The 72,089-nt window shown below is 35.2% G+C and overlaps 1 pseudogene; it reads right to left on the reverse strand.

Annotated features, from left to right (window-relative positions):
- Positions 1 to 30,696: 30,696 nt before the first annotated feature.
- Positions 30,697 to 31,068, reverse strand: LOC143388585 (bromodomain and WD repeat-containing protein 1 pseudogene; annotated as a pseudogene).
- Positions 31,069 to 72,089: the final 41,021 nt, after the last annotated feature.

Genomic DNA, 72,089 nt, shown 5'->3' on the forward strand with positions numbered 1-72,089 from the left:
AGTGCTTGGGTCCCAGACTCACAGTTTTCCTTGGTGTTGGCTGCCAGCAGCAGATCATCCACATATTGGAGTAGGGTGACTTCGGGGTGTGCAGTTCTGAAGTCGTTGAAGTCCTTGTGGAGAGCTTCAGCAAAAAGAGTGGGGGAGTTTTTGAACTCCTGTGGGAGTCTAGTAGAGGTTAGTTGGCCAGATGTTCTTATTTCTGGGTCTATCCATTCAAAAGCAAACAATAACTGACTGTCCTTATGTATGGGCAAGCAGAAGAAAGCATCTTTTAAGTCCAGCACAGTGTACCATATCCGCTCTAGATTCAGAGTGCTAAGCAAATTATATGGATTAGGTACCGTGGGGTGAATGTCCTGCACTCTGTTGTTGATCTCTCTCAGGTCTTGAATAGGACGATAGTCTCCAGTTCCTGGCTTTCTTACTGGTAACAGGGCGGGTATTTCAGGCTGATTGAAAGGGCCTTAGAACCCCAAGAGCCAGGTATTTCTGAATATGGGGTCTTATCTTATCCTTAGCTTCTTTACTTAGAGGATATTGTTTAACACTGATTGGAGAGGCAAAGGCTTTTAATTTTATTACTACTGGAGGTTGTTTTATGGCCAGACCTAACCCAGCAGTTTCTGCCCAGGCATCAGGATAATCTTTTAGTTTGCCTGTTGATCAGTCCCTGGGGGTGTAAAGAGTTGATATCTATCTTTTACTGACATAGTCAAAGCCATGACTATGGGAGTTTTTATTGAAGGATTTAGAAATTTTAAATGTTACCCTCAGCTCGGGGAGGAGATCTGAGCCCCAACTTTTCTAGTCATCTTTTGGAGTCAGCATGACAGGCTGGCATAGCTGCTTCTTTTTGGGGCACTCTTTGGCCCAGTGACCTTTTTTTTTTTTTTTTTACAGTAGGCACATTGGTCTGAGGCCAGGGGCAGCTTTTGGCATGGGCCCAGATTTCCTTTCCTGTCTCCCTGCTTTCTAACTTCTGGCCTATCTGTGGCGGTGACCAGGACCTTAGCCAATACTTTAGTCTGCCTTTTGTTCCTTTCATCTTTCTTTTGTTCCCTCTCTTCCTCAGTTTCTCTAGCCAAATCTCTTAAGGTCATACCCTGGATAATCTCTCTTACCATGGCCAAATTAGTTGGCTGTCTAGCGGCCGTTCGGAGACCTGCTACAAGAGCCCAGCGATAAGTGGACAGATGCTCCCTACCTTCAAAGGTGTTAGGGTCCCAGTTGGGTTGGTTTAAGGGGAAGCCAGCCTCGATGATGTTAGGAAGTTGGGTTGGTCTCCCATCTGGTCCAAGAATATTTTTTCTGGCTTCCAAGAGGATTTTCTCCCGTTCCTCTGTTGTGAAGACAGTCCCCAGAAGCTGTTGACAGTCATCCCAAGTGGGCTGGTGTGAGAACATCAGCGACTCGATTAAACCTGTAAGTCGGGTGGGGAGAGGGGCTGGAGCTGGAACAACTCATGTGGGAGGAAATTCTCAGAGATCCAGCCAGGATAAGATATATGGCTGTTGATCTGGATGGCCATGAGGCCCCGGCTGAGAGACAATATCTCTGACTTTGCGGAATAGAGGGATGTGGAAGGACCCTTCTGGGGGCCATTCAACTCCAAGGGTAGGCCATTCTGAAGCGCAGAGTGTCTGCCAGGTCCGGCGTTTCACTGTAAAGGAAAGATTCTGGGCCGTTGCGTGGACATCCGTCCTATGATCAAGGGTCAGGGACAGAGGAGAGGAATGGCTTTGTCCCATACTGGGAGTTACTTGAACCGAGACAGAGACAAGACAATACAAACAAGACACACTGAGACACAATCACAGACACACAGTAAAACGTTAAACACAAGTTCAGAAGCAAAAATTAAAGACAGAGAGTGAATTCAACCTGAGAACAACAAAAAGAATTGCCGGCAAAAAAATCCAGACGGGTTGGCAGCAGAATATACCTTATGAGGGCTCCTCCCTCTACCTGATGGGGGCTCTTCTGTCCCCCGGCCCCTGAGTCCCCCAAGGCGTCCCTTGGAGGGCGGCCTGAGGCTCCAAAGACACATCTGTCCACCACAGCCAGGAAAAACTTACGTTTTCCACTGGCAGCCACACGCTGCCAAAGCCAAAACAAGGCTCTGAGAACTTATGCCCTCTGTGAGCTTACGCCCACCATTGAGCCACCAGAAACCACTTTTTTAGCTGGCAGCCACACGCTGCCATAACCAAACCAAGGCTCTGAGAACTTATGCCCTCTGTGAGCTTACACCCACCATTGAGCCACCAGAAACCAAACCCGAGCGATCACGAAAGAAAAACAAGAAAGAGAAAAGGAGAAGAAGGAGCGGAAAGAGAAAGAGAGAGAGAGAGAGGAAAGGCGCCTCCTTACTTACCCCTGAAGCAGTCCGTTGGGTCTCCCTGTCCAGCGATGCGCAGTTCCCGGCCAATGCACCAAATGTAAGGGTCCGGCGAAGCATCGGAGGGAGAGACCACAAGAGACCGGCTCCATGCAATTGGCAAAAGGGGTTTTATTGATTCAGCATGCTGAGGCTCCAGGCTCACTCAGAAAGATAGAGCAGCCCAGAGGCCCAAGCAGAGGTCAGGCAGAGCTTAAGTACACTTTTTGGAGAGGGCGGGGGGACTTTGTATACATCAGAACAAGTCATCACGGGGCGCGGGAAAATTGAACAAGAACTCTGAGACCTAATTAGCACATTTGTTGGCGGGAACAGATTGGACAGGAGTGATTGGTTACTTCTAAGTGGGGTGCACATTCAAACTGATTGGTTTTGGGACTTGTAATGTCTACGTGCCATTTTACACAGAGTCCCAAGTTATTAGACAACCAGAGGAGCCAGTGAGAATGTTTACTGGGCAGTTCGGGTATTGTCCTAACAACTACCGAGATTACAGGTTCTGGGGGTAGCAGAGGAATTGTAACAATACTTAATCTTTTACTGTTTAACCCAAGCCTTGCAGTTAGAAACTTCACAATGTCTGGTCTTTTACACTTTAACTCTGGCTCTGCAGCTTAGAATCAGCTTAGAAATTTTCCTTTACAGTACCAAAATTTCTCAGTTTGCTAATTGAATCTGGGTGCTTGTCTCATAAATTTTGAGGAAAAAAATCTATTTAAGCAAAAAGAAATAGAACTTCCACCATGTGGTATGAGGAATGATACCAAAATACCCATTTTGGTGTGCCATCTTAGAAGTTTACTGATGGTTTTGGGCAGAACATGGAGCAAAATGCATTTAGAATAGGCTTTGGAAAAAGCATCCTGACTACCATATGGATTCACTTTCATCCTTTCTGTGACCCATCTCTTTTTATACAAATTCAATCAGGAATAACCCCTGGGACAAAGAACATTGTTGAAGGTGTTTCCACAAGTGGGCTTCAAGGTCTTTTACATTTGAAATAGGACTTAATAGTGCTCATTAATATATCTTCCAGTTAGCCACAGGTGTGGTTGAGTGAGGCCCATTATCCTGATTACATGGTAATTACACTATGTATTCTATTTTGTACTTATTCTCTGTGAACAGAAAACCCTAGATTTGGATATGTGAACAGAGAGCTAGAAAACTAGGGGTTTATTCTGAGACCTATGAAGAGGTAAGCTGAATTTCTGGATTTCAGATTTTTGTTCTGGATTTGAGATACTGCTTCCCTGATGTTTAAAAAGCTTAGGACTAATGAGGAGCATGGGTTAAAAGGCAGCATCAACAAATTAGTAAGGCCCTAATAAACTCAAAGGTACCCTGTCTTTAAAAAAATATAAAAAGGTGTGGGGATGTGAATCAGTGGATGAAGGCCTCTGGGTGGAATTTCTGGTACCAAAAGAAAAAAACAACACATGGGTGTGGGCATGCGCACCCATAGACACACACACACACACACACACACACACACACACACACACACACACACACTAAATTAAATAAATGAATGAAATTAAAAAAAATAACCCTCATGAATAACAAGTCCTAAAATCAATAGCCTCTCTCATGCATGAATACAACAAATGGATTTGGGGTTCTCTCCTGATAATTATCTCAGACTTCACTACACACTCTGGAGACATGCTGGACTCATGGCACATGGATGCCCACAAAGGGCTTCAGAAAAAAAAAAAGGTGAAAACACCACACAATGATGGAATAAAATGCCCAGGTTTTCAGCTGCTGATCTAAGCCTCACTATAGTAGTCAGAGGCAGGTGAAGGCTAAGTTTCCACAGAGAGACCCTTGGCCACAGGACTCTGGAGAGGACCATGAGGAGTCCCTAATCATGACTGACAGTTTCCACCATTGGCACTCTTCTTAACTTTAAGCCACCTTCCTACCCAGTCTCAAGATAGCAAGGCACACTTACCATTTCCTGGCTTTCAGGGTTCTCAGCATTCTCCCTGTGATTTGTTTTCAGATTCTGTGTAGCACAGAAACCTGGGTTCCAGATCGATGACAGAAAGCCTACAAAAAGATTGAAAAAATGGTGGCCTTCAGACACCAAGGGAACAGAAGATTGTGGAAGCCCACCCCCTCATCATTGGCTGCATGAGGATTGGACAGTTATCACCTAAGAGACTGATTGGTCAAGGTTTCAGGCACTGCCTCCAACCTGAGCTAAGTGGGTGCAGAATCAGGCTAAATGACAAGCTGTTCCATTTTCATTGTTAAAATATTACAGATCAAGGTTTAGAATATAGCTGTCAGTAGAGTGCTTGTTTTGCTTATATAAGGCCATGGATGCAATCCCCTGCACTTCACACACACAATCTCCCCCAAAAAACAATTAAGTAAAGGACTTTGGGGACTAGGATTATGGTGCAGTGGTAGAGTGCTTCCCTAGCATGCATTAGGTACTGGGTTGACCACCCAGCACCACATTAAAATGCCAACCAACAAACAAACTACTAATGGTAGTGTGTCCATCTACAAAAAAAATTTTCAAGAAAAAAAAAAGACTGTGTATTGGACTTGTGCACCTTGACTACAGAACCCATAAACACTTTTTATAAATAAAATGTACATATATGTCTCCAGACAGTATATAAAATTCTCCCGTGATGACTTTTTAAGTAGCTTATATTAGAGGTATGCTTCACAACCCTGAAATCCTAAAAATCTCACTTATTATTATTATTATTATTATTATTATTATTATTATCATTATTATTATTTGATGGCCTGTTAATTGAATTAAATGCCTCTGTATTTGGTTATTTTAAGGCAAAGATTTTTTCCAATAATAGGACCTAGTCCAGAGAGAAGTGCATTGACAACTGTTTAAAAGGTTAAAGCAATTTGTGAATTAATATGTATATATTTTTATTAATGAAAATGATATCACTATTACTTTATTTTTTTTAACTTTTCTGTTCTTTGTCTCATAAAAAAACAGTTTGAGCTTTAAAATCATTAGCAATGTCCTTATATCCCTTCTCCCTAAAAAAGTGACTCATAGGTATAATTCAAATTATTGAGACTCATAAATTTTCGATCCTTTATTTTAACTAGTGAAGTGAAAGATCTTCTTTTTATTTTCACCTTTAAATGAAGCCCACTTTTTATAGCTTTCTTGTTGTGTAACTGACCTCTAATATTCTGCAAATTTTACCCCCAATTCTGATCACTTTGGACTATTGACATTTTGATGGAGGGGATCTCAATGTTCTTATGCACAAGGTAGGAAATGGACATAGTAAGATATAAGACTGGTGATTGCTGAGTATGTAGATTTTTTCTATACAAAATAAGCATTAGTGGATGATATGGGGTAGGGAGAAAAAGAGCAATGAAAAAAAAAGGAAAACTTGAACAGTAGAGGGGTTAAGACGCTACAAGTCTACAATGATAGCGTGAATGTAGAGGGTAGTGTTCTTGGAAGCAGCAATAGAATTTGAGGGGGGAAAAAAAAGGTAATTTTTTGCACAGTTCCCAAGTGAAAGAGCCAGGTGAATGGGTTCTGTGTTCAACTCTTCCCACCTAGGAGTGGAATTTATAGTTCTTAGGGTATGTCTCAGTAAGTAGTAAAACACCATTTCTATGTACCTTTACATTTTTTCATGGCTACAAGCTGACTTTGACAATTCGAGTCACATTACATCTTTGCACTTGTTAGTTATTCATTAATTAATTAATTCATTGCATTATTTTTTTATTAATTCAATTTTCTTTAGTTATCATTGTTTTTACATTACTGGTGATTAAATAATTGCATAAATATTCTGAATGTTAACTTTTTGTAAAATATTGTTTTATGTATTTATACATACATTTACATTTCATTGAAATGTTTTTACTTTTCCAAGCCTAATTTATATTAGACCCCAATCTTTGTTTATGAAGACTAGATAAAGTAACATTATTCCAAATAACTCAAAGATTTATCATCTTGGCAGAACCGTAATCACCCACTAAAAGCTGTGTCAAAACTCCTTTTTTTCCTTATACACACTTTAATAAAGAATTCCTATCTCACTTTTATATTTTGGAGAGCAGACTAACTTCCAATGTAGGAGTTAATAACCTAGATGACTTTTTCAACTAGCTCACTATAACTTTTAAATTATTCACATCCTTGACACTAAGAGTGTCACTGATTACTTTTTTTTATTTTTGCAAGATCTCTCTCTCTCTCTCTCTCTCTCTCTCTCTCTCTCTCTCTCATATGACAAATTTAGATCAGATATGCTTTTTTACTAAGAAACACTCTCAGCCTTTAATAAATTATTCTATAAAGAAAAAGGGTTTGCTAATTTTTTTAGAACCTCACTAAGTTGCTGAGGCTGGCTGATTTTAATGTTATAGGAGTTAGCATTATATATATATATATATATATATACACACACACCCCATTGTATACTCACTAGGAGTATATACACAATAACAGTAAAGCAAAAGTGAATGAATAAATAAATAATTAAAACAGATAAAAATGTACACAGGTTTTACATGACTGGAATTATGAAATGTTGATTATGGCCACATAAATTTGTAAAGCTACTTGCAAATGGTTTTATACTACCTCCTGAAACATACTCTGTGAACCATCAATTCCACATTGAGGTGGGAAGAAATAAACACATAATCCATTTATTTGACTCTTTCTGTTGGGGACTGTGCCAGAGTTACCTTCTTCTTTCACTTCTACCATATTTCTGCCTACAAAAAAACTACCCTTTACTCTCATGCTACCATTGATCCACCATTAGACTTTTTAAATCTGAATGCTTGAGCTGGTCATTCTTTCCCTCTTTCATTCACAGTACTTTTTTCTCTACCCGTAACTATTCCACAAATACTTTTTCATGAAAACTCACTACTACATACTCAACATCTACCAGTCTCACATCCTGACCCATCTCTGTTCTGCCTTTTCCATGGATCACTTTGAGATCCCCTCCACTCAGATATCAATAGTGGAGAGTAAGATCAGGTGAGGGTGTTATATATGCAGGTTTTTAGAAGTCATTTACATAACAATAAGGCTATTAAAATTGGGATGTATTTTTTCTGAGGTTAAAACAGAAAATCTACACACTGCACTGTTAAACTGAAGTGTTTCAAATTCATTAGTCTCAATAATTTTGAAAAAAAATTCTATAAAAAGGAGAATAAAGAAAAGAACATAATACATAAAAGTGACAAATTTGAAGACATACGAAGTGTATATATGAAAGAGTGTCATATATTGGTGGTTTCAAAAGACAGATTAATTTGAAATAAATGTAGTTAATTCGAGATGTAGTAATCATTTATTATTTAACGGTAGTATACTTGTATATGTACAAAATGCATCTCATATAATAATGAGTATACATTGCAAAAAATGAACTCTACAGTATTTTTTTTTTAATTTTGCTGACAACACTATAAATAAATACATCTAGGTTTATGTATTACCAAAAGTTCAGGATACATTTTGTACTTTATAAAGTTTACAACTGACCAACAGACCTTTTTTTTTTTCAATTTCTCAAAGGAGTAGTATTTATTTTCAGTTAGAACATAATGTCATCATTTATGTATAATTTTTAATTATTTTTTTATTATCTGTGACAACAGAATGCATTACAATTCTTATTACACATATAGAGCACAATTTTTCATTTCTCTGGTTTTATACAAATTATATTTACATGAATTCACTTCTTGATACATTTACTTCATATTCCACCATCATTTCTAACCCCATGATCCCTCTCCTCACCTCCCAACCCCCAAAAGCTTATTTTGATACACAATGATGTATGCTATGAAGTTATAGAAAAGAGTATATACCTTATTATAATATGAACTGTCGGAGACTAGCACCAACAGGGGGTCTCAGGAGACGAACGGATGGTGAGGAGTAGGCGAAAGAGGGGTGGAGAAACAACACAGACACCAAAGTGCAGGTGTTGATCCCAATTTTAACTTGTGAAGTTGATCATATATACTTTTCATTTTGGCAGGCTCACAGTACTTTGTGGTTACAAAACAGGAATCATTATTCAAAGAAACAAAATATTACCTAGCTACAATCAGAATAGAAGAATGTATCTTGGCTTATGCATAAGCAAACATTTGTACTTTCAGTTCACGTTTTGCTTTGAGCTGTTTCTGCTTAGTTAACTTTTAATAATAGTTACAAATGTCCCAAACTATTGGCCTATACCTTGACTATTCTTTCTTGACTTACTGACTGGAACCGGTGCCATGGTTATGGCAAGTGGTTGACTTGTTACTCATTTTAATCAAACAAGAGCAAGAGAACAAACCATTGTGCACAGGAACAAGAACAAGTTGCCCAGTACTAAGCACTAATCTGTCTTCTTAACATTAATTTTTCTTCCCTAGATTTTAATTTAATTTCTCAAAAACTTCCTTGACAGGAATACAGGGAGTTTTTCATTAGACATTAACAATTTACTCTCCACAGCTGAATCATTGCATTTAGAGCAAACAGATCTATTCTTTAGAAGTAGTTGCATTAATTGGGAAAGTCATGTTTTTTCCTTTATACTTAATGGTCATATGAAAAATCGCAACTATACTTATTAAAGGAATACAAAAACAAATCAGCCCATTCCCAGAAACATACTGCACTCCTCCAGAGGATGGACGCCTTGCACCATCCACCTCAGTAGGGCCTTGCCATTGCCTGAGTCAGGGGAGGGGCACAGCAATGAACAGATAAAGTTTTGTAACTAATATATAACATAATAATAATAATAATAATAATAATAATAATAATAATAATAATCTTGCCATTTAGACATTAATAAATTATACATCTGGCACTACTGACATCTTTTCCAAATAAATGACATCTTTTCCAAAAAAGGAGGGGTTATTTGTGGGAGAAATGATATTATGTGCTTTCTTTATATCAAGAATAAATTATTTTCAGAAGTAATATATATTTCAATATAAAAATAAAATAGAACCAGGTTCCATGGCACACACATCTAATCCCATTGGATTGTGAGGCTAAGGCAAGATAATCCTGAGTTTAAAGCCAGCCTCAGAAACTTATCAAGGCCCTAAGCAACTATGTGTGACCCAGTCTCTCTGTGCCCTGATTTAAATTTCCAGTAAGAAACAACAACAGCAAAAAGAATACAAAGTATTGATGAGGAAATAAAACAAATTCTCATGAACTAAAGATGGAGTAGAAATTGCTGTTATTTCATCATGAAAACTGTATATATATATATATGAAATACTTCTCACCAAGCAGCTTATATCTGTAGAAATTATAGTGTGTATTATGACAGTGTACAGTTATGTGATAGCATAAATCTAGAGCTATACTTGTCAATACAGTGGAAATCTGGGGCTTAGGAGGAAAAATGAGATGATTCAGAAAAATAAAAATAATAAAGTTTGAGAAAAATTAGTTTCTAGAGCCCAGAAAGATTTTTGGTTTAATTAGAGTACAAAATAGCACATAAGTATTATACTTAAGTTACATCTGTTAAATACATCACATGTATAATGGCTTTCAAGGAAAATATGTGGAACTTATCACAAACTAAATAAAAATTTACAAAAGCACATAAAATATCATGTGTGTAAATAAAACTTAACATTACAAAGACAACTATTTTAACTCAATTTAATATATAATATTTTTCCATCAAAATTTTAGCATTTTTTTTTAAATATAAGAAGAGAGCTGGATGTATTGGTGCACATTTGTAATCCCTGCACCTTTGGAGTCCGAGACAGGTGTATGTGAGTTCAAAGCCAGAATCAGCAAAAGTGAGGCCCTAAGCAACTCAGTGAGACACCATCTCTAAATGTCAATTAAAATAGGTCTGGGGATGTGGCTCAATACCCCTGAGTTTAATTCCAAGTACCAAATAAAAGAAAAGAAAAGAAAGGACCAAAAAAAATTATCTTGGAAATAAAATATATGCAAAAAACTCCTAAACCTTTAATATAGTTATATTATTTAATATTGTTATTGTTATGAGACACATTTAATGTATATTATTAAACTCTATTGCAATAATACAGACTGATAAATCATAATATTAATCAAATCTGATACCATATGTATGTCAATAGTATTGTTAAGAGCAATAGAAAGACATATGTAAAACCAACCACATAAAAAATAACATTAGACATAAATGAATGAATCTATCCAACCTAAAGTTAGAATTGGAACATAGTGGCAAAGTTCACTGTTAGAGTGTGTGTGTGCAGAATGTGCAAGGTAGTCAGTTCGAGCATTAGCAACACTATAAAAAAGCAAATATTAAGATTGAATGATGTTGAAAATAAAGCAGAATATTAAATGAGACACTCTCCACCCATTTATAGATACATTTAAAAAAAAACTATTATGAGTATCCCTTTGGCAAAATAATGAAAGAGTAGAGAGATTCAGATACACTGGATATTAGTCCTGTCTTAATAAATGTACAACATTTGGGACAAAATCTCCAATTACCATCATCACCTCTAGGGAACAGAAATGTGAGAGAGGTGCTGAGGATGTAGCTCAGTTTTTAGAGTGCTTGCTTTGTATGCACAAGGCCCTAGGTTCAATCTCCAGCACCAAAAAAAAAAAAAAAAAGAAGAAGAAAATATGAAAGAAATGATACAAAAAATGTGGTGATATCTAGGAGCCATAAAAGCCTTCACAAGTGTTTCATCAGCTGTGATTAAGACACAGAAATACGCAAATATCAAAGGTGTCAATTTATCTCAAAAAAAATATGTGCCAGAATATTTTCCCAACTGCTGTTGCTGACAGATGAAGTTCATTCTAGCTTGTATTTTAGGTGAAATAGGGAGAAATCCAGTAAACTAGTCTTAGCTTGAGTGAGATTTTAACACTTCTGGAATCCTGCCCCAACACTGATATACTATTAATAAGGCCAGAACTACCAATTCCTCTTAGAAATAGTTTTTGGGATTTTTGGGTGTGTGTGTGTATGTGTGTATTGAATGTATCAACTTTAAAATATTTTGTTTATGTTACTATGTCCCTGATACACTAGTAATAATTCCAGAACTACCAATTGCTCCTAGAAAGTTTTTTGTTGTTGTTGTTGTGTGTATGTGTGTGTGTGGATGTGTATACTGAATGTGTCAACTTTAACATATTTTGTTTATGTTACTATATCCTGAAGTTCCAAGCTCTGGAAGAAAAGCTGACTGAGCTTATGTAAATCTCTGTAGATTTCAAACAATTGAATTTACATTCTTTTCCCAGCACTTTTATGAACTATGATACCAAACAGTAGTCCAGAAAGGAGATTAAAAACCAATGATCCCTGTTTATTCTAACAAATCTTTACAGAATAGTCCTACATTGTCTACTTCATATAAACTTTCCACAGGGATAAAAATGCATCAGTCAAAGAGATGTTCTGTAGCCTGGGCTGTGTTGTTGAAAAGGTTATTATAATAATCTGAAAGAGAGCTAGGTGTGGTGGCAAATATACTAGAAACTGGAGAGGTGAGTCAGGAGGATTGTGATTTGAAAGACAGTCTTAACAACATAGAAAGGCTATCAGTAATTTAGTGAGATATTAGTGATATATCACCTGTCTCAAAAAAAAAAAAAAAAAAAGGACTGAGGACATAACTCAGTGGTAAGAACCCCCAGAGTTCAATTCCTAGCACCAAACCACACCAAACCAAAAAAAATCTGAAAGATAGTAGGGACTCCAGGGTATATGTGTATATGTATAGATAAAATTTTGGTTAAAATATAAAGTTAATAAAGATACTTTTGAAAAAACTATCATGGTTCTTAGAAGCCCAAAATAAAAATGCCATATAATCCACTAATAATATTTTTAAGAGGGTATTATTGTTAATGTCTGTACTCCCAGTAGCTTGGGAGGATGAAATAGGAGAAACTAAAGTGCAAGACCAGCCTCAGAAACTTGGAAAAGGCTTAAGTGACTCAGTGATACCATGTCATATTAAAAAAACAAACAAACAAACAAACAAAAAAAACAGGGATGTAACACAGTGGTAAAGTGCCTCAATAAATAAAAATTAATAAGAATTCTTGGTTAAAAAATACCCTATAAACCAGTAATTATAATTCTGGATATATATTTAAAGAAATTGGAACACTTTTGGTAAAGAAATTACTTTACTTCCATTTTCATTTTAGGTTTATTCATAGTATCTAATAAAAGGAATCAAATAAGTGCCTTCTAGATGCAAGGTATTGATGAAAAGGTTCCTTTCAACTGCAGATCATCCATCTACTTGCCTTAAAGGCTGCATACTTATAATTCAAAGTGCTCCCTAAAAGGCAAGACTCAGACACTTATTTTTCTGAGTTCTCCAAGAGATTTTGGTACCTCTGGACAAATTGTGTAAGAATTTTCTAAAACTAAGGAATAGGTAAATTTTCGAGTTTGAAATGTGGATAACATACAGTAAATTCCACAAGGGGAATCTTAATTCACACACTGTGATAAGGTATCTGAGTCAGGGGAAGAAAGAGGAAATAAAATCAGAGTTTGAGATAAAACTAGACTTTTCTTCACTAATTTCTAGGTTATGATTTAATCCAAACAGATATTGGAAAAGGGTTTAAGCTACTAATTAAAATTTATGTAAAACAGGTATTTAAAAAGTACCAGGAAAGATCTGAAGGTGTGGCTCAGTGGTACAGTGCTTGCCATAGCGTATATAAGGCCCTGAGCTTGATTCTCGGTACCACATATAAATAAATAAAATATAAATAAGTATTAAAAAAATACCAGGTAAGGGTCCAGGGTTTTTGCTCAGTAGTAGAGTGCTTGGCTAGTATGCATGAGTCAGTCTGTTTGATACTGGACCAATAATAATAATAATAATAATAATAATAATAATAAAAAGATACTTTGTTCATCTACAACTAAGAAAAAAATTATTTTAAAAAAGTACAATAGTGTTATGACCTGTAACTTACTAATTAACTGTGTGATATACCTAGCCTAGTTATCTCATTAGATCAGAAGCCAGCTTGTCACAAGTTATGAAGGATTCATTTCTGTTTTCTGTAAAAATATCAGGATGTCCGTATGGCTTGGCCATTAGTTGATGTTGTAAAGCTGATTGGAATGCCTGCCCATGCCCTGAACTCACCCCTGTCCCATTTTCTCTGACCATATAACAACCCTTTTCTAAACCTTAGTGACGCCTCATAAATTCTGGCCTTCCCTGGCTGGATAACGACCCTCTCTGAGTCTCTAAGATCTCCATAAATTCTGATGCCAGGGCCAGCAAAAATGTAAACTTGTGTTATGCTCTTCAGAGTGTTGTTATCTGAAACCCCCCTTTGTGTAACTTTTTGGGCTATAAAACTGGGCCACAAAGAAGCCTCGCCGCTGTCCTTGGCTCCACCATTTTGATAGGCAAGGCAGCCTGGCCGGTCGAAATAATAAGCTTGCTTTAATTTGATTTTAATTGGAGTCAGTGGTCTTTTCTTGCATCGTGACCTAACATGTGTTCTAATTAAGCCCTTGCAATTGAACTTTCTTTTTACTTAAATTAAAGTCTAGTTCCACTTTTATTTCCTGACACACCAGCACAAAGGAGTTTGCTTGAATATTAAGAGTGCTTCTAAATGTCATTTTAATAAAGTTGTCTTACACATTTAAAAACTCAGTTGAAAGCAAACTTGGGGGCACAGGCCATAACCCCTGTGGCTCAGAAGAATTATACATAGGTATCATGAGTTCAAAGCCACCCTCACCAAAAGAAAGGCACTAAGCAACTAAGTGAGACCCTCTCTCTAAATAAATAGAAAAAAAGAGCTGGGGATGTGTCTCAGTGCCTCTGAGTTAAATACCTGGTACAAAAAAAAAAGAAAAGAAAAAAACTCAATTGAGGAAAAATACATTAAAGAAAGAAAGAAACAAACAAACAAAAAACCTTAATTTTGGACAAATTAACTACACTAATGTGAAGATGGCCTTAGACTTGGCTGAAAAAAACTCCATTTTAAAAACTTCAGTTTGAAACATGCAGTCTCAACAGGCATGCCTTAAGAAGCCCTGAAGTATTGCCCTCAGACATAAACAAATCACTTCCCCTCACCTTGAAAAACAGAGTGAGGCCTCTGGCAGGTTGTCCTCACCTAACAAGAGGGAAGGGTGAGAAGACCAAGGTGCTGACCACCAGACCAGATGTTTCTGGCACTAGAGTAAATGATGTCATGAAAAAATCTTGTGGTAACAAACAAGCATTAAAAAAAGTGTAAAAAAGGCGCAAAAATTATTATAAATAATAGAGCAAATAAACAGATGTTCAGCCAGCTCAATAAAAAATGCAATTGAGCTGGAGAGGCTGATGAGGACTTGGAATGACATCTCATCACTTCTCATTATTTGCATTATCCTCACCACTCTTAAACTCTACAGCCACACCTTAGTGCGAGAGGGAAAGGTAAAAGATTATGTGATGTTCTTCTTATGTGATGAAAACTTAATTTCAGTGGGGAGTAACCCAATGGGGAAAATAAAACCAAGAGGCAAGATATCCCACACACCCCAAATATATATTTTTATGAATAAAAATTTCATTAAAATTTTATTTAACTTTTGTACTGTCTGGTCTTATGAGAAAGCAAATTTTATTTTAAACTTCTAAACAATGTTCTAATGCAGTAATATTTTCCCAGAGGGAAAAAACAATGTAATACACTAGTATAATTTAAAAATTTCTAGTATTCATAATAAAAATTAAGAAGTATAGCTTAAATCAATTTAATAATTTAAACCACTATATCCAAAATATTATTAATTTTGAAAATATTAATTGACAAATTAATAAATGTATTTTTCAAGCTTCATCATAAAATTCACTCTTGACCTCTTGGGGATATCTATGTTCACCACAGCTATATTCCATGTTTGAGATGTATGAGCACCCTGACCTCAGCAAGGTGAAAAAAAATGGATAATTCAGTTCTGTGTCATAGGTTATGGGATAAACTTACCAAACAACATTCTCTCAGGCCCAAAGAACAGAAGAGACTTTGCACTTTGAGAGAGCAGCCATCTACAACTCAGAAGTGTACAAAAGTGGACACTGTTTCTCACAGGATTCTGGGCACAGATCCATTTTCATTTTAGATATCATACTTTAACCAAAAGAGATTGGTATCACTGGATAGAAGACTCTAGGTCATCAGATTATCAGTTGTTAGACCAGGAAGCAAGAAAAGACCACTGACTCCAATGAAAATCAAATTAAAGAAAGCTTATTATTTTGTCCGGCTGGGCTGCCTCTCCTTCTCAAAACCACGGGAACAAGACAGCTGCTGCAAGTTTCCTGCAGCCCAGCTTTATAGCCCAGAAAGTTACACAAAGTGGGGTTACAGAAACAAAATTCTGATGAGCATAATAGTAATGGTAGTTTACATTTTTGCTGGCCCGACATTAGAATGTATGAAGGTCATTAGAGCCTCAGAGAGGGTCATTATCTGGCCAGGGAAGGCCAAGATTACTGAGGTGTCACTAGAGTTTCAGAGAGGGCTGCTGTCTGGTCAGAGAGCCAGGCAAGGGTGAGTTCAAGTCACTGACAGGCATTCCAAGCAGGTTCATAATTTGCAGTAATTTATAGTAAAGCCAAAATTATCTTTTCATGGCTTTGTGGTGAGATGGCTCCCAATTTTAAGAAAAGATCAGGTTGGGTCTATCACAGTTACCCTGAAACTACAGTCTAAACCTTTTTTTGTTTTTTAAATATTTTGCAGTTTTGTCCTTAGCCTAATGCAGGGTTGTGATTTAAATTTTCTTCTTTAGTATGGGTACGCTGAGAATATCATCAAACATTAAAGGCATAGAAGTCTACACATATTTTTATATAATTCAATAAAACCTGTCAAGAGATTAAAGTTTAAATTTAAATTAATAAAAATTTAACCAGTACCTATAAGGAACAATATGTTTTTCACATTACTTCTGTTCTACATGTGATTGAATCCTGGCATTCAGCCTATGTTTAGTGAATTAGATATCTATCACTGAATAAGAAGAAACTATATAAAAATTATTGTCTCAAGTGTGGGCTTATCATCAATTAAGGCTGGGTTCATATGGGATCTTTTTACTGCATTAGGTGATAGTTGGTAAGGTTACTGAACTTCAAAGGGAGATATAGTTGCCAAAAAAAGCACGCTTCTTCTCAAAAATCAAATAAATTAAGATGGGTTCATTCTCATGGAGGTGACAGTGTTATGAAAGCAAAAACAAAATATTCAAAATGTTTCCTGAGTAATGCACTTTCATAGTCACAGATTTACATAAGTCACACACAAAAAATAAGAGCTCAGATCCAAAGTTTGGGAAACATATTCTGCACTTTATGTGTACAGAAAAGGCTAAAGAATTGCTAATATATTGACATTTGGCATTATTTTGCTTTTTGTAATGGATGAGGTTTACATAGCTGTTCAGTGTGAAAGAATATTTCAAAGGTCTCATGAACATTAAGCAACTGTACTGGAATTCAGGATAAATTCTATGTGACCCCAAAGCTAAAACTGATATCCTCTAGACTAAATGAATTATCAATCTATCATTATTGTCTTAGAAGTTAGATAGTGGCACTAAAAAAGCAGAATATTTTTTTTGTACCAAGGGCTGGACTCAGAACACTTTATCACAAATCAAATCTCCAGCCCATTTGTTTTTAAAGACAAGCCAAGTTCTCATTAAGATGCTTAAAGCTCCATTGAGTTGTTGAGTCTAGCCTTGAACTTAAAATTCTTCTTCCTCAGCCTCTTGAGTCACTGAAATTACAGACATGCATTACAATATTGGCTCTTGTTTCCTGGTTTATGAATAGGCAAAATTGAAATGCTAAGCAGAGAAGCAGCTGTTATAATCACCCTTTATTAATTCTGGCTTACTTCCTAAGGTTTAAATATTGAAACCCATATTTCAATGTATATTGATGGTAATATTATCTATTATAGTAAAGAGTCTGTTGATCTCCATTTTATCCAGACAATTTTTTACTGCCTAAACTTTGACTTAATTTGAAAATGTTACTCAATATGTTTGAACTTCTGGTTTTTCTTCTGGCATTATTAGGAAACTAGATTCAAACCATACAGCCTATGTAAAATTATGGTGTGGCTCCAGCTAAAGAGAAGACTATATGATAAATAAAATTTTAAACTCATGATAATGAGGTATTTTCTTTATTTTTATGTATCCTTTGTGAATAAGATAAAGAGTACACAGCCAAACCTTAAATCATACAAAACAGGCTCTATCTCTAGTTAATAAAAAAAATCAAATACAAAAAGTTATGTTGCAAAATCACATAGCAGTTGGTTTTTTATCAACAGCACAGAAATGGCTTTCTGTCATATTTAGTTGTATGTATATTCTAGATCATCAAAATAATATCAGTATGACTTCAATGTATATGAAATTTTTAGATGAACCAAACAGCAGTTGATTAATGATAAGTTGCAAGAATGATGAGCTTGTTTAGATACCATCTGGAGATGGCTTTTAGTAATCTTAGACAGGGGTATTGTGTTCTAGTCATATCACAATACAGCATATTTTTTTGAGGCCTGTGGATGCAGAGGTCTTACCTACTTGCTAATAGATCACTGCAGAAGACTACATGTGTGTAGGTTTTTTGATGATAAATCCTAAAAGGTGGATCATTGGAAAGGCCAAACATGGCTATAGCTACTCTGTTTTTGATGCCTCCATCAGGTCACTGTAATTATTGTTATGATTATTATTATTATCATTTATTCAAGTAATAAATACCTTAATTTAGTGTATGCATTTATTGTCATAAACATTTTCTTCTGAGCATGTGTTCACTATGTAAACTATTGATAATGCACCTCTGTTTCCTGACCTATATATGAAAAGGTCTATGGACTGATGCAGGAGTCTGAGGGCTGAATGCTCTGGGATACCTGGGAGGTATTGTTACCTCTGCATAAGCATGACTACACTGCCAAATCTGCCTCAAATCTCTCAATTGCTAGAGACCAAAATTTTACATCCTGGGTCTCAACATCCACACAGCAACTGGTGTAGTCTTTAGGATATTTGCAGGTGAGAGAAATCTCAGTCCTGATAGATTATTGTAGATTATTAGGGGAGTAGTGGCACCTATGGACACCAAGAAGCATACGACACTTAGTTTCCTCAGTCCTATTACAGTGAAATTCTATGGAGAGCTGTGACATAATGGGATGAGTTCCTTGTAAACAGAAATAAGGATTCTGACTGCACTGTGCACAAACATGAACCTTGGAAGTTGAACTATCAATGAATTGCTGAAGCCCAGGCCCCAGCCCCTGGCCAAAGAAAAAAGTGGCAGCAGTGGCATAGATGATTTGGAGAAGTAGCCAAATGAGTCATGTGCAGCTGCTCTGGCCATGGGATGAATGGTTTCTATAGATCTGACAGCAAAAACTGATGTAAGTATATGAGAGACTACCAGAATGAGGAATTGCAAGATAATCAAGAAGTCTAGGAATCCAAAGTATATACAGTAGAGTAAGATCTCTGTATTTTTAAAATACCCATCAAGTTTCCCCATTGTGATGATTGAGTCTGGGGAGAAGAAGAAGGATGATGGCTTTCAAGCCCAATCAATGGATGATGCATAAAATGAAAACAACAGCAGCCAATGGCTCCAGTGAAAAACTGACATGGCCAGCCCAGGTATCCAAGTTTACCCCATTTTACCTGTTAAGCAGAACTGGTGGACTTAAAAAATAATTTACCTAGGTGGTAAGAGAGCAAGATTATTTTTTTTTGTCTGTAAAAATTAGAGATAAACAGCATTCTGTGTTGCACCTTAAGAATGGAGAGGTTAGCATTGCTCCTTACAGTAGAAGTTGTAAAATGCTCAATGCCATGAGGCACTTAAGGACAAAAAAAGACCAAATATGTTAGTACTTGGCCAGGCTTCCAGAGGGCTGTATTTTTAGCAAATAGCCAAGGTCATAAACACTCATATTCAATCTATGTACTCATGGTCAAAAACAAATGTTTGTGAGCATGCTCTTACATCAGTAAAATGTTGTTGATGTGCCTTCTTTGTCTGACCTGCATAAAAAAAAAGTTCTATTTAATAATTTGGGGGGCTGAAGGATAGAATCTAGAGGCTGGTTATGGGCTATTGCTGCTTTCAAAAGTAGCATGCCTATCATCCAAAAGTTCCTCACATCTTCTTTCAACTGCTTGAGCCCCAAACCTTGCTTTTGTCATATGAGCCCCTGAACAACAGCCACAGATGTGAAATCATTTTTAATTTGAGACTATCACAAATCCTCTGCTTTATGCAAGGAGTATTGTGTTGTTTTGTAGACATACTCCCAGATAAAATTCATATAGTAGATATTTAATATATTATTTATTTTAGATTACATAAATGGCCTTAATATTGTCTCAACCTCACTTTTTATGTGTTTCATATTCTCCATTTATAAAATTTTTGTGATACAAATACAGTCCTTCTGTTGCAGTTTCCATAGCATCCTGCATTTTCATCATGACTAAAATAAAATATGCCTATTTTCAAATTTCTCCTGATAAGAAATTTAAAAATCATTGCTTCTTCTTGATATTTCAATTCAATTTTCAGCAATTTCCCAAGTTTATTTTAAATCCTTGCTATAAGCTTTAGAAGTTTTTGTCAAACATATTATCCCCATTGAGTAAAGAGTTCATCAGATGTAAACATTTTGTTTTTCTTTTTTTTAATTCTTTTCTTTTTTTAAGGGGAGAAGAATGAATACTTAACACAGGGTAGTTCTCCTAAACCCCTGTATCACCAGGATTTTTAGATTGTATTTTATTTTATGTTCAGTTTTCACACAAAGTCTTGCTTAGATTCTTAGGGCCCTCTGATATTATTTAGGCTGAATTTGAAATTGTGATTCTTCTGCTTAAGTCTCCCAAATTATTAAGATTGCTGACATGAGCCACCATATGTGTGTAACCCCCCTCCCTTTTTTGAATAAATGTCACTACTTAAAAATGTCACTACTCAAAAATAATGATGAATCATAGCTTCTAAAGGAGGTAAGTTTTGCCTTTGAGTGAGGCATATTTGATCTTGATATGTACTTAAAAATTGTGGGCACACAAAAAACCATATTTGTAAGATCCTGTTTCAAAATAAAAAAAGAAAAGAAAAAATTGAGGATATATCTCAGCATAATAATTCTCTAAGTTTTTAACCACCAGTACTATGCATATATGAGCATATAAACAAACACATTCACACATACACAAACACACACACACACACACACACACACACACACACACATGAGACATACACAGAGTACTTGTGGAATTTTGAAAATATTTTTTGACACTGAACAGCTGTATAAACCTCATCTATTACAAAAGGCAGAATTAGTGATATAATATCAGTAGTCCTTTAGCCTTATCTGTGTACAGAAATTTGGTAATGTGATTTTACTCCTACTCTACCCAAATGCAGAATGTATTCTCCAATCTTTGGGTCAGGGCTCTTCTTATTTTTTTTTATGGCTTATATAAAGTTGTGCCTATGAAAGAGTACTAGTTAGGTACCTAGTCAGGAAATATTTTTTAATGCTTTTGCTTTTGCTTTTAGAACACTGTCTCCTCAATGAGAACAAGCTCACCTTAATATATTAGATTCTGAGAAATCATGTGAAGAAGATTCAGAGTGCTTCTTTTTGGCAGCCAGATCACCCTCTGAAGTTCAGTAATCTTAACAGCTAAACACATGCAGAAAAAATATTGCAGATGAATTCAATTAAATCCAAATATGCACTAGTAGGTTTTAGAGTGACTTCTTATACAGTTATAGACAACAATGTACCAACTGGAGGAAAAATGTCAGGTTTTAATCACATGTGGTACAGAGAATATCTGGAAAACAAGAGATATCTTATAAGTAGTATTTTAATGTCTCTTATTTAAGTTCATATCCTCAGCCCTGATCCTTAGTCTTTTAACAATAAAAATGGAACAGCCTGCCTTTTGAACTTGATTCTGGGCCCACTCGGCTTAGGTCTGAGGCAGTGCCTGAAGACTTGTCCAATCAGTCTTTTAGGTGCCATTCTTTTAATCATATTTTAGGCTTTCTGTCATTGCTCATGAGCCCAAGTTTCTGTGCTAAGAAGAAGCTGAAAACAAATTTCAGGGAGAATTCTGAAAACCCTGAAAGCAAGAAAATGATAAGTGTACCTTGTTATCTTGAGACTGGATAAGTAGGTTGTTTGAAGCTGGCAAGAGTGGCAATGGTAAAAAATGAAAATTGTGGTTAGGAACTTATTGTGAGGGGACAACAATTGTGACATATGCAGTACAGGAGAGAAATAAAGACTGTCCATGCTCTTCTGCCCCTTTCAATGCTTTATTCATTCAATTACTCAACATAATTTCAATCTATAGGTTCTTTTATAAAAAAACTTTTTTTAGAGAATTTTTTAATATTTATTTTTTAGTTTTCAGCGGACACAACATCTTTGTTTGTATGTGGTGCTGAGGATCGAACCTGGGCCACATGCATGCCAGGCAAGCTCACTACTGCTTGAGCCACATCCCCAGTCCCACTTTACAGGTTCTTAATCAAGAAAACAACAATTCTTAATGCTAGGTACTTCAATAGACATAATCCATTCACAGTTAACAATTAAAAATTAATTCTAAGTACTGCAAAGCACACGTAATAATGACAGGCTAATTACAGACATCCCTCTGTATGCTAAGTTCAAAAGTCTCAAGCCTTAGACTTTATGTACAGCATATGCACACTCACTCAGACCAGGGTGATCAAGGCAGGCCTGTCCTGGTGTGGAGCAGATTACTGGTTGAGGAGAGGATGATAGGGAGAAGTTGCAGTTCTCACCAGGGTCCAGACAATAACATAGATTTGGAGAGTAGTGAGGATTATGCAGAGAATTAGGAAATGAAGACAAGTGATGCAATGTCATGTCCTCATCAGGCTCTCCAGCTCAGAGTATCCTTGTTTTGGCTGGCCGAATTCCTGTTAATTAGCTCTATTACTTGCATAAAATTTTGTGGTTTTTGACACAGCCCCCTTGCAATCTTCTTCAGCAACCACCAGATTTCTTTTTATCATTTACCCTGGGGTCAGAAACATCTGGTCTGGTGGTCTCCACTCTGATCTCTTTTCCTTTGTCTCTTATCAGGCTAGGACATCCTGCCAGAGGCTTCACTCCATTTATCAGGTTGAGGGGAAGTAAATTTTTTGAGGCCTTACTTGAGTGCTCATTGTGTGTGCCTGGTGAGACTGCAGGATTGAAACTAGAGTTTTTAAAATAGAGTTGTGTAGGCTCAGGCCTAAGGCCATCTTCACAGGACTACTCAGAGGGTCTCTGTGGCAGATCAACCTCCATCCCCTCTCCTTACTAGTCTAGTGAAGCTTAGATCAGCAGTTAAAAACCTGGGCATTTTGTTCCACAATTTTATGGTGTTTTCAGCTTGTCTCTGAAGCCCTTTGTGGGCATCCATGTGCCATGAGTCCATCATGTTCCCACATTGTGTGGTGAAGACTAGCATAATTATCTGGAGAGAACTTCAACTTCATTTGTTGTTTTCATGCAAAAGAGGGATTGTACTTTTAGAGCTTGTTACTGATGAGGTTTTTTGTTTTGTGTTTTATTTTTTTTTTGGTACCAGGAATTCAATCCAGGGGCGTTCAGTCACTGAAGCAAATCCCCATCCCTTTTTAAATATTTATATATGGAGACAGGATCCCTTTGAGTTTCTTAGGGCCTCATTAAATTGCTGATGCTGGAATTTAACGCAATGCTCCTCATGACTCCTGAGCTTTTTAAATGTAGGGGAAGCAGTATCACAAATTAAGAACAACAATATAAATTCCAGAACTTCAGTTTAGCTCTTCCTAGGTCTGAGAATAAACCCCTAGTTTTCTAGCTCTCTGTTCACATATTCAAATCAAGGGTTCTTTTTTCATAGTGAATAAGTATAAAATAGAAGGGATAGTAAAATTATAGTGTAATCAGGATAATGAGCCTCATTCTACCACAGCTGGAGGCTAACTGGAAGATATGTTAATGAGCACCATTAAGGCCTATTTCAAATGTAAAAACCTTAATGCCAACTTTTGGGAACAAAGAACAAAGTCCTTTGTCTCTTGGTGAAGTTGCAAGAGGAAAGATGGGTCAAGGAAAAGATGAAAGTGAACCCATATGTTAGTCAGAATACATTTTCTGAAACCTATTTTAAATAAAATTTTTCCATGTATGCTGAAAACATCTATAAACTCCTAAGATGGCACACAAAAATGAGTTTATCTGTATCATTCCTCAACCCACATGTATTTATTTAGAGAGAGTGTCTCACTTAGTTGCTTAGTGCCTTGCTTTTGCTGAGGGTGGCTTTGAACTCATGATACCCATGTACAATTCTCCTGAGCCACAGGAGTTATGGCCTGTGCCATCAAGTTTGCTTCAAGTGAGTTTTTAAATATATAAGACAAGTTTATTAAAATGACATTTAGAAGCATTTCTAATATTCAAGCAAACTCTTTTGTTCTGCTGTTGAAAAACCAGCCTCTACCTCAGAGCAAAGCCTGTCCAAGGAAGGGACATGACCTTTGTCCTTAGAAAAACCCACAGAGCGCTCCTAGGCACATCCCCACACTGCTAAGTTTTTTATCTACAGGAGAAATCTGCTGCGCCAGGTGTCCCTGACTCAGTCAGACTAGGTGGGGACCCAAAGCAGCCCCCTAGCAGCCACCAGTCAGCATGAGACAGGGAAATACCCGGTATGCCAGATGGCACTCCCAGTAGTTTATGATGTTGGGAAACCATGTAGTTCAGCATGTACACCCCTCTTGGCTTAAAACAATCAGTTCAAACGAAGACCCGCTTTTGTACTGACCAATCACTCCTAGACAACTTGTTCCCGCCAGTAAAAGTGCTAATCGTGTTTTAGAGTTGTTATTTGATTTTCCCTCCGGTGTGTGATGATTTGCTAAAAGAGGCTATGATGTATGTGAAGTCCCTGCCCTCTCCAAAAAATGTATAAAAATGCGGCAAACCCTGGGTTCAAGGCCTCTCAGCGTCACCAGTTGCTTTGTGTGCGTGCGGAGGACCCAGCTAGCTCGCAATAAACACCTCTTTGCTGCTTACATCAATCTTGAGTCTCTGGTGGTCTTTTGGGGGTCCCAAATTTGAGCTTAACACTGTGGCAGGGAATAAAAGAGGAACTGGACTTTAAATTACAAGCAAGTTCATTTGCAAGCGCTTAATTAGAACACAGTTAATTAGAAAGTTACAGGCCATGACACTGTTGTACTTTTTAAAAGTTTTTTTTCTTATTTGTAGATGAACACATTATTATTATTATTATTATTATTATTATTATTATTAATGTGGATCCAGTATGGAACACACTACCTCATGCATACTAGCCAAGCACTCTACCACTGAGCTGCAACCCCGAACCATTACCTGGTATTATATTTTAATATTTACTTATATTTTATTAATTTATATATGGTGCTGAGAATTAAGCTCAGGGCCTCATATATGCTAGGCAAGCACTGTACCACTGAGCCACACCTTCAGCTCTTTCCTGGTACTTTTTAAATAACTGTTTTAAATAAAATTTAATTAGAAGCTTTAACCCTTTTCCAATATCTGTTTGGATTAAATCAATAATCTAGAAATCAGTGAAACAGAGTCTAGTTTTATCTCAAACTCTGATTTTACTTCCTCTTTCTTCCCCAGACTCAGACACCTTATCACAGTGTCTGAGTTAAGATTCCCCGTTGAGGAATGTACTGTGTGTTTTCAATATTTCAAACTGCAATATTTACCTTCTCATTAGTTTTTGAAAAGTCTTATACAATTTGTCCAGAGGTACCAAAATCTCTTGGAGTACTCAGAAAAATAAGTATCTGAGTCTTGCCTTTTAGGGAGCAGTTTGAATTATAAGTATGCAGCCTTTAAGGCAAGTATATGGATAATCTGCAGCTGGAAGAAACCTTTTCATCAATTCCTTGCATCTAAAAGGCACTTATTTGATTCCTTTTATTAGATACTGTGAATAAACCTGCAATAAAAATGGAAATGGAATAATTTCTTTAACAAAAGTGTTCCAATTTCTTTAGACATATATCCAGAATTATAACTACTGGATTATAGGGCATTTTTTTAACCAAGAATTGTTATATTTTTATTTATTTAGACACGCACTTAAATTCCTCCTGTTTCATTCTCCTGAGCCACTAGGAGTACAGACATTCACAATAATACCCTGCTTCAAAAAATTATTATTAATGAATTATGTGGCATTTTTATTTTGAGCTTTTAAGAACCATGATAGTTTTCTTAAGAGTATCTTTATTAACTTTATATTGTAACCAAAATTTTTATCTATTCATATACAATATACTCTGGAGTCTCTACTATCTTTCAGATATTTGTTTGGTTTTGTGTGCTTTGGTGCTAGGAATTGAACTCTGGGGGTGCTTACCACTGAGTTATGTCTCTAGTCCTTTTTTTTTTTTGAGACAGATGATATATCACTAATATCTCACTAAGTTGCTTATAGCCTTGCTATGTTGTTAAGGGTGCTTTTCAATACACAATCCTCCTGACTCAGGCTCTCCAGCCTCTAGAACAATTGCCACCACACCTAGCTCTTTCAGATTATTATAATAACCTTTTCAACAACACAGCCCAGGGTACAGAACATCTCTTTGACTGATGCATTTTATCCCTATGAAAAGTTTATATAAAGTAGCCAATACATGACTATTCTGTAAAGATTTGTTGGAATAAACAGGGATCATTGTTTTTTAACCTCCTTTCTGAACTACTGTTAGGTATCATAGTTCATAAAAGTGCTGGGAAAAGAATGTAAACTCATTTGTTTGAAATCTACAAAGTTTTACATAAGCTCTGTCACCATGTGTTACAGAGCTTGGAACTTCAGGACATAGCAACATAAACAAAATATTTTAAAGTTGACACATTCAGACACATACACACACACACACACACACACAAACACTTTTTCTATAAGCAATTGGTAGTTCTGGCATTATTGCTAGTATGTCATGGATGGGGCAGGATTAAGGAAATGCTAAAATCTCATTCAAGCTAAAAGTAGTTTACTGGATTCCTCCCTATTTCACCTAAAATACAAGCTAGAGTGAACTTCATCTGTCAGCAACAGCAGCTGGGAAAATATGCTGGCAGATGTTTTTTGAGATAAATTGACACCTTTGATATTTGGGTATTTCTGTGTCTTGATCACAGCTGATGAAACACTTGTGAAGGCTTTTATGGCTCCTAGATATCACCACAATTTTTTTTTTTTTTTTTTGGTATCACTTCTCCCGTATTTCTTTCTTCTTTTTTTTTATGGTGCTAGAGATTGAACCCAGGGCCTTGTGCATACAAGACAAGCACTCTAAAAACTGAGCTACATCCTCAGCCCCTCTCTCACAATTCTGTTTACTATAGGTGATGATGTTAATTGGTGATTTTTACCAAATTGTGGTACTTTGCTCAAGACAGGACTAATATCCAGTGTATCTAAATCTCTCTACTGATTCATGATTTTGCCAAAGAGATACTCATAGTAGTTTTTTATTTAATGTATCTATAGATGGAGGGAGAGTGTCTCATTTTAATATTCTGCTTTATTTTCAACATCATTTCCTCTTAATATTTGCGTTTTACAGTGTTTCTAAGGTTGGAACTGACTACCTTGCACATTCTTCACACACATTCTAACAGTGAACATTGCCACTATGTCCCAATTCTAACATTAGGTTGGATAGATTCATTCATTCACGTCTAATGTTATTTTTCATATGGTTGGTTTTACATACACCTTTCTATTGATCTTAACAATACTATTGACATACATATTGTTTCAGATTTGATTCATGTTATGATTTATTGGTCTGTATTATTGCAATATAGTTTAATAATATACATTAAATGTGTCACATAATAATAACTATATTATTTGCTTTTTTATTAAAGGTTTTGAGGTATTTTACATATTTTATTTCCAAGATAAATTTATTTTGTTTAATCCTTTTTTTTTTTCCTTTCTTTTGTACTGGGAATTAAACTCAGGGGAACTTAGCCATTGAGCCACATCCCTAGACCTATTTTGTATAATATTTACAGACGGTGTCTCACTGAGTTGCTTAAGGCATCACTTTTGCTGATGCTGGCTTTGAGCACACAATACACCTGTCTCAGACTCCCAAGGTGCTGGGATCACAATTGTGTATCACCATGTCCAGCTCTCTTTTTGTATTTAAAAAAAAATGCTAAAATTTTGATGGGAAAATATTATATATTCAATTGAGTTAAAATAGTTTTATTTATAATGATTAGTTTTATTTACACACATGGTATTTTATGTGCTTTTGTAAATTTTTATTTAGTTTGTGATAAATTCTACATATTTTCCTTGAAAGCCATTATACATGTGATGCATTTACAGATGTGACTTCAATAAAATACTTATGTGGTATTTTGTACTCTAATTAAACCAAAAATCTTTTTGGGCTCTGGAAGCCATTTTTTCTCAAACCTTATTATTTTTATTTTTTTGAATGTACCTCCTCTTTCCTCCTAGGCCCCAGATTTCCACTGTATTCATAAGTATAACTGTAGCCTTATGCTATCACATAACTGTACGCTGTCATGGTACACACTTACTATATTTCTACAGGTCTAAGCTGCTTGGTGTGGAGTATTTCATATATATATATATATATATATATATATATATATATATATATATATACAGTTTTCATGAAGAAGTAACAACAATTTCTACTTTATTTTTAGTTCATGAGAATTTGTTTTGTGTCCTTACGAATACCCTGTATTCTTTTTATTGTGTTGTTTCTTACTGGAAATTTAACTCAGGGGCACACAGAGACTGGGTCACACATAGTTGCTGGGGCCTTGCTGAGATCTGAGGCTAGTTTTGAACTCAGGATTATCTTGTCTGAGCCTCCCAATCCAATGGAATTAGAGGTGTGCACCATGGAACCCGGTTTTCTTTTATGTTTATATTGAAATATATATTATTTCTGAAAATAATTTATTCTTGATATCAAGAAAGTATACAATACCTTTTTCCCCACAAGCAACCCCTTTTTTTTGGAAAAGATGTCAGTAGTGTCAGATGTATAATTTATTGTTGTCTAAATGGCAAGTTTATTATTTCTATTATTATTATTATTATTATTATTATGCTATGTTTTAGTTACAAAAGTTTATCTGTTCATTTTATTATAACATATATACTCTTTTCTTTTTTTATATTGTAATAAACTGGTTAATTATGTAAGGTTTTACCAAGTATTATATACTTTAAAAGAAAAGCCCTGGAGGTTTATTAGACTATTTCTGAAGGGAAAAAAAAAAAAACAAAAAACCTTAGGACATCTCAGATACAGCAGCAACAACAACATTTATGTAGCACTTTAGAGTTCACAAAGTGCTTTCCTCATTAAGAAAATTAAGCCCTCACAACAACATTGTGAGGTAGGTGTTTTCACCAATTTACAAGTGAGGTAACTGAGGCTCAAAGATTTTGGGAACTTTAAAGAGATCCATGGCAAATGTTTATTAACAACAGGCCATAAAACCAGATCTTTTTTCAAGTCCCATTTAATGCCAAATAAGTGTTAATTTTTCAATGTAGAATTATACTATACAATAGTAAAGTTTAAAGAAAATTGGGAAAAATTTTAATTCATTCACATATAAAAGTCCTTGAGTTGTTTAGACTTAAAATTAATTTGGCCAATACTGCCATGACTTTGTTCTCTTTAGGAAGTATTGACAAATTAAATAGCTTTCTCTTTATTTTAGGATCACAGATAATCCTTTACAGAAGGGCATATAAGTAGGATCTGTGAGTCTTAACACTAATTCAAAAAGTGTCATTCCTCCCTGACCTACAAGAAAAGAAGTGAAGAAAAAATGTCTTCCCTCCTAGGAGACAGCAGCAGAACACAGGTCATGGCCAATCTGCTGTGCTCAAGTTTAGCTACCTCACAACTCAAAAAGACATGGGAGGTCCTTTATCATAGTTAACCTCCATGAGCCTCAGGTGCCCCAAACTAACAGGCATATTGAGTTTTACATGAATGGATCCATTACGACTATCATGACCAAAGAACAGTTACCAGGCATCCTCTCATGGTACCAGTAAAAAACAATAGAGAAACAGGGTCCTGCCCTATGCACTTGACCAAGTCTCTTCTAAGGTCTGCCAGTTCTAAAACAGTGCTCATCACAGAACAACATTGAGCTCAACACAGAAAAGAGAGGAAAACATGCTGCCCCAGAACTACGGAGTAACCACCTACAACAATAATTACAAGTGAATAGGAACACAGAAAAGGAAGAATACCAACAGTTTCCTGATTAGAGCCAACATGAGACATGGCTATAGAGCACTAGGAAACAGCTACCTGGACAAACCAGTCTGGCAGCGGAACCAAGAGGGAGGCTGTTCTTCCTCAGTCAAGCTTTATCCTCATGGTGCCTCTAAAGAGGGAGCATCCCAGCGATTTCTCTTAGAGAGTCAAGAGAAGAGCCTCAGGATGAGAGGAACCAACCATCTTGCCCATTAGCAGTTTAGCCACATTATACATAGATTGTATCACATACATATACTTAAGTCTATGTCATTTGTACCAAGCTAACAGAAAAATAGCAATTTCAAACATTTTACTAGTACATAATTTGAAAAAAAATAGTGTAAAAAAAAGAACCATGCAATTTTACATTTTTGGTGCTTGTTTTCAAACTGCTACCAACCTTAGAAAATCACTTCCGTTTGTAACAAAGGGCTCTTGGAATCTAAATAGCAAAGGAATATTTCTAGCATTTCAAGAGTTTATTAGACACATACAATTACATTCAATAAGTTACGAGTGAGCTACAAAATGAACAATTAAGAACTCATATTCATAAAACCTCAAACACGTCTCATAATGAATTCAATCTTTTTAGCTTAACATCTGTATCTTGAGCAATTTTTTAAATGCAGAAAAATCCATTAAACACTTATATAATAGGATTCAATGTTCTATGCTAAATGCAGAGAATTTTATTGTCCACAGCATGATTTATAGTTACATACCACCTTTCTTCCACAATACTTACATTGCATCACAATAATATTAATTATTAAGCTATTAATACAAAGCAGAACACTTCTTCAATTTAAGGTACCTTTTGCTGTATGTAGCAAAGATTGCCTTCATGCACCAAGTAAAGAGGTGACAATTAAAATACTGGGTGAAATTTCTTCGTCCAACATAGGGCTCATGCGCTGGCAGATTTGCAACAGATGATCAAGAGCCACAAGCTTATTGGACAAGACCAATTCCTTGTAGCTCCTGTTGTGCTAGTTGCCCTCCCAGTCCAACCTCTTGGGCAACAGCTGTTACTGCTCCAGCTCCTGCACCAGCATCTGGGCGGCTCTGCAGCACCAGCCTACCAATGGGTACACAGCAACGAGGAAGTACAGTTCTGACTCGCTGAGCTCACCAGACATTGGGGAGCGGGGGGCCGGCTCGGGCTTCACCATGGCGGGGTGCAGGACGGGGTGAGCGGGTGAGCTAAGTGTGTAGGCCTCACCGAGGCCTCACCGCGCAGGCGTCCCCTCTCCTCAAGTGCCCGCTGCTGCCCGGAGGCCTGCGCGGGGGAGGCTCTTTTTCAATAAGTTCATAGCACTGTGTATCAAAATGACCTGTTGGGGTTGGGAGGGGAGGGTTCATGGGGTGAGAAATGATGGTGGAATATGATGTATATTATTCTATAAAGTAAATGTATAAAGAAGTGAATTCGTGTAAAAATACTTTTTATAAAACCACAGAAATGAAAAATCATGCTCTATATGTGTAATAAAAATTGTAATCTATTCGGCTGTCATATATAATTTAAAATAATTAAAAAATAAAAATAAATGATGGCATTATGTTCTAACTGGATATAAATACTACTTCTTTTAAAAATTGAGAAAAGTTCTCTTGGTCAGTGATGAACTTTATAAAGTATAAAATGTATCCTGAACATTTGGTAATACATAAACCTAGATGTAGGTATTTATATTGTTGTCAGCAGAATTTTAAAAATAAATAAATAAATTACTGTAGAGTTCATTTCTTGCAATGTATACTCATGAGAATATTAGATGCATTTTGTACATATACATATATACTACCATTATATATAATTAATAAATGATTAATTACTACATCTCACATTAACCACATTTATTTCAAATTAATTTGTCTTTTGAAAGCACCAACATATGACACTCTTTGAATATATAAACTTGGTGTGTCTTCAAATTTGTCACTTTTATATATTATGTTCTTTTCTTTACTCTCCTTTTTATAGAATTTATTTTTCCAAATTATTGAGATTAGTAAATTTTAGATACTTCAGTTTAACAGTGTAGGCTGCAGATTTTCTTTTTCACCTCATCTAAAATACATCCCACTCTTAGAGGCTTATTGTTATGACTTCTAAAAACCTGCATATATAACACCCTAACCTGACCTTACTCTGGACTATTGATATCTGAGTGGAGGAGATTTAAATGTGATTCATGGAAAAGGCAGGATCAGGATGGGTCAGGATGTGAGATTGGTGGATGCTGAGTATGTATGTAGTAGTGAGTATTCATGAAAAAGTATTGGTGGAGTAGATAAGGGTAGAGAAAAAAGTGCTGAGAAGGAAAGAGGGAAAGAATGACCAGCTCAGGGGTTCAGATTTAAAAAGTCCAATGGTGGATCAATGGTAGCATGAGGGTGTTATGTCAGAATCGAGGGACCCCAATAGACCTCCAGGAGCCAAATCCAATGCAATCACACAAGGGTATTTAATGCAAGCTCAAGCCTGGACTCACAACTATTCCTGATGCAGTAGTACCTGGGAGTGAGTCCCATCCTTTGTTCAGTGAGATTTTATAGGTTTTGGTGGGATACTCTATGCATCACAACATCACACAGAAAATCATTCCATACCGCAGGAAAAGGAAACAACAACTCTTAACATTGATTAACACATTCAATGGCAGGAACAAGTTGGGTAGGGGTGATTGGTTAGTACAATAGTGGGATTCATTTGAACTGATTGATTTAGGCCAGGAGGAGTGTACATGCTAAACTACATGGTTTTCCAGTGTGTTATTGACCACCATAAACTACTTGGGTGTCATCTGGAATTCCAGGTATTTTCCCTGTCTCATGCTGATTGGTGGTTGCTAGAGGGGTTGCTATGGGTCCTCTCCTAGCCTAACTGAGTCAGGGACACCTGACACCTCAGACCTCTCCTGTTATTTACAGACAAACAACTCAGCAGGCAGGGTATTTGCTTAGGAGTGCTCTCTGGGTTTTTCCAAGGAAAAGGGTCACGCCCCCTTCCTTAGGTCAGGCCTTAAGGTAGAAGCTACTGTTATTTATTTATTTTTATTTATTTTTATTTTTTTTAAGAAAGAGAGAGAGAGAGAATTTTAATATTTATTTTTTAGTATTTGGCGGACACAACATCTTTGTTTGTATGTGGTGCTGAGGATCGAACACGGGCCACACGCATGCAAGGCGAGCGCACTACCGCTTGGGCCACATCCCCAGCCCTTTATTTATTTTTAAAAATGGAGTTACATTAGTTTCTCAAGGGTAAGGGTAGTTTCTTTGGAGACAGAAATAAGGTAGAAGCGAAAGACGAAGGTAACTCTGGCACAGTCCACAAAAGAAAGAGTCAGATGAATGGGTTACGTTTTTATTTCTTCCCATCTTGGAGTGGAATTGACAATTCACAGAGTATGTTTCAGTAGGTAGTATAAAACCATTTCCAAGTGGCTTTACGAATTTGTGTGGCCACAATCAACATTTGACAATTCCAGGCACATAAAAATCGTTGTACTTTTTTATTTATTTTATTTTTTTACCCATTTATTCATTCCATTTTTAATTCACTTTTGCTTTACTGTTATTGTGTATACACCTGATGAGTATGCCATGGTGTGTATACACACACACACACACACACACTGTATGCTAACTTCGATAACATTATATTAAAGTCAGCAGGCCTCAGGAACTTAGTGAGGCTCTAAGAAAATCAGCAAAACCCTTTTTCTTTACAGAATATTTTATTAAAAGCTGAGAGTGTTTCTAAGCAAACAAGCATATCTGGTTTCATTTTGTAATATGAGAGAGAGAGAGAGAGAGATTTTGCAAAATTAAAAAAAAAAGTAATCAGTGTCAATCTTAGTGACAAAGATGTAAATAATTTAAAAGAAATAGTGAGCTAGTTGGAAAATTCATCTACATTATTTACTGCTGCTTTGGGAAGTTAGTCTGCTCTACAACATATAAAAGTGAGAGAGGAATTCTTTACTAAAGTGTGTATAAGAAAAAAGAGGAGTTTTGACACAGCTTTTAGTTGACCCAGTCAACTTTAGTGGATGATTAGGATTTTGCCAAGATGATAGATCCTTGAATTATTTGGAATAATGTGATTTTATATAGTCTTCATAAACAAAGATTAAGGTCTAGTATAAATCAGGCTTGGCAAAGAAAAAAAATTTAAATGAATATTAAATATATGAATAAACACATAAAACAGTATTTAAGAAAAAGTTAACATTCAGAATATGTATTCAATTATATAATCACCAGTAATGTAAAAACAATGACAACTAAAGAAAAAGTGAATTAATAAAGAAGCAAATAAATAATGAAATGAATGGATTAATTAATGAATAACTAACAAGTGCAAAGATGTAATGTGACTCGAATTGTCAAAGTCAGCTAGTAGCCATGACAAAGTGTAAAGGTACATGGAAATGGTGTTTTATTACTTATTGTGACAAACCCTATGAACTATAAATTACACTCCTAGGTGGAAAGAGTTGAACACAAAACCCATTCACCTGGCTCTCTAACTTGGGAACTACAAAAACAATTACCTTTTTCTTTCCCCCCAAATTTTATTGCTGCTTCCACAAACACTACCCTCTATATTCAAGCTATCTTTGTAGACTTGTAGCCTGAATCCATCTACTACTCAAGTTTCTCTTTTTTTCATTGCTTTTTTTGTCCCTATGCCCATATAGTCCACCAATATTTATTTTTATAGCAAAATCTACATACTCAGCAATCACCAGTCTTACATCTTACTATATCCATTTCCTGCTTTGTGCATTACCACTTTGAGATTCCCTACATCAAGACATCAATAGTCCAAAGTGATCATAATTGGGGAAAAATATGCAGAATATTAGAGATCAGTTACACAATGAGAAAGCTATGAAAAGAGGGCTTAATTTAAAGGTGAAAATAAAAAGAAAAGCTATAGACTTCATTAGTTAAAATAAAGGATCCAAAATTTATGAGTCTCAATAATTTGAATTTTACCTGTGAGTCACTTTTTTGGGGGAAGGGATATGAGGACATTGCTAATGAGTTTAAAGCTCAAATTGTTTTTTTTTTTTTTATGAGACAAAGAACAGAAATGTTAAAAAATGTTAAAGTAATTGTGATATCACTTTCATAAATAAAAATATATACATATTTATTCACAAATTGCTTTAGCCTTATAAACAGTTATAAGTGTCAATGCACTTCTCTCTGGGCTAGGTCCTATTATTGGAAGAAAACTTTGCCTTAAAATAACCCCATACAGAGGCATTTAATGCAATTAACAGGTCATCAAATAATAATAATAATAATAATAATAATAATAATAATAATAATAATAATAATAATAATAAAAATAAGTGAGGTGGGGAGGATTTCAGGGTTGTGAAGCATACCTATAATATAAGTTACTTGAAAAGCCATCTCAGGAGAATTTTATACACTATCTGAAGACATATATGCATAAATTATATATAAAAAGTGTTTATGAGTTCTGTAGTGAGGGTGCACAAGTCTAATACACAGTCTTTACTTTTCCTTGAATATTTGTTGTTGTAGATGGACACAAAACCATTAGTAGTTTGTTTGTTTGTTGGTTGTCTTTTTAATGTGTTGCTGGGTGTTCAACCCAGTACCTCATGCATGCTTGCGAAGCACTCTACCACTGATCCATAACCCTAGTCCTCAAAGTCCGTTACTAATTTATTATTATTATTATTTTGGTGGGAGTGTATGTGTGTAGTGCAGGAGATTGAATCCATGGCCTTATATAAGCAAAGCAAGCACTCTACTGACTAAACTATATTCTCAGCCCTGATCTGTAATCGTTTTTTAATATTTTTTTTACATTTTAGTTTTCAGCAGAAACAACATCTTTGTTTTTATGTGGTGCTGAGGATCAAACCTGGGCCGCACCCATGCCAGGAGAGCACGTTACCACTTGAGCCACATCCCCAGCACCTCTGATGTGCAATCTTTTAACAATGACAATGGAGCAGCCTGTCATTCAGACTTTGATTTTGCACTCACTTGGGAGTGGGAGGCAGTGCCTGAAGCATTGACCAATCACTCTCTTAGGTGAGAACTGTCCAATTCTCACGCAGCCTATGATGGGAGGGTGGGCTTCCACAATCTTCTGTTCTCTTGGTGTCTGGAGCCGGCCATTTTTTCAATCTTTTTGTAGGCTTCTGTATCCAGAGCCCAGGTCTCTGTGCCATGCCTAAGCTGAAAACAAACCTTTGGGAGAACGCTGAGAACCCTGAAAGTCAGGAAATGATAAGTGTGCCTTGTTATCTTGAGACTGGGTAGGAAGGTGGCTTAAAGCTCACAGGAGTGACAATAGTGGAAACTGGCAGTCATGGCTAGGGACTCCTCATGGTCCTCTCCAGAGTCTTGTGGCCAGAGGATCTCTGTGGGGCAGCTTAGCCTTCACCTGCCTCTGACTAGTTTCGTGAGGCTTAGATTAGCAGTTGAAAACCTGGGCATTTTATTCCATAATTGTATGGTGTTTTCAGCTTCTTTCTAAAGCCCTTTGTGGGCTTCCATGTGCCATGAGTCCAGCATGTCTCCAGATTGCATTGTCAATACTGAGTTATTATCAGGAGAGAATCCCAAATCCATTTGTTGTACTCATGCATGAGAGAGGCTGCTGATTTTAGGGCTTGTTACTCATGAGGGTTTGTTTGTTTGTTTGTATTATTTTGTGTGTGTGTGAGTGTTTGTGTGTGTGTGTGTGTGTGTGTGTGTGTGTGTGCATATGTGTGTTTGTGTGTGTGTGAATTGTTTTCGTTTTGGTACCAGAAATTCAATCCAGAGGTATTCATCCACTGATTCCTATCCCCTCCCCTTTTTTTATATTTTTATTTAGAGACAGGGTCCCTTTGAGTTTCTTAGGGTCTCATTACTTTGATGATGCTGGCTTTTAACTCTTCATGAGTCCTGAGATTTTTAAATGTAGGGGAAGCATTATCTCACATCCAGAACAAAAATTTGAAATCCAGAACCTCAGCTGAGCTCTTCATAGGTCTCAGAATAAACCCCTAGTTTTCTAGCTCTCTGTTCACATGTCCAAATCTAGGGTTCTCTGTTCACAGTGAATAAGTATAAAATAGAATAGATCCTATAATGACCATGTAATCGAGATAATTGGCCTCACTCAACAACACCTGGAGGCTAACTGGAAGATATGTTAATGGGCAACGTTAAGGCCTATTTCAAATATAAAAGACCTTGAAGCCCACTTGTGGGGACACCTGCAACAATGTCCTTTGTCCCAGATTGAATTTGAAGAAAAAATGATGTGTCACTGAAAGGATGAAAGTGAACCCATATGGTAGTCAGCATGCCTTTTCCAAAGCCTATTCTAAATGCATTTTGCTCCATGTTCTACCCAAAACCATCAGGAAACATCTAAGATGGCACACTGAGTTGTTGTTTTGTTTTGTTTTGTTTTGTTTTTTGGTATCATTCCTCATACCACATGATGGGAGTTCTATTTCTTGTTACTTAAATAGATTTTTTTTCTTCAAAATTCATGAGACAAACACCCAGATGCAATTGGCAAACTAAGAAATTTTGGTTCATAAAAAAACTCCATTTTCAGCATTTTCAATCATTATTTTCTTATGTTTTATTTTAAATGTATGCATCATTTATAATATTTTTCTTCAAGAACTGGAGGGCATTTTTAAAAGATTTTAATTTATCATTCTGAGATTTTCACATGAGAAGAAAGCAGAATAAAATTAGGTGATATTGAAAAGAATGAATGTCTCCTAAATGAGGTTTATGTGTCCCAATTAAGGATTTTTAAAAACTGTAATGGGTCCTCAATTGAGGGTTTATTTATATATTTGTTTGTTTATTTATTGTTAGACCATTTAATTAAAATAACCCACAGAAGGGCCTGAGATTTTGGCTCAGCTGTAGAGCGCTCACCTAGCACATGCAAGGCCATGGGTTCGATTCTTAGCACCACATAAAAATAAATAAATAAATAAAAATAAATAAATAATCCACAGAAGCATTCCAAACTTTTCAGGAAACTCTTTTATTCTGGTGTGGCAGAAAAAAATAAAAGTGGGACTAACTTGAATTTCAATTACATGCAAGTTCAATCTCTCTCTCTCTCTCTCTACTGGGGATTGACCCCAGGGCCTCATGCTTAGAAGGCAAGCACTCTACAACTGAGCTATTTACTCAGCCCCATTTTGGGGGGAGGAAGACCAGGGATTTAAGTCAGGGGCACTCTACCACTGAGCCACATCCCTACCCCTATTTTGTATTTTACTTACAGACAGGGTTTCACTGAGTTGCTTAGTGCCTCACCATTGTTGAGACTGGTTTTCAATCATGATCCTTCTGTCTCAGTCTTGTGAACAGCTGGTATTACAGGCATGCACCACCATGCATGGCCAAATTCAATCTCAAGGGCCTTACACAGCAAATTAGATCAAAGTCCATGTTAATAACTTGGTATACTATTTTAAAAATATATTTTTAGTTGTTGATAGACCTATATTTTATTTATATATGTAGCTGATAATCGAATCCAGTGCCTCACATGTGCCAGACAAGTGAGCTACCACTGAGCTCCAGCCCCAGCCCCCTGCTACATTTTTTAGGGGGATATTGAAGATTGAACTCAGGAACACTGGACTACTAAGACACAACCCCAGGGTTATTTTATTTTATTTTATTTTTTAACTTTATTTAAAGATAGGGTCTCACTGAGTTTCTTAGCACCTAGCTTTTGCTGAGGCTGGCTTTGAACTTTTGATCCTTCTTCCTCCGCCTCTTCAGCAACTGGGATTACAGGCCTGCACCAACATACTCAGCCCCTGGTATGTATTTAATACCTGTTTTACATAAATTTTAACCAGTAGCTTTAACTTTTTTCTAATATATTTTTGGATTGAATCTATAACCAAGACCAGTGAAACAAAGAATCTATTTTTTATCTCCAACACTGCTTTCGGTTATGACAATATCTGAATTAAAATTTCCCATTAAAGTATTTACTATGTGCTGTGTTCTTATTCTGACCTCCCATATGACCTAGTTCTGAGTTTTAGAATATCTGAAACAAGGTTCCCAGAGATTCCAAATTTTTTTGGAGTATTTAGAAGACACCACTATCTGAGTCTTGCCTTCTAGGGACCAGTTTGAATTTTAAGTGTGTAGCTTCTGAAGGAATAGACTAATTGGATGCTTTGCAGCTGGAAGGCATTTTCTATTATACTTTCTATCTAAAAGGTACTTCATTTGTTTCCTTTTATTAGATACTATAAATAAAGATACAATGAAAATAGACATGTGGCAATATATTTAGCAAAAGTATTCCAATTCCTTTACATATGTATCCAGAGTAATTATTAGTGGATCGTATGATATTTTTTTTTTTTACCAAGAATTATTATTTATTTCTTTTTATTTATATAAACACTGGAGATTAACCACAGGGCACTTTACCAGTGTGCTACATACCCAGTCTCCAACACTTTTATTTATTTATGTATTTATGAGAAAGGGCTTTACTGAGTTTCTTAGGACCTTGCCAAGTTCTTGAGGCTGAACTTTAACTTGAGAATAAACCCCTAGTTTTCTACCTCTTATCCTCCTAAGCCACTGGGAGTACAGGCAGTTACAACTTTGCACTGCTACCCCAAATTATTACTGGTGGATTATGTGGTATTTTTATTTTGAGCTTTTAAAGAACCTTAACACTTTTACAAAAAATATATTTATTAAATTTATATTGTCACCAATATTTTTACATATTTGTATAGCCTGGAATCCCTATTAATTATGAGATATTTGCTTGGTTTTGTTTGGTTTGGTGCTGAGTATTGAAAACAGGGGTGCATACCACTGATACACATCCACATTATTTTTTATGTTATATTTTGAGACAGGCTGTCACTAAGTTGATTGTAGCCTTGTTATGTCAATGAGGCTGTCTTTGAACTAACAATTCTCCTGCATCATTTTTCATAGCTTCTAGAATTTTAGGCATATTCCACCATACATGACAATTTTAGATTTTTATAATAGCCATTCCAACAGCATTGAATAGGCTGCAGAAAATCTATTTGATTAATGCATTAAATTCCTGAGGCAAGTTTATGTGAATTTTCCAGTGTAGGAGTGTTGTGTAAAGATTAGCAAGAATTGTGGAATGCAATAGAGACAATTATCTAAAGTACATATATTAAGGCAGTAATTGTTGTGAACATACTTTATATACAGAGGTATGAAAAATTGTTTTATATGTGTAATAAGAATTGTGATGCATTCCACTGTCATGTATTTAAAAAATGAACCCCCTGGCAAAAAAGATTTTTTTATATGTATTGCTGAGAATCAAACTCAATGCTTTGCACCTGCTAGCAAAGTAGTCTACCACTGAGACACAACTCCATCCCATGTACCCAGCTTTTTATACTCTCTTTGTAGTAATCAGAAACTACTTTAAAAAGTAAAATTGCATTTATATAACTTTTCCTAGTACAGTAATGTATTAGTAACTAAACTTATTCTTAGTATTTTTTAAAAATGATCTAATGGAGGACTGTTGTTTTTTTCCAGAGAATATTTTATCACTTCTTTAGGGCTTGGTGAAGGGTCTTTTTATTTCAGAATATGTATGTCTCCTATTATCAAATGGGTCCATGCTAAGTGTGTTGAAAATAATGATTCTAAAAGTTCACACAATCCACACATTTAGATTACTATAGGGGAAAGGGAAAGGACAATATTCATAACCAAAAAACCATTTCCCATGGAAGCATAGTATCAGTGTCCAACCTGGAGTGTAATTCAGATCTTTCAGTGATAAGGTTGTTTAAAAACTACAACCATAGGTTTTTGGGATCCTCTAAAGTACATTGAATGGCTTTAAATCATTTACTCTTCTTCAAAATAAAATTTCTGCTACCTACTTAAAAAAATAAAGCAATATGAATGAGAAAGGTGAATGAGACTTAAGTTCTGATGAGGTACTGAGTTAGACCTTTAATTATAGTTTATAAATAGTCAAATAAGAAAGGCCTTAGAGTTTTCTCATCTTTTCTGACACATGATATGGAATACTTAGATGAACTGACATGAAATAATGAAAACTCATTTCAGGGAAGTGATATCACAGAAATTTTCATGGCAGAATCTTGGAAATGCGGGAAAAACATACTCGTATACAAATGCATTTCTATAGAAAAAACAAGTGATAAGTACATGAGTATGAGGAAAAATTCAATGTGCCTCATGCATTGTAGGTTGAAGGTAATGATAAAGTAGTAACTGAGAAAATCCAGAACCCTATAATTGTGGGAGACATTAATAGCAATTTAGAAAGAGAAAATAGTTTTTAGGGATAAAAAGTTTATTTTTGTTTTGTATAAGAAAAATAAAATTTCTCTTTGGCCTGAAAATATTTTGATGTTTTCAACTTGCTTGGAATTTCTGCCTGTGTTTTGAATTTACCTATGCCTGGCTATCCCTTACCAGATAACAAACCTCTCTAAAACCTTACTGGTGACTCATAAATCCTGGCTCCCACTGACAAAATAACAATTTTCTCTAAATCTCAGTGGCAGCTCATAAATTCTAATGTCTGGAGCTGAATTTATTCCCTACCTTGAAATGTTAGCCATGTAGATCCTTAGCCTGCTATCTGCCTTTGTATTATGATTGTCAAAATCTTGTTAGCTGTAAGTACCCTAGACATCCACCTCCTTTGTAACTTTTTGTGCTGTAAGAACCTTTTCCTGAAGATCAGGGGGATGATCTCTAGCATGGGGTCTTGTAAGAGACAGTCCTGGCCAGTTTTTGTGTACACAACACAATCTTGATTTAATTTGTTTTAAAATTGGAGTTGGTGGTTTTTTCTTTGAGTTTCGGTTCAACATTTACCTTTTTTTTTAACTTCAATGTAAATAAAACCAAAGAACACAACAAAACTACTGTAAATGACCCAGGTGCATAATAATAGTCATTCTTTACTGAAAGCACGGTATTCATTATAGAAATGATAAAACCTTAAAAATTAAAAGATAGCTCAAATATGAAGGGAGTTTAGGAGTTAGAAATTTTTCTTTCAGATTGGAGGTAGTAAAATAGGACAAAAGAGAAAATTTGAAGCATAAGTATATTAAGTAATATGCTAAAAAATCACCAAAATATTTATTACAAAAAAAACCCATATCTACAGAAATGGTTCAAAGAATCAGTCTTTGTGTCAGGAAAAAACATTTGGATAGAAATGGAAGTTTTGTCTTTACACTATTTTTGCATTTTACTGGTTGGAATTAATTATAATTCATATATCTGCAAAAAAGCTACCAAATGCAGAGAAATATTATTGTTCATGTTTAAGTCATCTACATTATTTGATCTTTCCCTTTTAAACCAAAATTTGCATAAAACCATCTCTTAATAAATATCTCTATCTCTGTATATTAGCAGCAACTGAGTTATAAAATTTGCTATGATAACTTGTCTCTTCATGTACTCAAAGAGTATGAATTTGCTGCTTAGCATTTAAGTGTAATTTTCTATGGTGTTCTCTAGTTATTTATGTCTCTATGCCAAGTTCTATACCAAGTTCTTAGTATGTGCCTTAATTACTCTGTGTAACAATTTAGGATCCATGTCTTATTTGTGACACTTTGTTCCCAGAACTGTGTCTAAAGGGAAATATGTACAAGATGATTATCCAGGAAAAAAAATCTATCTAATATTATGTTATATTTTATATTTATTTATATATTTATAAATACATATTTTTATTATATAGAAACACACTTTGGTCTGAAACTACAGTGATATTAGTGTATTTTAACTTGAATTGGTTGTGAGAAACAAACTAAAATGACTTTTTCTTTGTTGGTTGGTGATTTCTGCAACCTCAGAAACCTAGTGAATAATAGCAGAAATAAATAAGTAACTCTCTAGTTTGAGGCAGAACCATCAAACTAGATGATATTTTGCTTCTGCTTTCTATCTTGATCATTAGAAACATACCTTTAAATTTACATGGAACACTTTTCTAATTCTGTTCTGTTAGTTCTTCTAAAAAAACAATGAAAGTGAAAAATAATGCAGGAAATATAAATAATTAATTTGAAACAATTCATTTCTTAAAATAAATATTTTTTTTTCTCAAATTACCAAAAATTCTGAAAAGTTAGAAAAGTTAAAAGCTTTAGAAATAGCCTAAGGCAATTTCTCTTTTGCTCAGGACAGTAGATTATATCTCCAACTCTCTAGAATTGGACTGTGTGCAAATATGAAAAAAAAAGGGCTAAGATGTCTCACATGGCTTATAAGTTTTAAAATCCTGAGAGGAGCCCAAATCTGATATTTTTCTACTTTACAAAATACAAAATCTTAAATTTGTATACATTACAACATTTGCAGAAGTGTAATTCAAAATGACATAAAAAATGAAAAAAAAATTATTGAAGGACTGACCCACTGAACATGAGGACTTAAAGTATTGAGGCGCTTATATTAAATATCTTTATATCATTGTCAAAATTTTACATGTTTACATTATCAATATATGAATCAAAATTTCTGTGCATTTAATAACAAATATCGTAGTTCCTATTTTACTCGGTCATTTAAAAAATTAGTAGTAATTAATGTTAATAATTTAATGCTCATACTTGTTAAAGTATGAAACCTATACTTTAAAAGCTATGGCTCTAGCAAGTGAAAAATCCAGCATAATTTCCTTTCAGATTGGGAGCAATCTCATCACAAAGGCATGAAAAGTTAATTTCTGCTTCATTATAAATTACTGTGATTTGTAAACTTACTTGAAATACCCGCCAGTGCCTTGAACTCACTCATCTCTGGTTTTCCCTGATGAGACAACTACCCTCCATGAAACTTCAGTGATGACTCATAAATTCTGGCTTTTTCTGACCAAATTAAAAACTCACTCTGAAATTTTGGTGGTGCATCATAAATTTTGATGTTATGATCTAAACTGACTCCCTAAGTGCTGAATCATTTAGACAATTAACCTACTACCTGCCTTTGTATTGTGCTTGTCAAAATCCTGTTATCTGTGTAAGTTCTCAAGACACCCCACTTTTGCAACTTTTTGTGCTATAAAACTGCAGTCCTAGACAACTGGAGTACTGTCTTCTTTTCCCATGGGTTTCAGGAGAGACTGCTAAGCTTAAATGTGGGACCCCAAAAAGACCACCAGAGGCCAAGATCGAAGTAAGCAGCAAACAGGTGTTTATTGCAAGCTAGCTCAGTCCCCACCCACACACAGCAATTGGTGGCTTAGAGGTCCTGAGCCCAGGGTTTGCAGCAGTATTATACACTCTTTGGGGAAGGCAGGTACCCCACAAACATCATAGTATCTCTTAGCAAATCATCACACACCTTGGAAAAATCATTACCAACTCTAAAACATGATTAGCACATTCACTGGTGGGAAGAAGTTGGGTAAGGGTGATTGATTATTACAAGAGGGGGATTCATTTGAACTGATTGGCTTAGGCCACAAGGGGAGTATGTGCTAAAATTTATGGTTTCTCAAAATGTTAACAACCACCATAAACTACTGGAAGGGTCATCTAGCATCCCAGGTATTTTCCCTGTCTCATGCTGATTCGTAGCAGCTTGGGGATTGCTATGGGTCCCCACCTAGCCTGACTGAGTCAGGGACACCAGGCACAGCAGATCGCTCCTGTTATTTGTAGATAAACAACTCAGCAGGATGGGTATGCCCATACCCATAGGAGTGCTCTGTGTGTCTTTCCAAGGACAAGAGTCATGCCCCCTTCCTTGGACATTCTTTGCTCTGAGGTAGAGGCTGGTTTTTCACCTTGTACTTTATGGTGTTTTTTTTAATGTATTTTTTTTAGCTGTAGCTGGGCACAATACCTTTATTTCACTTATTTATATTTATGTAGTACTGAGGATTGAACCCAGGGTCTTTCACATGGGAGGTGAGCACTCTACTGCTGAGCCACAATCCCAGCCCCTTATATTTTGTTTTTATTGGGCATTTTTACTTCAGGGGGTTTCTTCCAGTTCAATGTTCAATCCGTCACTTAAAAACAAAAGAGATAAAAAAATTTAAATAAAATTTGATAGCTATTGTCATTATTTTATATTAATTCCTAAATAATATTTAAGCATAAATAATTGATAAACTGAAATGACCTGATATGTAGGTTAAAATGAAAATGTTCTGTTGGTTGGGTTAGTTCCCACTTATGGAAAAAAAAACCTTGCCTTAATATAACCACAGCATGAGACTCTGGGTTACATTTCTCAGATTAAAAAAAAAAAAAAAAAAAAAAAACGCAGCACGCAATGACCTGAGATTCTAGCCCTTATTCATTCCTGGATTGGATAATATTCCCTGTCACTCAAAAAAAGGCTCACTTCTCTCAGATTCAATGTTCATGATCCGAAGCCCCTTCCAATCAAGAGCATTTTGTGGGAACTGTCCAATCCTGTGTGTCATCCAGGAGGAGGAGGGTGGGCTTTCACTTCTTATCTCCTGAGTCCTCCATTTTTGCCATTTGTAGTCTCACACTTCAGAGTCACAGGTTGTTCTGCTGTGCAGGAACTGAGAATCCCAAATAGCCCTACTCCTGAGAACCAGGCAATGGTGAGTGTGCATTGGCCTAGTGAGGGAGGCTGTGGGAGAATGACTATTGGAACCACAAATTTGGCTGTGTTGAAAACAGGAGCTAGCAGATTGGTACTCTGCACAGTCTCTGAAGTTTGCAGGCTTAAGTCCTCCACTGGGCCACTATGTCCTCAGTCATACAGGCCAAGCAGATTGGGAACATATCAGTGGCAGAGACTCTTTGCTGCTTTCCTTATGCTCAAAGGGCATCCTCAACATCTGCATAAAATACTATGTGGCATGTGTGTTTCTGCAGCCCAGATGCTGGAGATTGACAGGTGGAATAATTATCAAAATCAAATCTCCAAGGGACATTTTCATGAAGGAGAGGATCTGTCATTTTGGGGTACATAATGTCCTTTTGAGCTAGCTAATTTTCATTTTACATTCTTTTATTTTTACTTTTTTCATTATTATTATTTGGTTAAAGTTAGGTGAACTGAGGGATACTCTACTACTTAGCCGTATCCTTTGTAGTGAAGCCAGATTTACAGATAGGTAGCTAGTGTAATTAGGTAAATTGGGTCTAATATCCAGTAAAATCAAGAATGAACACGATATTGAGAATGGAATCAAGGAAAAGGGGAATTGAAAATGTCCCCAAAGCCCTAAGCCCATCCCAAGGAAATTTTAATGAAGCAGCTCACAGCAAACATGGAGATGGTAATCCAAAAGCCCTTCCTGCCCAGATTACTCCTTCAGTCCACCTGTTCTCCACACTTTGGGCCTTCCCACCTACATTTCATCACTGCAAGATAACAGAACAAAGGACAGCAATTTGACAAGAGTGCGTGATAGCTGAAGGAAGACTTTAGCTATAAAAAAGCTAAAAAGACCTTAGCTTAAAAAACAAAAAACAAACAAACAAAAAAACCCTTCCATGAATTCTACCTCTTGAGTCCCCTTTTTCCTCTGGGGAGAACTCTTTTCTACTGTTCTTTAATAAAGCTTCTATTTTCCACTCTAAACTTGCCTTGGTGTACTTCTCTGGTGTTATACTTCAGCACTGGGGAAACAAGGACTTTTCACCAGTAAACATTCCTAACAGGTTTAAATTTATTTTGAGAAAGATCCTAGCTAAATTGCTGAGATTATTTTTGTTATGGTTTGATTTATCTATACTTTGCTATTGCAATAAAGCATACTGTTTTTGCATACATATGTATTCATATGGGGATCTTATTTATATTGTGATTCTTTGATGATTATTGTAATATTATAATTTCACAATATATATGAATACTTGGTCATGATAAGTTCTTTATTTTTTCTCTTATAATTGAAAAGAGTTTTGGCTAAAGTTACTTATAATTTTGTAGATGAATTTTAAAAATGTATGCTTTGCTTTCTTATTTCATTTAAAGTGAAGCTTGTTGTTTTCTTTATTATTGTTGCATTATTGTTGTATTTAATAGGTTTTTTTGACATAACCATAAAATATGAAATATAATTTTCTCCACCTTAAGTATCCAGTACTTCCCCTTTCTCTATTCTCATACTTTCTTTTATCGCATATTTATTTATAGTTTTTTTAAAACTATTGCTTTATAGAATACACATAAAAATAGACTTCACTGTGATATATTCATATTCGCACATAGCAATTTTTGTGAGATATATTGTGGGTTAATTTGGGGAAAATTATCACCTTTACAATGATGAGTTTTATCATCTGTACATCAGATGTATAATTTAGTCTTATGTGCTTTTCATGATTTTATTTTCTCATAAGTTTTACATATTTGTTTCTAAAAATGTATACATGTGAAATACCACTTGAATAAGGCACCTATGTAAAATTTATACATAGTGTTTTATGCTGTGTTTCAGACTGGATATTTTATGAACTCTGACTGGCCCTAGTTACCATTTTTCCTACATATTACTATTTATCTCTTCCAAAATATGTATTGTATTGAGCCATGCCCTTGGGCTTCAAGTGTTTGGATGAGTACCATTGCATACTTATATGTTATCATGGTCCCATATGCTCTAATATCAGTAAGTCTCTGTGAGGGGAGTATCATGTATATTCAACAGTAAAATAGTTTTCACAAATAGATGCTAATTTAAACTTCTTTTGAGTTTAAATAATTATTTTCAAATGACTATTTGAAATGATTCATCAATATTACTTATTTTTCCCATGATGAGTTTTTATTTTGCATTTCTTTAATTTGTAAAGATTTTGAATTTTTATAGTTAATAAACATATCTCATGTATAAATTTGCAGTTCAAACGTCTTGCCTTTATATCTTTTTGGCTTAAAAGATGAGAAAATGGATCAAAAATGCAGCTAGAGTTTGATTTCAAGAAAAATAAAAAGGTTTAAATTATTTTTTAAAATTGCCTTTTTGCTTTCCTCATCATTTATTATAGGTTTCTTGTGTGATTGTAAGTGTAGGTTATTTAAAGTGGATTCTAGGGCTTATCTTTGGAAATTAATAAGGGAAAAAATAAGAAATATGTCTATGGCTGCAGGAAAATTAGTAAATTTCCTAAAATCATATAGTAATTAAATTGTTAAATGACAGATTTACTAAATATCCACTCCTTAAAGAATTTTCTTCTAGAATATTTCTGTCAGTAAATCATGAATTCTATTATATGGATTTGGGGGTTTAATATAAAATCATACGGAATGAAATTTGGCCAATCCTAAAAAATATTCATACATAATTTATTGTTTACTTAATGATAAGTTGTGGAGGTAGCAACTAATGAAAATATTTATTTTTAGAAATAGTTACTTGTTTTCTTTTCAGTTTCTGATAACCTTAGATATATTTCCTTGCTGAGTCACTCAGGGCCACTGATGTGTTTCTTTTTATTTTGTAATATCTAGGCATTACCCTTCTAAGAAATCTGTCTTTAGAGATCTGTTTCTGAATAGTATCTGAACATGAAAGGAAAAAAAAGTATTTGTGTTGCCCCTGAAATGTATTCTCAATGCACTCTCTTCAAAATGGAGAGAAAATAATATTTCCCCAGATGGACATCCTTGTGTTAGTAGCTAATAATACATTGATTGTCTTTGAAGAAATTTCATACAGTTCTGTGTTTGGGTAGTTTTTTGTGGGATGCTGAATTGTCATTTAGTATCTAGATACCCATGTTTTTTCATCTGTATGAAAGGAATAATTTTAGAGGGCACAGATGAATAATGCTCTTCATGGAGGCTATAAATACCTTTATTTTCTGTAGTGCACAGCTGACAAAGCCCCTGGAAGACACTGTGCAGATACTAATTGGTTAAATATTATCTGCCACTCACATAAATTTTCTTTCAAAAGCTTATAATAACTTTTTCATTTTAGGCATCTATGTCATCCACATTCCCAAGTATAAAAATTTAAATCTTTCTTTTCTGAATTCTAGGTTCCATTTCTCTTGTGGTTCAATGTGGTAAAAATAATTATGTTTTTTTTTTCTTTTATGCTGTGTTTCTAACAAAAATGTTCTCTGCTCCAAATCTATATTTCCCATGTCCAGCTATGTTTAGAAAATGACACAGATTATTGTATTTGATAATTCATAAAGGAGAGTTGAGAATACTTCTTCCTTGTGTTTTCCTTCCTTAGAAACTGAACCAGAACTGTTCTTGGTCCTGAAAAGGGAGGACCATAACCAATCAGATATATAAAAAAAAAGTTGATTGATTGCATATTCTCTTCTAAGAACTCTCTGTTCAGATCCTTGGACCATTTCTCAATTGGGTTATTATTATTATTATTATTATTATTATTATTATTATCATCATCATCATCATTACTTGCTTAGTTTTTTGAGTTATTTATTTACCCTAGAGATTAGTGCTCTATCTGATGTGTGAGGGGTATAATATTCCTACTACAATGTAGGCTCAGTCTTCACCTCACAGATTGTTTCCTTTGCTGAGAATAAACTTTTTATTTTGATTCTATTCCATTTATTGATTATTTGTTTTAATTATTGTGCTATCAGTGTCTTATTTAAAAAATTGAGGCCTAATCTCACATGATGAAGATTAGAGCCTGTGTTTTATTCCATTAGACACAGAGTATCTGGTTTAATTCCTAGGTTCTTGATTCACTTGGAGTTCAGTTTTGTGCATGGTGAGAGAGAGTGGTTTGTTGAAGAGGCTATCTTTTCTCCAGTGCATGTTTTGACATCTTTGTCTAATATGTAATAATTATAATTTCGTGGGTAAGTCTCTGTGACCTCTATTCTGTACCATTCATCTGCAGTCTTTTTTTTTTTTTTTTTTTTTTTTTTTGCAAATGCAATGATGTTTTTGTTACCATTGCTCTGTAGTAGAGTTTAAGGTATGATATCGTGATGCCACCTGCTTCACTCTTTCTGCTAAGGATTGCTTTAGCTATTCTTGGTCTCTTATTTTTCCAGAAAAAATTCATGGCTGCTTTTTCTATTTCTATAAGGAATGTCATTAGGATTTTGATCAGAATTGCCTTAAATCTGTATAGTGCTTTTGGTAGCATTGTCATTTTCATAATATTAATTTTGACTATTCATGAGCAAAGTAGATCTTTCCATCTTCTAAAGTCTTTTTTAATTTTTTTCTTTAGAGTTCTGTATTTTTCCTTGTATAGACCCTTCACCTCGTTCATTAAGTCTATTCCCAAGTCTCTTTGTTTTGAAGTTATTGTAAACGGGGTAGTTTTCTTCATTTCTTTCTCAGAAGATTTTTCACTCATATACAGAAATGCCTTTGATTTATGGGTGTTGATTTTATATCCTGCTACTTTGCTAAATTTATTTACTAGCTCTAGAAGTTTTCTGGTGGAACTTTTTGAGTCTTCTAGGTATATAATTATATCTTGCATTTGCGTGTAAATGGATAGCATTGGAAAAGATAATGCTAAGCGATGTTAGCCAATTTAAAAGAAAAATGCCAAATATAAGGAGGCCGACTCATAATGGGGTAGGGAGGGGGAGCATGAGAGAAATAGATGGGTTCTGAATAAAGAAGAGGGGTGGGAGAAAAAGAAAGGGGGCAGGGTATTACCAAGAATGGTGGAATGTGACAGAGACAATCATCAAAAGCACATGTACCAAGACACAAATTTGTATCACCATACTTTATATACAACCAGAGATATGAAAAATTGTGTTCTATACATAGAATAAGAATTGTTCTGCATCTGTTGTCATTTATTTTTTAAAAATGATAAAAATATGAAAAAATTTGTTCATAAATTATATACATTAATTATGTGCATGTAATATATAGAATATATGCATATATATGCACATATGTCTATATATAGATCTAGGGAAAGGCAAGTCTCTTTCTTGAATTTTTAAAAATCAATTAATTTATTAATTTTTTCTAACTTGCTAATAGAGCAGAATGCATTTCACTTCACAGTACACAAATGGAGCACAAAATTTTATTTTTCTTCTACAGAATGTATAGTTAAAAAACCCATGTAACTCTAGTTTGTGTACAACAAGATTTTCATCTCATTCCACCATCTTACCTACCTCTATACCATCTCCCATCATCTCCCTCCCCTTTGTCTTATTCAAAGTTTCTTTATTTTTTTCATGCTACCTTCAACTTCCCTCGTTGTGGATCATCATCCACTTAACAGAGAAAATATTAGGTCTTTGGTTTAAGGGGATTGGCTTACTTGCCTTTACATTATATTCTCCAACTCCATCCACTTACTTCCCAATTCCATAATTTTATTCTCTTTTAATGCTCAGTAATATTTCCCTGTGTAAATGGACCATATTTTCTTTATCCATTCATCCATTGAAGAGCATATAGATTTGTTCTATAGTTTACCTAATGTGAATTGTTTTGCTATGAACATTGATGTGGATATGCCTCTATATTATGCTGTTTTTAGCTCTTGTTGGTCTAAACTGAGCAGTGCGATAGCAGGGTAAATTTTGGTTTCTTTCCAAGTTTTCTAAGGAATCTTCTTATTTTTTTTCCAGGTCAGTGTCACCAATTTAGAGTCTTACCAACAGTGCAAAAGTGGGCCTTTTTCCTCACATCCTCACCAACATATATTTTTACTTGTATTTTTAATAACTGCAATTCTGATTGGACTAAGGTTAAATTTTGGAGTAGTTTTGATTTGCAATTCTTTAATTGCTAAAGATTTTGAACATTTTTTATTGAATGATTGATTGTTTATGTTCTAAGAAGTGTATATCTTCAGTTCTTTAGCCCATTTCATTTATTGATTTGAAAATTTGTTTTTTGGTATTGAGTTTTTTTAAGTTCTTTATATATCCTGAAAATTATGTTTTTATTTGATGTGCATGTGGTAAATATTTGCTCCTATTCTCTGATATCACTTTTCGCTTCACTGATTGTTTTATTTGCTGAGAAAAATTTTTTCAGTTTGAATTCATCCCATCTAGTGACTCTTGTTTCTATTTCCTGTGCTTTAATAGTATTCTTAAGAAGCAAAATTTCAAATCGCTTACCTGGGATTAGAGGTGTATGACATCATGATAGCAACACAATTCATCTTCATTTCAAGCCCAGTTTCTTAACAGGATTTCATTTTAGGAAGAAAAAGAAAATGTTATAGACAGGCCATTGAGTCTAAGGCAAAGTCATAAAATAAGGAATACACCATTAATCAATTTAAATAATAGACTCAAATCTTTGGATCTGGGGAATATATATATATATATTACACACACACACGCCCCCCAAACACTTTCTGGTTAAATCTCCTTGCCCTCACACAGGGCAGTTTCTCTCTAGTTTTTTATGTCTCCAGAGAAATATTGGTAAAAAAAATGTATTTTTCACCTGTAGCATAAAAAGAAGTGATCATGTCCTTAATCTTCCTGAACTCAGGACAAGCATAACTCTCAAATATGGTTCTGTGAACTGAGATTTTCTGGAGTCTTGACATAGTTTTGAGGGTGCTGTTTCAAAAATACCTATACTTTATTAGTAATATTTTAAATACATAATGGAAATTTTCACATAGTGGAAATTTTTGGTTATACTATAAAATTCAATTTTTACTATTTTTATATGAATTCTAAAAAAATAATCTTTCCACCTTATATAATTTTAATGTTCAATCTGTTTTCATACAAGAGAAGTTAACTGAAATTTTATGGGATTGTCACTGTCTTATTTCCATCCATAAATAATGTATTTACATATATAATCTACAAATTTAAAAGGCCTCATATGCAAGTTTAAATGCAAATGCTTTTCTGGATTGGCTGGATTTTACTTCTCCAAGAATACCTTGCCTTAAATTCGCTGCAGCCTGAGGATCTGGATTTCAATTCCCAGAGGCTCAAAAGAAAATAAATAAATAAATAAACAAACAAGCAAACAAACATACAGACAAGACCCTAGAATTTTGACATCATTTATTTCTGGATTTGAGGTTGTCTCCTATCTTTCAAAAAATTCACTAGGCTCAGATTGAGACTATGAAGACATAAGTTGTGTCCAATTAGGAGCCCTTATATAAGCATTGTCCAATCTACACATATTCAGCAAAGAGAAGCAAGTTTTGACCATCTGGTGTGAATTCTGCCAGAGTGGGTATCCACTTCTAGGCTCCCTCACTTATGTTCAGCGAACCTGATTTTTTCTTCTGTATAGGTACTTTGTGATTTATAGAGAGGAAACGTGGTTCCTAAAAATAGAGTAAATGATGAGTATGCAGTGAAATCCTGAGACTGGATGGTGAGTCTTGTTGAAACTGGCTGCACTGACTATGGTGGGAACTTGCAATGGTTGGCTAGAATCCCTGGTGTAATCTTTGGTTTCTGCAGTCCTGTGTCTTCTGACAAGGGTTAGCCATGAATTTCCACTGGTCAGTCAACTGGACCATATATAAACAGAAGACCCTGAAAGTTCTATAGTATCCTATAGAATATCTTCAGCCCCTACCTTAAATTCCATGTGAAAACATTTGTGGAAATATTTCTGAATCTTAGCAGATTGTTTTGTGGATTCTGGAGTGGGGAGATCATTACAATCACAAATCCATGTATTTTTTCCTCCAGAAGGGGGGTGAGATACTCTATACGTATCTCAGTTTTTCTTTCCTCCAGAATTCATTCTCTTTCTTTTTGGAGATTGTGGTATTGTGGATTGAGCCAGAGGTACTGTACCACTTAACTACATACCTGGTATGTATCTTTTTTATTTTTATTTTTATATTTTCATACAGTTGCTGAGTGTGATTTTAAATTTGTGCCCCAGTATTGTGAGTTGTATTTATATATAAAATTTTAGCTTCCTGTTCAATGACAACTTCCCCCTTTCCCATTATTATCAGTTACATTTTTGCAGTATTACCAGTTACTATACCATATTATATTTCAAATGAACTTGGTAATTTCAATTGTTATACCAAAAACTGGATGAGACTTTAAAGTATTTTTTTTTCTCTCTGGGTGCAATGATACATGCATATTAATTCCAGAGACTCAAGTGGCTAAGTCAATAAGATTGCAATTTCAAGGTAAACATCAGCAACTTAGTTAGACCAATTAGACAAATAGAAAAACCTGTTTTAAAATTTTAAAACATGGCTGGGTATGTAGCCCAGAATTAACATGCTCTTGTTTCAAAACCACAGTATCAGCCAGACCGGAGGAGGAAGACGCACCAGGCGCCCAGCCAGACCGGAGGAGGAAGATGCACAAGGCGCACAGCCAGACCGGAGGAGGAAGTCCGGCCCTCCCCCCAGTGCTAGTCCAGAGGAAGCCCATCAACCCTTAAAACCCATCAAAGGTGGAATGGCTACCAGCATGGTTCTGCGGCTGATCCAGGTACCCGGTTTCCAACTCCCCCACCCTTTGCTGCGATAACTCAAATTATTTCCCACAAGCTTTTGGGGGTTGTAACTATCAACGCAAAACAATAACTGTACAGGCACCTGGTTTCTACCTCAGAGACTAAAGGAGGGAAGATACAGGTGGAAGCTCACTTCCTTTCACACTGGCTATACCCACCACCCTGAATACAAAGGCTCAAGCTAGACATAGACAACGCCACCTACTGGAAGCAAGGAAAACAGTGTTCTGAGAGACTTTTTTTTTGCTCTCTTTCTCTTTTCTTCTCTCTCTTCCACAACTTCAGCATATATGAAATCAAGAACTGTACATGAACAACCGAATTACCAAAGTAATATAATATAGAGGAATTGCATATACCCCACCCCCCCCATTTTTTTCTTTATTTCTATCTTACTTCCCTTTCCCTTCTCTTATTTCTATTTTCTTCCTTGTTATTTTTTTTTAATTTAATTCGTATTCTCTCTATCCCACTTTCAATCTCCTAACTTTTGCTATCTATACATAGGGTAACTATCTAAATAGATAGAAGGTTTAATATATACATTCTTCCATAAATTACCAGTCTAATGGTTAGAGTTCTCCAAAGGTGCTAAGTTAGTTTAACCTCATACCCTCACTCCTTTCCCTCTAAGTATAACATCCTTCATCTGAAATTAAGTTTTCTATATGCCACCAGATATGGTATGCCTTTTATGAAACTAAGAAATATATTCTTAAGTAATAATTAAAACCAATATCTATAGTCTTAGAATCTAACTATAAATGTATTAGTAATGAAAACTTGTGCCTAGATAATGTACTGTTGATATTGGGATCTGTTAACATCTTATTTCTCTGCAAAAGAGGGATTTTGGAGCTATACAAGAACAATACAAATATATAAAGGGAAAAACATTAGCACAACAGTTTCACAAAGCTAGAAAGAATCATGAGCAGTATGAAAAGACAAGGAAAGAAAGGACCACCAACAATACAGGTCAATTCAACATTAGATGAAGTAATATCTGCAGCTGATGGAATGTCAGACAAAGAGTTCAGGATATACATGCTTCAGATGATCTGGAGTCTCAAGGAAGACATTATACATCAAAATCAGACAATGAAAAATCACTTTGACAATGAATTACATAAACAAATCCAAGAAGCAAAAGATCAACTCTATAGGGAGATAGAGGTTATAAAAAACAAACAAACAAACAAAAATCCTGGAAATGCAGGAAACAATAAACCAAATTAAAAACTCAAATGAGAGTATTAGCAGCAGAGTAGAACACTTAGAAGATAGAATTTCAGACAACAAAGACAAAGTTTTTCAACTTAAAAAGAACATAGACAGCTCAGCGAGAATGTTAAGAAACCATGAGCAAAACATCCAAGAATTATGGGATAACATCAAGAAACCAAACCTAAGAGTTATTGGGATACAAGAGGGTACAGAGGTCCAAACCAAGGAAATGAGTAATCTATTTAATGAAATAATACTAAAAAACTTCCCAGACTTAAAGAATGAAAAAGAAATCTAAATACTAGAAGCCTACAGGACACCAAATATACAAAATCATAAGAGATCCACACCAAGACACATAATAATGAAGATGCCCAACATACAGAATAAGGAGATAATCTTAAAAGCCACAAGAGGGAGGAAGCAGATTACATATAGGGGTAAACCAATCAGGATAACTGCTGATCTTTCAACACAGACTCTGAAAGCTAGAAGATCCTAGAACAACATATTTCAAACGCTGAAAGAAAAAGGGTTCCAACCAAGAATCATGTATCCAGCGAAATTAAGCTTCAGGATTGAAGATGAAATAAAAATCTTCCACGATAAACAAAAGTTAAAAGAATTTGCAGCTAAAAAACCAGCTCTTCAAAACATCCTTGGCAAAATATTACAGGAAGAGGAAATGAAAAATAACAATAAAAACCAACAGCGCAGTACAGTAAAGGAAAAACTAAGCATAGAGGAAAAACAAATCATGTTAAGTATCGTACATAACCAAATATGCCTGGAAATACAAACCATATCTCAATAGTAACCCTAAATGTTAATGGCTTAAATGCACCAATCAAAAGACATAGGCTAGTAGAATGGATTAAAAAAAAAGATCCAACAATATGCTGCCTACAGGAGACGCATCTGATAGGAAAAGACATACACAGACTGAAGGTGAAAGGTTGGGAAAAATCATATCACTCATACGGACCCCGGAAGCAAGCAGGGGTGTCCATACTTGTATCAAGTAAAATAGACTTCAAGCCAAAGTTAATCAAAAGGGATAAACAAGGACACTACATACTGCTCAAGGGAACCATACACCAACAAGACTTGTCGATCATTAATATATATGCCCCAAACAATGGTGCAGCTATGTTCATCAAACAAACTCTTCTCAAGTTCAAGAGTCTAATAGACCACAACACACCTCTCTCACCACTGGGAAGATCTTCCAAACAAAAGTTGAATAAAGAAACCATAGAGCTCAATAATACAATTAGTAATTTAGACTTAATTGATATATACAGAATATACCACCCAACATCAAGCGGATACACTTTCTTCTCAGCAGCACATGGATCCTTCTCAAAAATAGACCATATACTATGTCACAGGGCAAATCTTAGCAATTACAAAGGAGTTGAGATACTACCATGCATTTTATCTGATCATAATGGAATGAAATTGGAAATCAACCGCAGTATCATAGAAAAAAATCAAAAGCAAAATTTTTTATTGTTTATGAGCATTTTGCATGATTGAAAAGTAAAGAAGAATTACTTGTTTTTGGAAAAATCATGTTTCTATTCTTTCTTTGTGTCTCCAAAGGCAGAAAACCTGTCATAAGGTCTTTATGCTCAGATTTCCTTTTGTAGAATGTATATGAGAGCATTCTCATTCCCTACTCTGATATTTTCCTGGAACTGTATTTCAAAATTATGCAATATGAGAATCCCATAGCCGGCAAATCTAATGCCTCTTATAAGTCCAGACAAGTACTAGGGGCTTTTCTAGTTCAAGAGCAGTATAAATGTAGAGAGCTTAATTTCTCGAAGAAGTAACTGAGAGAACTCTCAACTTTCATTTTTTAAAATGTCTTCACTAATTTTATAGTCTAGCACAGTGTTTCTTTCTTCCATATTCATATAATTGGAGTACTACTTACTATTCCACTTTTTGAGAGTAGCCATTCTAACAGCTGTGCTGATGCAGAAGATCTTATATTTGGATGGTGCACTAAAATACAGATGCAAGCTTTTTAGATTCCAGTGTGCCTTATGCTCACTGGAAAAAAAATTTGATGTGCACCTATTTTAGAAATAAAGAGAGATCTGTGATTGTAACCATTTTTCTTCACTAATATTTGAGATTTTAGTCCATTACAATGTTTGCACACCAATGTGAAAACACTCCTTTTTGAACTAGGGATTTGCACCTGCACAGTTACCAGTGCATTCAATGCTTTGAGGTTTCAGATATAGTCCATTGAATTGAAAAATTTAATATCAGGACAAATTACTCACAGAAAGAATTGGTTAGGTCTGGTGTTATTAGTAAAGTGAGCAGGGTGACAGAGCTCAGGAAGTGCTAAGCTGCCACTTTGGCTTTCAGTGGTGGTCTGTATTTCCCTGTTAATTTTTTGGTACTGTCTAGATAAAAGTTCAACTGTCAGCAACAGCTATTTGCATTTTTAGATAATGTTGGCAAATCCCTCTAAGGGACTAAGGGGTTCCCTTAATATTTAACACCTCTTCAACTCTGGTCTAATGGAATAAAGCCCATGGATCTTGCATGGCCATAGAAAACCACTTATCCCCCCCGCCCTGGATTTATACTCATGTATATCTTATTTCTTTCTCTGTATGTACAGATAAATTAGTATTTAAACTAAAGGCAATTTAGAGTTAAATAATATATTTCAAACCCAATTAATCTTCCTTTATTTATATCAAGATTGGATTTGGGCATTTTGTTCCAGTAATTTTGCATATTGCTCAAATCAGGAAAATCTTCCAGTGCATTCTACTTATCTCTTGGTAGATATTTTTTTTCAGTTTTTCAATGTGTGTACCTCTAATTCCTCTACAGTTTTAAGAAGGACTCAAAACAGGAGTATATATTTACTTGGTATATCCATAAATGGAGGGGGCTTATTTTCTGCTTTTATTTATTTTTATTTTATTTTTAAAAATTATCTAATTGTATATCTGCTGTTTGGTCGATGCTTGAGTATAATTCCAGTGTCACACATATTATGCACACAAGTCCCTTCTTGTGATCTATGCCTTTTATTCTGACATCTACCATGAGGTTGGATTGTAGCATTCACTCACATTAAATATTTAATGATATGTTTTGATTTATATACTTATAATAATTGACAATAAAAAGATATTTGTATACATATGAATTGCCCTATGTATTATGATTTTGCCCTTCTGCATTGTGATTTCTTTATCTTAAAATTACTACACTCTTGTAATATTATAACATGCATTAATTTCAGGTAATGATTACTAGTACATTTGCTCTTATATATGAGAGAGTTCTTGCCTAATTTTATATACATTTAACTTCCCAGGAAAATTTTAGAAGTTTTTGCTTTGATTTCTTCTTAACAAAAAGTAAAGAATGGTAATGTTTTTACCAGTTATTATTAAAGGGTACCTCGGGAAAAATGATCATTTTTATACTAGTTTTATCCATTGTAAATATGTTGAATGTTTGAGCTTTTTATGTTCTTTTCTGTATTTCTATTTTCTCAAATATTGCATATTCCTTTTGTAAACATACTTGCATATGAAATGCAAAATTCATGTGACATCAGCATAAAACATACATGGTATTTTATAATATTTGTCAAACTGGATATAATACATCAACAAAAATTCTAGCTCCAAGAATTTACATTTTACAAAATTTAATGATTATTTCTTCTTTTTTAGCCATGTCCCTTAGCTTCAACTCTGGAAGAATATGGCTGTATTCTCATGTACAGTTGCTATAATTTTAGTCTCTGTTTCCTGTGTGGGTGTATTATATACATTTGATTACAAAGCAGTTTCTACAAAGGGATAATAAAAGCTTAAGTTATTATTTTCCCCTTTTGTGAATGCATTTATTCCACATATTCATTAATACTATTTAAATCATTTATATGATGTGATTTTATTCAATGTTACCTAATTTCTAAAGATTTTGAGTTTTTATGATTACTGAACCCTTTGATATATCCTTTTCAAAGTGACTCTTCAAGAATTTTTTTTCTGTTTTTCTTTTGCAATGTTTTATTTCTTCTTCTTATAAGTGTTGGATTATATGTGATGAAATTAGGGTTTTTTTTTTACCTTGTCAGTTTTGCACTTTTTGATGTAATCATTTGATGAATTAATTTTTTAAAACAATATTTTGTAATCCATAAGTTTATTATATTTTATAATTTTGAAAACAAAAAAAAACTTTTTTATCTTTTGTGATATTAGGGATCCAACCAAAATGTCTTAATGCTGAGCATATTCTAAGCTCTGTTTTAAATTTTATTTCCAGATGGGGTTTGCTAAATTTCTTCAGTTGGCCTTAAATTTTGAACTTCATGCCTTAGACTGCAGAATAATAGATATTTCATGTGTGTACCACCATATGAACCCTAACTTTTGTTTGTAAACTTTTGAGCTTTGTACTTTCTTATATATTTCAGTATTATTTATTAATATCTTATATTCAGAATTTAATGTGTCAAATTATGTTGTTATATTTTATGAGTGAAGGGATAAAATAGCATTTTATAATCACACTGTTTTCCCAATATCTTAGCATGTTTTAAGAGTTTTGGTGTTGGTGTTTTCTGTAGTTCTACCATTTATTTTATTATGAGGTTTACCCTGATTGATTTTACTTCATAACTTCAATCATGTGGCATCATGTTATTTTGGTCAACAGTAGACTTTATGTACAACCATGGATCTAGCAAATATCTTAGCCATGTACTAGTCTATACCATCTAGATTCTGTCATTTCACTCAGAGAATTGGAAAATTGCAGAAGATTCTTAGGATAAATTTTCCAGAGTGTATTTCCATAAAGTGAGAAATCATTATATATGCCTATATTTGGAATTATATACTGTATAATTGATATAATTTTTATTTGTTAAATTTTCAAATTTGCTAGTGCTTTTTTAATTGTATCTTCTTTTATTTTTAATTTGTTTTTTTCGTCTTACATACATTTGATTCATGTGAGTTATGCTTTTCCATTTTTACCCCAAATACAAATTGCAGAATCACATCAGTTATACATTCACAATGTTTACATAATGCCATATTAGTGACTGTTGTATTATGCTGTCCTTCCTATCCCCTACTATCCCCCCTCCTCTCCCCTCCCATCTTCCCTCTCTACCTCATCTGTTGTTGTTCCGTTCTCTCCCTCCCCCCCTTTCCCCTCACAACCTCATATATGTGATTTCGTATAACGATGTGGTTTTCCTTCCATTTCCATGCAATTTCCCTTCCCTCTCCCTTTTCCTCTCTTCATTCATCTCAGTTTAATGTTAATCTTTTCCTCATGCTCTTTCCCCCTGTTCAGTTCTTAGTTGCTCTCCTTAAATCAAAGAAGACATTTGGCATTTGTTTTTTAAGGATTGGCTAGCTTCACTTAGCATAATCTGCTCTAATGTCATCCATTTCCCTGCAAATTCCATGATTTTGTCATATTTTAGTGCTGCATAATACTCCATTGTGTATAGATGCCACATTTTTTTTTATCCATTCATCTATTGAAGGGCATCCAGGTTGGTTCCACACTCTAGCAATTGTGAATTATGCTACTATGAACATCGATGTGGCAGTATCTCTGTAGTATGCTCCTTTAAGATCTTCAGGGAATAGACCTAGAAGGGCAATGGCTGGGTCAAATGGTGGTTCCATTCCCAGCTTTCCCAGGAATCTCCATACTGCTTTCCATACTGGCCACACCAATTTGCAGTCCCACCAACAATGTACAAGTGTACCCTTTTCCCCACAACCTCTCCAGCACTTATTGTTGTTTGACTTCCTAATGGCTGCCAGTCTTACTGGAGTGAGATGATATCTTAGGGTGGTTTTGATTTGCATTTCTCTGACTGCTAGAGATGGTGAGCATTTTTTCATGTACTTGTTGATTGATTGTATGTCCTCTTCTGAGAAGTGTCTATTCAGGTCCTTGGCCCATTTGTTGATTGGGTTATTTGTTATTATATTGTTTAATTTTTTGAGTTCTTTGTATATTCTGGAAATTAGGGCTCTATCTGAAGTGTGGGGAGTAAAGATTTGTTCCCAGGATGTAGGCTCACTATTTAATTCTCTTATTGTTTCTCTTGCTGAGAAAAACCTTTTTAGTTTAAGTAAGTCCCATTTGTTTATTCTTGTTATTAACTCTTGTGCTATGGGCGTCCTATTAAGAAATTTGGAGCCTAACCCCACAATATGTAGATCGGAGCCAACTTTTCCTTCTATCAGGTGCAGGGTCTCTGATTTGATATAAAGCTCCTTGATCCATTTTGAGTTAACTTTTGTGCATGGCGAGAGAAAGGGATTCAGTTTCATTTTGTTGCATATGGATTTCCAATTTTCCCAGCACCATTTGTTGAAGATGCTATCCTTCCTCCATTGCATGTTTTTAGCCCCTTTATCAAATATAAGAAAGTTGTAATTTTGTGGATTGGTTTCTTTGTCCTCTATTGTGTACCATTGATCCACCTGTCTGTTTTGGTACCAGTACCACGCTGTTTTTGTTATTATTGCTCTGTAGTACAATTTGAACTCTGGTATCGCTATACCTCCAGATTCACACTTCCTGCTTAGAATTGATTTTGCTATTCTGGGTCTTTTGTTATTCCATATGAATTTCATCATTGCTTTATCTATTTCTACAAGAAATGCCATTGGGATTTTGATTGGCATCGCATTAAACCTGTAGAGAACTTTGGGTAATATTGCCATTTTGATAATGTTAGTTCTGCCTATCCATGAACAGGGTACATTTTTCCATCTTCTAAGATCTTCTTCTATCTCTCTCTTTAGGGTTCTATAGTTTTCATTGTGTAAATCTTTCACCTCTTTTGTTAGGTTGATTCCCAAGTATTTTATTTTTTTTGAGGATATTGTGAATGGAATGGTTTTTCTCATTTACATTTCAGTAGTTTTGTTGCTGATATACAGGAATGCCTTTGATTTATGCGTGTTGATTTTATATCCTGCCACTTTGCTGAATTCGCTTATTAATTCTAGCAGTTTCTTTGTAGACCGTTTTGGGTCTGTTAAGTATATTATCATGTCATCTGCAAATAGCGATAATTTAAGTTCTTCTTTTCCTATTTTTATACCTTTAATTTCTTTTGTCTGTCTGATTGCTCTGGCTAGTATTTCAAGAACTAAATTGAATAGAAGTGGTGAGAGAGGGCATCCCTGTGTAGTTCCAGATTTTAGAGGGAATGCCTTCATTTTTTCTCCATTTAGAATGATGTTAGCCTGAGGCTTAGCATATATAGCTTTTACAATGTTGAGGTAAGTTCCTGTTATCCCTAGTTTTTGTAGTGTTTTGAACATAAAGGGATGCTGTACTTTGTCAAATGCTTTTTCTGCATCTATTGAGATGATCATATGGTTCTTATCCTTAAGTCTATTGATGTGGTGAATAACATTTATTCATTTCCGTATATTGATCCAGCCTTGCATCCCAGGGATGAATCCTACTTGATTATGGTGTACAATTTTTTTGATGTGCTTTTGCATTCGATTCGCCAGGATTTTATTGAGAATTTTTGCATCTAAGTTCATTAGAGATATTGGTCTATAGTTTTCTTTCTTTGAAGTGTCTTTGTCTGGTTTTGGGATCAGGGTTATGTTGGCCTCATAGAATGAATTGAAAAAGCTCCTTCTTTTTCTATTTCTTGAAATAGCTTGAAAAGTATTGGTATTGATTCTTCTTTGAAGGTTTTGTAGAACTGTGCTGTATACCCATCCGGTCCTGGGCTTTTCTTATTTGGTAGTCTTTTGATGGCCTCTTCAATTTCTTCTTTTGTTATTGGTCTGTTTAACTTGTGAGTGTCTTCCTGACTCAATCTAGGCAGATCATATGACTTAAGAAATTTATCGATATTTTCCCTATCTTCTATTTTATTGGAATATAGGGTTTCAAAATACTTTTAATTATCTTCTGTATTTCTGTAGTGTCTGTTGTGATATTGCCTTTCTCATCCCGTATGTTAGTAATTTGTGTTCTCTCTCTTCTTCTCTTCGTTAGCATGGCTAAGGGTCTGTCAATCTTATTTATTTTTTCAAAGAACCAACTTTTAGTTTTATCAATTTTTTCAGTGGTTTTTTTTTTTTGTTTCAATTTCGTTGATTTCCGCTCTGATTTTAATTATTTCTTGACTTCTGCTATATTTGCTGTTGTTTTGTTCTTCTTTTTCTAAGGTTTTAAGATGTAGTGTGAGTTCATTTATTTGTTGGTTTTTTTCTTTTTTTGAGGAATGAACTCCAGGAAATGAATTTCCCTCTTAAAACTGCTTTCATTGTGTCCCATAGATTCCGGTATGTTGTGTCTGTATTGTCCTTTATCTCTAGGAATTTTTTGATTTCCTCTTTTATATCTTCTGTAACCCATTGATCATTCAGTAACATATTGTTCATTTTCCAGGTGATGCAAGATTTTTCCTTCCTTCTTTTATCATTGATTTCCAGTTTCATTCCATTATGGTCAGATATGGTGCATGGTATTATCTCCACACCTTTATATTTACTGAGAGTCGCCCTATGGCATAATATATGGTCTATCTTTGAGTAGGATCCATGTGCTGCTGAGAAGAATGTGTATCCACTTGATGACAGTTGATATATTCTATATATGTCGGTTAAGTCTAGGTTATTGATTGTGTTATTGAGTTTTATAGTTTCTTTGTTCAGCTTTTGTCTAGAGGATCTATCCAATGGCGAGAGTCGTGTGTTGAAGTCCCCCATAATAATTGTGTTGTGGTCTATTTGACTCTTGAACTTGAGGAGAGTTTGTTTTATGAACGTTGCAGCACCATTGTTTGGTGCACACAAATTGATAATTGTTATGTCTTGATGGTGGATGTTTCCTTTTAACAGTATATAGTGTCCTTCTTTATCCCTTTTGATTACCTTAGGTTTGAAGTTTACTTTATTCGATATGAGAATGGCCACTCCTGCTTGCTTCCGAGGGCCATGTGAGTGGTATGATTTTTCCCAACCTTTCACCGTCAGTCTGTGTATGTCTTTTCCTATCATGTGAGTCTCCTGAAGGCAGCATATTGTTGGATTTGTTTTTTTTAATCCAGGTTACTAGCCTATGTCTCTTGATTGGTGAATTTAATCCATTAACATTTAAGGTTACAATTGAAACATGTTTTGTACTTCCAGTCATGTTTATTTATTTATTTATGTATTTTAGATTGGTTAGTTTTCCCTCTTTGGTTATTTTTCTCCCCCTTTACTGAGATACCTCCCACCGTTAGTTTTGGGCGCTATTTTTCAATCCCTCTTCTTGTAATATTTTGCTCATCATACTTTGCAGTGCTGGTTTTCTAGCTGCGAATTCTTTTAGCTTTTGTTTATCGTGAAATATTTTAATTTCATTGTCAAATCTGAAGCTTAGTTTTGCTGGATATAGTATTCTTGGTTGGAATCCATTATTTTTCAGTGTTTGAAATATGTTGTTCCAGGATCTTCTCGCTTTCAAAGTTTGTGATGAAAAATCAGTAGTTAACCTAATTGGTTTACCCCTAAATGTAATCTGCCTCCTTTCTCTCGTAGCTTTTAGTATTCTCTCCTTGTCCTGTATGTTAGCTATCTTCATAATTATGTGTCTTGGAGTTGGTCTATTTTGGTTTTGGATGTTTGGGGTCCTGTAAGCTTCCAGGATTTTGCAATCCATTCTATCTTTCATCTCTGGGAAATTTTCTAGTATTATCTCTCTTAGTATGCTATCCATTCCTTTGTACTGATTCTCTGTGCCTTCTTCTATCCCAATGACTCTCAGATTTGGTCTTTTGATGAGGTCCCATATCTCTTGGATAGATTGCTTGTGAGATTTCAGTATCTTTTATGTGTTGACTATATTCTTTTCAATTTGATAAACTTTGTCTTCATTATCTGATGTTCTGACTTCTACTTGATCTAGTCTGTTTTTAATATTCTCATTAGCGCTTTTAATCTGATTTACGGTTTCTTGCATTTCTATGATTGCAGCTTGATTTTTTTTAACACCTCTATCTCCTGATAAAGCTCATTCTTTGAGGATTGAATTTGTGTGGTTAGTTCCTCTTCAAAATATACTTTCAATGCTTGGATTTGCTGTCTCATTTCTTCTCTAATATTCCGTTCCATCTGAATTAGGTATGCCTTGATTTCTTTCCCTGTCCATGTTTCTGATTCTTTTAGGTCCTCTTGTATATTTAGGTTATCCTCTATTGTTTGTAACCCTTTTTTTCCTTGTTTTTTCATATTGTTCACATTGCTTTTCAGGTCTGTTTGACTGCTTAGTAACTGCTTTCTTCTATACATTTGTTTTGGCTTTGTATATCTCTGTTGTCTCTCTTTTGTGGTGGGAGATTATGCCTAGAAATGTTGGGCTTTGTTGTACTTGAAAGCTGATTCATTCAATTCATATAAGGCTTCTATGTTCTGTATGCATATAATGTTTTGCTGTTTGTTCTTAGGACTATATGTTTAGGTTGGGTGCTCTGGTGGTACGATGGTTAGTATGTCTTGGCTACTTTAGAAGATTGCTCCACTGAAGGTGGATACTACCAGGCAATTGGATCAGGGTGTTGGTAGTAGCTAGGTATTTACAAGTCTTATAGACAGCCTCGAGATATTCACCTATTTGCATTTAGACAATTACACGCAATGGAAGATGTAATGCTTGGGATGAGAGTTGTGGGTTAGGGGAATGAGGGTGCTGTTAAAAAAAGAAAAAAGGGATAGAGAGAGAGATAGATTAGAGGGGAATGAAAAGAACAATAAAACTTGAAATGGGATAGAAAGAGAGAAGGAAAAGGGGAGAAAGGAACAGGGAAAGAAGAAGGAAAGAATAAAATATCGACAACAGCAACAAAACAAAACAAAACAACAACAACAACAAAAAAATTATACTCTTAGAGATCCACCTTCCTCTCTTCCAGTAGGCGGTGCTGTGCCCTCCAAGCGGAGCGTCTGCTCTCTACCTGCCGAGAGCAATCTCTGTAGGGCGTCTCCTGGGGGTCTCTCAGACTTGTCAGTACAGAGCCATTTCACTTCTCCAGCTCTTAACCCCCTTCCTCCTTTCAGTCTACCAGCCAGGTCCTGTTCCCAAGAACTGACTCCCCCAAGGTCTAGTTACAATTGCAGCCCCACCTCGTGTCCCTTTTAAGCCCCAATGCTGTGGTAAACTGGTGGCTAAGACCTCAGGATTTGCACCTGGTGATATGTGGGGCTGGGGGTCTAGGATCCCCTCTGCTTCCCTACGGACACGACCCCTGAGAAGTCAATAGTTTTCTGGCTGCTTGTGTCAGTATGGGGAGTCACGCACCTGCTAAACTGGATTCTGCTGGGAAGGAATTCCGCAGGCCAAATTCCGATGACGTCACCTCTCTGCTATGGCAGGCCCCAGCCTCCTTGCCGGAGTGTCCGAGGGGAGGGGTGGGACTGGTCCAGCCCTGTTCGCCTCAGCTTCTGGCTTGTGGAGGTTTGGCTAAAGACTTCTTCCTGCCAAGCTGTGTCTCGGCGTCTAGCAGGACCCAGTCACTTTGGCTACAGGCGGGTGGACGGATCTGCAGCTGTGCCCGTGGTGCGTGGATTGTAGCTTTTGGATTTGGAATTCTGCGTTTCTGGCAGAGTCCTGCTCGTCCGGGTCACACAGATGCTTCAAAAAAATCCTAGTAGCTCCCGGGCGGTCTCTCTTCAGTGAAATTTTGCTAGAAGAATCTCCGTTGGTAGAATCCAAGAGTTATCCTTGCAACTTTATGATCCCATCACTGGGAGTGGATTAGAAGCGCAGCCTCTCTGCCCGCCGCCATGTTGGATCCCCCAATTTTTAATTTGTACTAAGATTGAACCCAGTGGTGCTTAACAATAAAGCCACATCCTCAGTCTTTTTTTTATATATTTTATTTAGAGACAGAGTCTTACTGAGTTGCTAAGTGCCTCACAAAATTGCTCAATACAATATATATAAGACAATATTATATATAATATTGTCTTAAAATTTATGATCCTTTTTTCTTATCCTCCTCAGTCATTGGAACTACAGTTGTCCATCACTAGACTGGGCACATTTGCTTTATAAAAGCACCAACATTGATATTAGTAACTCTGTGTTATGTTTATCTTTAATAGCTTCTAATTTTGCTCTTTTGCTTAAGACTTTCTTTACTTTTAGTTTTTAAATTTTACTTTTTATTGGGAAGGATGATTTGATAATAAATTCTAGTCATTTTATGGATTATTAATTGTTTTGTATGTTTTATTTTCACCTCAGGTATTGATGAATTCCAATTTTTGCAGCTGTATGGAGGTCTAAGTGGAACATAATAATCTGTATGGATATTGTTAAAGAAATGGAATTTTCTTTAACAACTTTACCCAGTTTTTTGACTGCACTGTATATGCCCAAAAGACATAAAATTAGCAAACTACATTGTCACAGTCAAATTAATTTTTATAGCAGCACAATTCACAATAGCTAAGTTATAAAACCAACCAATCGGGCTGGGGATGTGGCTCAAGCGGTAGTGCGCTCGCCAGTTGAGAGAAGCCCTACAAATGTAAAGAATGTTGCAAATCTTTGGGTTAAAAAAATCACACCTCATTTTCCACAGCAGAACTCACAGTGGAGAGAAGCCCTACAAATGTACAGAATGTGGCAAAGCTTTCAATCTAAAATCACTCCTAATTTGCCACAGAACTCACACTAGAGAGAAGCCCTACAAATGTAATGAATGTGGCAAAGCATTCTGTCGAAAATCAAACCTTATTTGCCACAGCATCTCACAGTGTAGAGAAGCCCTATGAATGTACAGAATGTGGCAAAGCTTTTGGTCACAAATCACACCTTATTTGCCACAACAGAACTCATACTGGAGAGAAGCCCTACAAATGTACAGAATGTGGCAAAGCTTTTGGTGACAAATCAAAACTTATTTGTCACAGAAGAACTCACAGTGAAGAAGAGCCCTACAAATGTAAAGATTGTGGTGAAAGACCCTCCGATTCCCTGTCCAAGAAAGATGCATGAGACACTGGCTGCAAAAACAAGAGGCAATTTATTGATACACAGGCACCTGCGGGTGCTCAGCAAGACCTCAGCCGGAGCTTTGGTGAACTGGCACACCGGGCTTTGGGGTACAGGTCTTTTATAGGATAAAGGGGCAGGTTTCGCACGTGCGGGAAGTAACAGGTTTCTTATTGGTTATTTTGAACCCAACATATAGATTACCTAAAGGGCAAAGTTGTTTTTCACTTTATGTTCCTGGATAAACCTCATGACAGTTACATATTAACACTCTGGTTTTTCTGTTCCTGCTTATCATTATCAGTTCCTGTTTTTTCAGGCATGCCTTGGGATCTGTTTTTCTGTTCTTTCTCAACCATCCTGTCCTCTCACAATAGACTACCCTTAACTGATTAACAGATAGACCTCTCCGGTGTTTACGTGGGTAAGCAACACGCCCTGATGGTTTCACAATGGGGCCTGGGGTTTCTGGGCTGGGGTCTTTCATTAGCAAAGCTTTTGTTCAAAAATCAGTCCTTATTTTCCACAGCAGAACTCACACTGGAGAGAATCCCTACAAATGTAAAGAATGGGCAAAGCTTTTGGTCACAAATTATATTTTATTTGCCACAGCAGAACTCACAGTGGAGAGAAGCCCTACAAATGTACAGAATGTGGCAAAGCTTTTGGTGACAAATCAAACCTTATTTGCCACAGAAGAATTCACAGTGGAGAGAATCCCTATAAATGTAAAGAACATGGCAAACCTTTGGTGAAAAAATAGACCTTATTCGCCACAGCAGAACTCACTGGAGAGAAGCCATCCAAATGTAAAGAATGTGGCAAAGCTTTTACTCAAATAACAGGCTTTATTTGACACAGGAGAACTCACATTAGAGAGAAGCCTTACAAATGTAAAGAATGTGGCAAAGCATTCAGTCAAAATCACACCTTGTTTGCCACAACAGAACTCACACTGGAGAGAAGCCTCACAAATGCAAAGTATGTGACGAACTTTTTACTCAAATATTACACCTTATTTGCCACAGCAGAATTTACACTGGAGAGAAGCCTTAAAAATATAAGGAATGTGGAAAAGCTTTTAGCAATAAAACAGGCCTTATTTACCACAACAGAACTCACACTGGAGAATAGCCCTTCAAAGGTGAATAATGTGGCAAAACTTTTAATAAAAAATAAATCTTTATTTATCACAGCAGAAGACATCCTGGTGAATGTGAAATGTGAATAAAGTGATAATACTTTTAAAGAAAGACTAAACCTTGGGGCTTCAGTTGTGGTTCAGTGGTAGAGTGCTAGCCTTGCACGTGTGAGATCCTGGGTTTGATCCTCAGCACCACACAAAAATAAATAAGTGAAATAAAGATATTGTGTCCAACTACAACTAAAAAGTAAACATTAAAAAAGAAAGACTAAAGCTTATTAACAACAGAATTTATACAGAAAAGAACCCCTACAAATTGAAACAATGAAACAAACCTTTTAACAAGAAATCAATTCTTTTCACCACTAGGCTATTTATTCTCAAAGAAGACCTATAAATATAGAGAATGTAGAAACATTTTAAATTATATATTGTACATTACTAGACGTCAGAGAAAACACACTGGAGAGAAGCTCTACAAATGAGACCATTGTACCATTACTCTAAGAAAGGGAAAACATTTAATCCTCACCATAATAACCATAGCATAGAGAAAGTTTTGAAATGTGAAAATCGACAATGTGACAAAGCCTCAAAAATTTATTCACCAATACTGAGCACCTATTGATACATACTGATTAGAGAAAATACAAATGGAAAAAAAATGTACCCACATGTTTCTTAAACACTACTTATTTTTGGAGAATTCATTGTTCCCAGAAACCCTAAAAAGTTAAATAATATTTCCAAAATGTATTTAAATTTTAAATTCATTGAACATCTGAAAACTCATACTAGTAGTGGAAATTGAACAGATTTTGTCCAAAATGTATGCCTTATATAACAATGAAACATTTATAATAAATGTGAGTATATAGTAAAGTTATTATGTATTCATTACACCTTGATGTATATGAGGATCAGTAAAATACAGAACTCAATTAAGTTTAGAAAATAAGTTGTTGTCTTTAACTTTTGCTTAAATTTATTAGGCATTATCAAGTTATTTTGTAGAAATATCAGTCATAAATATACATGCATAGTGAGGAAACCTCATCTTTGAAAGAATATAATTGTTTTTCTAAATCAAAAATTACTATTTTCACTTTTGAATACTGAGAAAAGAATTAAATGAAGTCTACTTTGGATGTTTAACACTGAAGTGAAACTTTATTTTTTTTATTTCAGATTAAATTTACATATTTTTAAACACTGAGCCACATTCCTAAGCCCTCTATCTACTTTTTCAAATTTTGAGACTGTCTTGCTAAGTTGCTAGAAACCACACTAAGTTGCTGAGGTTGAATTTAAACTTCTGAAACTACTCATCTTCCCAATTTGCTTGGATTACAAGCATGGAGCATCATGGCAGGTTTACAGTGCATTTTTTTTTACCTATACTTAACTTATGTATGCAATATGTCTTTATAACTGAATATTTGTTTATATGTTAACCCTCATGTATTGCATCCTGTTGTTAAATGACAGACATCACAGTGATCCACTTGACTAAATGTTCAATGTAACAGTAAAACATACTATTGAGTAAATAATACTCTAGCATCTCTTAATACTTTTACAGATTTTAATCGAACTTAATGTGGAATACAATTTGCATAAATCAGATCATTATTTTTTCCTGTTTGTATTCATGGTGAAATTAAGAGTTATAAGAAGGATATAAATATAGGAAAATAAGCCCCAGATTTTTATACCTTGAATTATAAATTTTCAAAATTTTAACTTTTTAACATTTTAACACTTCCTAGTGATTTTAAAAGACTGAATTTCCACAAACTTAAAGGTAGCTCTTACAGGAGAGAAGAGTTTTATTTTTCTTGTGTGTGCATCATGGCCTTCTAGACTTCAGCCTCATTGGAGACATTTTATTTTTCTGTGAATGAGTTAAATGATCATTGTTTTCATGTATGTTAGTAAATTCTGACATCATTGTTATTCTATAGGTAGTGTTATTTCAGGGCAGGAATCAGAGAAATGGATGTGGAGTCAAGGTTGAGTGAGGCCTTATACTTATGACAAAATAATCAATGAGCTATGATTTATAGTCTCATTTTTTGTAGTTAGAGGTAATCTGAGAAGGTTTTATGTAAAGATTAAATTTCTTATCATAAAATGTCGGCTTACCAGCTACAATAGTATAAAGGTTTCTTATACATAGAATCCATACAAAAATAATATTAAATATCATTCACAATTTTATTAACATTTCATATAATTCATGAAGAACTGAGTTTACAACAACATATGCCTAAGAACAAGGTCTGGGGACATTGT

This window comes from Callospermophilus lateralis, unplaced genomic scaffold, assembly GCF_048772815.1.
Source record: "Callospermophilus lateralis isolate mCalLat2 unplaced genomic scaffold, mCalLat2.hap1 Scaffold_60, whole genome shotgun sequence".
Classification (NCBI taxonomy): Eukaryota; Metazoa; Chordata; class Mammalia; order Rodentia; family Sciuridae; genus Callospermophilus; species Callospermophilus lateralis.